This window comes from Anguilla rostrata, chromosome 6 (genome assembly GCF_018555375.3).
Source record: "Anguilla rostrata isolate EN2019 chromosome 6, ASM1855537v3, whole genome shotgun sequence".
Taxonomy (NCBI): Eukaryota; Metazoa; Chordata; class Actinopteri; order Anguilliformes; family Anguillidae; genus Anguilla; species Anguilla rostrata.
The window spans coordinates 39,901,213-39,973,301 of NC_057938.1; the positions used below are offsets into that span (position 1 = coordinate 39,901,213).

At 40.5% G+C, this 72,089-nt stretch overlaps 1 protein-coding gene across 1 annotated transcript; it reads right to left on the bottom strand.

The window, feature by feature from the left end:
• Window positions 1–21,363: 21,363 nt before the first annotated feature.
• Window positions 21,364–42,477, bottom strand: LOC135257148 (synapse differentiation-inducing gene protein 1-like). The gene is made up of 4 exons (XM_064339603.1): window positions 41,313–42,477; window positions 32,440–32,965; window positions 26,779–26,916; window positions 21,364–24,220 (listed from the first exon to the last, which is right to left on the bottom strand). Exons 2-4 carry the CDS (start codon window positions 32,863–32,865, stop codon window positions 24,062–24,064), a joined length of 723 nt encoding a protein of 240 aa, XP_064195673.1. The 5' UTR covers window positions 32,866–32,965; window positions 41,313–42,477; the 3' UTR covers window positions 21,364–24,061.
• Window positions 42,478–72,089: the final 29,612 nt, after the last annotated feature.

Genomic DNA, 72,089 nt, shown 5'->3' on the forward strand with positions numbered 1-72,089 from the left:
TAATGACATATGGGGAACATAGACACATAGCTGAGACAATTTCATACACTTCACATAAGTCCTCAACACGCACCATAGAACAATCACAGTTAAATATAGGCTTACCACGCATAATTCTCAAATAGACTTCTTGGACACAACCACATGCAAGGGACCTGCATTTCCCAAAACACACACTAGACACAAAGGTTCTTTAAAGACACAGACACACATTCACTTCCACACAAAAACAGTCTCCACCCAAAACACACTTTCAAGGACCTGATCAAATCCCAATAGCTCAGGTTTCACAGAATTTGTACGCAAAGCACAGATTTTGAAGAGGCCACCAAAACCCTCTTCAGTGCATTAAAACCTAGTGGGTACTCCAGATCTTTCCTTAGACAGAAATGAAGGACTTTCATGGCCACACAGCAACAGGACACCAGGAGAATAATCCCACTGATCACCACCTACTTGGTATTTAGCCAAGCAGCCAACAAAAAAATCAAACAGAACCTGGCCAGGGCCCAACTAACACAGACCTGCTCCAGGACTACAAGATTATCTCCACTCACAAAAAAAATAAAAAACCTCTAGGACCATCTGGTAAGTAGCAAATGACCAAAAATCTACACACACAAGGCCCGGTATTTTACAAGCAGGCCACAACAGTCAAGAATCACAATACAAACACAACTTACGTAATTGAACAAACACTTACAGTCAACACAGGAAACTGCATAAATGTCATAAAGTGTGGACACTGTGTCATAAAATATATGAATATAATTAGGATAATAATTAATTAGAACTAGATTAGCACAGCGCTTATATATAAAAAAATCATAGGTACACAGACACACACCTAGTGGCTCACTTCCTTCACCTTGGACTTGAGGCACCAGAAATATCGGCCGTACAAACAAACTGGACTCAAGAAGACAGACGGGCAGAAAAGTACTGGATCATAAAATTAAACGCAATATTCCCAGGAGGACATAACAAACGCACAAAAAAGACTAAATTCTTACTACTCAAAAGCTCCAGTAAACTGAATGGCCAGTGCAAACCTTTCTTTCCCTAGGGGACCTCATATGGGGTAACTTTGGAATTAAAGATTTTTTCCTAACACAACCCCAAGCTGAACCCTAATTTGAATCCTAAAGCCCAATTCTAGCCCTAGGAGTTATTTTCATGAATCCTTCTTTCTTCAGCAAACTGATGTGTGTCAAGTGTTCTGCATAAAAAAGGGTGCCATCTTTTGATTGTTGTTGGTCCTGTTGGTCATGGTTGCGATGAGTCCAGTCACTCTAAAGCCCTTTGAGGTTTCGCAAAGGCGCTATATCAATGGAGTTCCTATCAGGACAATCACTGCTCACATCCTGCATTCCAGATTCACCATTCCGGTGGGACACACCCTTTTCAAGCTTTGCTGCTTTTTAATCAACTTCCTTCGCATCACACGCCTATCTGCTGATTGCTTCAGGGAGTTACAGGAACTAAGGAAGAAAACTGGTTGTTAAGCATTTATGACACAAATCTACACCTCTGCTTTTGCACTTGCTTTGTTTCAATATCCTTATACATGCACAGAGGCAAGGCATGCCTCAGTAATATATTAATATCCTTTTCCTTTTTTAAAATGACATTTTATTCATGGCTCCTTTTCCCAACCCGAACTCAACCAAACTGTTGATCTCCCACTGCGACCTCTCCTGCTGACATCAGGAAGAGCGGGCAGAAATATGACTCCTCCAATTCACTTGATACCTATTTTTGCTATTTTCAGCACTGCAGAAGCACCACCAATATGCTGCCAGTGTCGTCAGAGGATAATGAGGTCAGCATATTCTGGGTTTGTGCTTCTGCAGGTGCCTGGTCTGAGCAGCAGTGGCCACTAGAGAGCAACGAGAACAACAGAACTAGCCTGCTTACCTGCTATCATTCCCTTGGGGTGAGCCAACTGTTACCTAGCCAAAGCGAACCTCTGGCTATAGCGGACAATGGTGCCACTAGGGCTCAAACACCCAGTAACAGGGCTCACGCTTTGCTTTTGTAACAAGCGTGAATGTATTTATTTCATGTTCATACCACAGTTTAAGAAAAAAAAAAAGCTTCTGAAGAATGATAAAGCGAGAACTGCAGCTTGTTGTCGGGCAATATATATACAGAACAGCTTTGAATGTACGATGAAATGGGCTTTTCCAGTGAAGAGCTATGTACTCTTACAGAACCTATTAGCCCTTGGCTGTGAATAAAATGAAAGCCCTTGAGGGAGAGAGGGAGGGAAGGAGAGAGAGAGAGGCAGAGAGAGAGAGAGAGCGAGTGGGGGAAGCGGTCGTGAGCATTTTTATATTCAATATCTGCATACATCTGACCCCCAGTGAGAAATGTTACATTGAGTTTTTGCAGTGATAATATTCCACCTGGGACCATATATGAATCAGCACAGATTACACTTCTGAAATGTAGTGAGTACAGCTGTGAATTCATAAGCTTTATTCAGTTTATTCTACATCTTTTGTTCAGGTTGAGAATTACATATACTAACAAAGTATATATCTAACCAGGTCCACCTAAATGAGACTCGTGATCTTAAAAGAAATTCAAAAATGCAATTATTATATTATTATTGGTACCACCGTGTTATCCCACGTGTAATTCCTTCCTCCTCCACAAGAAGGTCAATTCAAAGCCACTTGTAAATCACTATTTCAACGTTACAGGCAATTTTTTATTTAGTACTTTTATTATTATTATTATTTATTTATTTATTAATTTTTTACATTATATACAGCTGGTTATATACTGAAGCAGTGCAGGTTAAGTATCTCGCTCAAGTTTTCAACCTGGGAATTGAACCCATGACCTTCATGTTACAAGCCCAGTTCCTTACCCATTATACTAAGAGACGAGAGAGACTGCCATTTCAATTAACTGCACAATAATCTCTGATATTCAATGCCCATGTAAGCAGACATATGAGCAGAATAACAATGTGATGTTTATGTTTGATGAAATTTATCATGCCCACCAATTAAAGATATCCTGCAAGAAAATATAAAACAGTTCTTCTTTCAGGTGGAACATGTTTGCTTAAAATGAAAAACCTGCCATACAGTACTGAAAAGACAATTTAAGGCAAAAAAATAGTAGCAGCCATACCTAATAAAATCGGCAGCATTGTAAATGTCACACATTCAAATAAAGCCAAATGTGCTATAAATTTTGTATATTTTTAAATGTGCTTCTTGGTTTACTTTCTGTTCTTTCTTTGATGGCCATTTGAAAATCTGGGAATAAGAAGATATACTTCTTTTAGCTTTCACATAATCCCTGGCAACTGCCAAGTAGTGACAACCCTTGTTACACCGGAAATCTTTTTTTTGGTTGTCTTCCTTTGATCCTTTTGAAAGATTTGTGTGTTTTCCCATGGGTGCTGTGAGTAATTTTGAAGCTCAGAGGGACAGTCCTAATCAAAGCCAGGAACAGAACAAAGTGGAAGGATTTTCACATCCAGGCTGTCAACCTGCTTAGGTTCAAATGTCTTCAGAAATTAGTCAGCTGGTTGACTGTGTTTTCCTTTTCAATTGATTGGAGTATTAATACACTGTGGGCTTTACAGTTTATGAATATCCTGTGGGCTTTTATATTGCTTGCTAATGGTTGAAATTATTAACAGTTCATTGTTTTGCCTGCGCTGTGAACTTGTTGTGTTCATGAATCTGGTAGCTGCTCAAGTTTGTGAATCTCGCCTTTCAGACTCTCATGCTAGCGGGTTGTTGTTGATGAATGGTGTTGTTGTAATAATAATGTAATTGTAATGTCTTTCTTAAAAATAACCTCTAATGTCTCTAAGCATTTTGAAATGCTGCTGAGGATTAATTCATTGTGTGTAGACCGAATCAGCTAAAATGACTCTCAAATCAACCTTGATTGATTGTCCTTACAAAATAAACAATAATAACAATAATATTTCAAATCTGTGGATTCATCAGTAACAATAGGCATGCCATCGGCTGTTTTGACAAGTTCTTTGATTTTCTGTTTTTGCAAACCAGAAACTGGGGAAAATACTCCATTTATGATTTTGTCATAAGCATCGGACTTACCCCGATGCTTACCACATGCCTCTTAAAAAATGGCATTCATTTTGTGTGATTTATTTTCTTAATAAGAATATTTGCACTTTCCAATGCCTCTGTTAAAAATTTAATTAACTAATGCTGCCTCTTACTGGCCTCTTTCTCCTTGTGCTTTTAACAGCTATTTTGCCACGTCATTGTCTGGCATTTTGTTTGCCCTTTGTTGTTTTTCCATTTTTAAGTATTGGCCTTTTATAATCTGTGGTCAAGAGGTAAATATAACTCAGCAATATGTGCAATATAAATTAAATCCTCTGACATGCAATGTACCAGTAGAATACTGTTTTACTGTTGGTCTGACATTATTTGTGTGTTCATGGTTCGCTTTTTCCACACTTATCCATATTTATTGTCGTTCAAAATGATGAACACATCACAATTAGTACCTAATTGTATAATTGGTCATGCACCTGTGCTTATTACAAACAATTTCAGAACTCAAAGTACAGCAACACATGGAGGATAACCTACAGTAAATAACCTAGTTGGTCACCAGTACAAGGTTTACTTCATGTCCTAATCATAATGTAGCCTATCCCAGTATGCTTTGGCCAAGAGGCAAGAATAGACTCTGGATAGGTCGCCAATCTATCACAGGATGTGCACACACCATCCACTCATGCCTATGGGCGGTTTAGAGTCTCCAGTTAGCCAAACCTGAATGTCTTTGGACTGTGGGAGGAAACCAGAGTACCCACACAAACACAGGGAGAATACAACAAACTCTACACAGAAATCCCCGAAAGGGTTTTGTGAACCTGGGACCTTCTTGTCGTGAGGCAACAGAGGTGAACATCAAGTCAAGCAAAAAACTAACACAATTTTCCCACATAAAAAATATTACTGTATCTGCACATCATAAGTTTTTGAAGTTGTGATAAAAAGATTAGTGCTTGATAATTCAGAGCTACTTCAATTAGTTACAATTTAAACTACTTTGCATAAGTCATAAATGGCAGGCTACCTACCCGACAATGAGAGATCTCTCCAGTAGTGTGGAACATTTCAGGGTGCGCCTGTGTCAAATTTGGGCCTGGTTGGATTAGTATACATTGACTTTCATGTGAAATTTTTTCCAACAATTGCAATTCAATTATTATTTTTTATTATTTCAAGAATTCAATATAGGCTATATAGGCAATGAATAAAAGGGTATGAAAGTAGACTCAAAGTATAATCAATTGGCATGATGGCAAAAACTACAGAAAACAAGGTCAATGTTGAAAATAACCCAAAATATAAGGACAGGAAAGTAATAACCCTTTCATAGCATTGCCTTTTGTAGTCTTCGCCATTCAAGTAGGCCTATTATTGTATTTAGATTTACACCAAAAACATATTTGCTGTAATTTTTACCCGCCATCAAGTTTTGACCATCAAGCTTTGCAGATCTACATCTACATACTGTACACGAGTTCTACAGTAAGGATGTGTTCATTATTCAGTGATATTACTGTATGAACTACAGCAATTATTTACAGTGTACTTGAAAAGTTTCAAGGCATTAGGGAACCTAACAAAACATGTTACTGGTCAAAGTTGACTCATATATTTTTGCGATTTATTGACTGGCTACAGTATGCCTTTTGATGTTTGGGGGTAACAAATATTGAATAACTTTAGCATCATTAAAATGATGCATTTCCCCATTTTCTCCGAACTTTTCCTCAGTATACACTTAAAAAAAACAAAAGTGCATACTTTAAAAAACCTGCCACAGTTAAACATACAATAAAAAAGGGAAAAATAAGTAAAATGTCAAATGTCTCCTAACCTTCTGAGCCAGGCAGCACCCTATGGCACTGGATTGTTTTGATTTGGGGGCAGGAAGCCCATTGGAATTATTAGAAAAATGCCTTTTGATGACTGTGTGTGTGTGTGTGTGTGTGTGTGTGTGTGTGTACAAACCAGGATGAAAATGCAATGCAAACCATAATCCCTTTTCAATAGCTCGGGCAGACTGCCAATTCTCACTAAAGCTGCAGTCACACTTAGAAAAAAAAAGAAACTATAAAATGAAACTATAAATAAGACGTTTTATGAATTTTATGGTCACCCTGGTGGAAATTTTATTATTCAATGCATCCGTCAATCAGCTCCCTTTCTGAGCACCCTGTATGGAAACGAGGATCGAGCAGTGAATCATAGAGGGAAGGAGAGAATGACTACAGAGGTGGTGTTCCTGCTGTATCTGGCAACATGATAGCCAGCCAGCTAGCTAGCTAGTGACCACCCAATAAATAGCATACCATCGAACTAGCCCAACACTGTATGCACTAACATGTCACTTATCACTAATTTCAGGGGAATCCACTATCTCTGGTCAAGTTTTTATTCTTCAAGCCATCTCACTCTTTTCATACAGCATGCCTTAGTTTCAATAACGTACGTTTTTATACTTGTCTCTGTGAGTAAAATACAGGAATTGTGTTAATTTGTGTACACATCTATGATTGGATAGCAGCCTTTATCTTTAGAACCTTATCAAATAATTGCCCTAAAATTGATCCTGATGGCAGAAACAATTATCAGTCAATGGGATTTTTTCAGTTATCACTGTGGTGTAATCATCTTCATTCACTTAAAGTGGAGTATGCACTGGTACAGTCTTCTTGGGCAGGGCCTCTGAAGTAGTCTTTCGAGGGACAGGTGCTCAAAGTGAGAAAAGGTCACATCAGCCTAAATTTGTTTTCTGACACCCAGTTATTGTATAGAATATATTTTACCAAGATTGATTAATGAAAATGAATGACAGCAACAAAAAATAATACAAATACAATTTTAAAAAAATCAAATCAAAGGGGCACTTGGGGCAAAAGGGGTGGATGCTTGGGCACCCAGAAATCTCCCCAAACCACCCAAGCCACAACCCCCTTTTGCTTTGCATTCCCTCTATTTTCAATGATCAAAATCAGTATATCTAATAGTGAACTCTCTAATTCCAGCACGGCAACCTCAACACTACAGACCAACCTATTTGCTAAAATCCACATTTAATACTTTGTGATATGAAAGATTACATTTTTAGCAATGCATTATTTTGCAAAAAAAAACAAAAAAAAAAAACAAAAAAAAAACCAAATTTGACCAAATAGTACAATGTCATCTTCACCTGTAACTCAAATTCAATGCATGCAGTGTGAACAGAGTAGATCTCACATTACTTTGCCTTTATCCTAGGCATGCAACAGCATTGTCCTCTAAATGGCTTTGTTGATAAACAGCAGCTCCTGTGTTCTAGTCTTCAGAAACTCTTTTACCCTGGCCTGTCAGGACAACAGACAGCTCTCATTGTTGTAATTTCACAGTTGGCTGTGTTTTGCTCTCGGTGTTTGCTGCTTCGATGCCAGCCAGACTATCTGAGGGAACACAGAGTATCAGCACAGCGCAGACAGAGCGCGTTCTCGCTGATATGAGAAATTAAGGCAAAAAAAATTAATCCTGTGTATGTTTTATTAATATTGAGCTGAAATGCAATAAAAATAGCCTCTGTTTTTTTTGATGAGTATGTGACAGTGTATGGTAAGGGATCAGAGAAAGAGAGCTGGAGAGATCAAAGAAGACTGGTGATGTGAATTATATCTTGGGAAAAAAATATGGAAAATAATAATGACTAAGCCAAAAAAAAAAAAAGTTAAAGGAAGAGGAAGTGCATGATGCTAACATCGTTCCCTGCATGAACGTTGCTTTACCAAGAAATGTTATTTCAGAAATAACATAAAGTGACCCACATGCTCAGTGAAGTTTCAAGTAGAAACTACAGGAAAAAGGTACACTCCGTTCTAAAAGGAATTTCTGTCATACTAAAGGGAAGAACTCAAATCTCCAGGCATCAATATTCTCTGCCACTTTGCCACGATGTTCCTTAATGCAACAACTTCCCCAAAAGCTACTCAGATTTTTTGCTGCTGGTTTTTTTTTTTGCTGCTGAAATTTTCTCTAGTTAAACAACAACAAAAAACCAGAAAACAGATTTAGCTGATTAATTTTTTTCTTGCCCATTTTGCTGTCAATACAATAATTGCTGATATGTACACAAGAAAGCCCAATGACTGAACTATGTACATGTTCGGTGTGCAACTCGGTAGAGAAAATCTAATGAGAGCTCTGCTATTTTTAATTTATTTAACACAAAACCATTAGTGCTGGATCAGTAACTCCTGTAAGGTGATTAATACACAGCATTGGCTGGAACAGATAAAGGTGTCAGTGTTTGCATACCTAGCGAGTCTCGCCACAACACGAGATGCAGAAAATTATAATGCACCGAGCATGTAAATGTCAGAGCGTAGACTGTGTACAAATAAATCTACCTGTTCCGCGGTGCAAAGGGCAGGCTCGTAAACAGGAACGAGCGTGAGCACGTGCTGCGTGTTGTCTCTTTATAGTGGGCAATAAACACTGTGACACATTATTAACTGTGGACCCCGTTTAACCTGTTAAATTATATTCTCCTTATAACGTTATTTCCTTGGAGGGAAAAACCAAAATCACTAACAAATAAAATAATGGACAATCCATGGTGCGACTAAAAACTTGAGTCAAAACTTTTCGTATGATAAAAAGAGCAGCTGATAATGTTTAAATATGAATTTGACCCGGAGCAATTTTGCAGGATGTCTGAGTTGAGTTTAAAAAAGCCGTAACACAGAGTAACTGAAAAAGAGCACACAGACAAAGCCGGAATTGCAGCATCATCATGTGTGAGCAGCAGAAAGCTGCTAGATCCCAGAATAGCCAATTATAAATGTCAGGAACAAAGAAGACTTTCCTACGGAGGTGCTTCAGTCTGCAGATGAGAGGCTGAGAGGTAGCGTTGAGTTTGCAAGTGCAGGAGCAAAGGAAAGTTCTAGAAAAGTTGAACTGCTTTTTTGCCGTGAGACAGTTCAATAACTGTCTGTGTTTTCTGTGAGCGATTTCATTTGTAAAAAGAAGGAAAACCATGAACACTACTGTTTTTTGCTCACATTTATTGAACTATGTCACAAACAATTTGCAATCCTAAGATTTCAACTCAGTTTCAACCCTCAGATCTTCATCAGGTCAAGTACAGTCTACCTGCTATGTATGTAGCATTCAATAAATGGGAGCAACGAAGAACAGTGTGTGAGGATGTTCTTGTTATAATAAATAATGCTGTCTGACATGTGTCTCTATTAAAACCCTGTTATTCACATTTGCTCTGTATTCTATCTGACTCAGGGCCCAAAATGGATCATATTTTCTGGCAGATGTTTGGCATGACATAGGTTTTGCACATACATACTGTACTGTACAAATGAAAACAGTTATTAATGCATTAATTAGCTGGCCGTGGGATGGGTGGTTCCGGCAGGTACAGACCCAGCACCTGCATCACAGGGAGATGTAATTGAGGTACACCATTACCAAGCATCTGCCTTAAACAAGGAAGTAAGCTACTCTCCGGTCAGAAGATGCCTTTTCATTCAGTTATTTCCCAACATATGGCCAGTTCCTCTTCCTTGATTATGGCGTCACTTTATGGCGAGTCTTCCTGGGGGCTGTAACTGGGCTGGTATGCTAAGGGCATGCTAGCCCTGGATGCTCAGCCCATTCTCCCCCGCTCTGATCTGCGCTCCTAGGGAAGAGGGCTTCAGCGAGAGCGATGCGATAGCCGTCAATCACGCCAGACTGTTATTTTCTGTTTGGCTCAGCAAGCCCACAGGCCTTCATTTTCCCTACCCATCAGACTTTGTGCTCCGTGCAAAAAAAGCCACCCCGGGCACCATGTTACAAAATGAAGTGTCTGCTTCCTGAGCGCAGGGAGGGGTGTTTATAAGCGATGTTTATTAACAGCCTGGCAGCCCTCCTCAACCCCTATGCTTAGTCAAACCGGCAGCCAACCGCTATCCACGATACAGCTCCTCAGGGTCTAAATATAGCCAGCCCCCAGCACACCCATATAATCGTTCCCCTAATGCTGCCTCTGCCTGAAGCTGTGCATTTTCTCTCTTTCTGCATGGATTATTTCTTCTTCCATATCTCTTCATTGCTTATTATTTGCTTTTCCTGGGAAGTGGAGCTCTGCTCGTCTGTTTAAATCTGCTTAGCAGTGACAAGGCTGCACTGTGTGAGTGTGAGACCCAGTTCGGCCCAGTTTCTCTCCGGTTTGTAAAATGGTTGGGATTTTAAAAAGGTTTTTAGTTTCATAATCCACTGTGAACAGCCGTATGACGACCAGTAAATTAAATTACACCAAATAATGTTTGATTGACCAATTTATTGAAATGTCTGTAATGTGTCTGACTGTTGGGGGAATTCCAGTTCATGTAAACAAACTGAGCATGGATAATGTTGTTGGACATTTTGATCAAAAAGTACAGAGCCTAAATACTGAAGGAGAACGAGATGCGGGGTGTTTCTCATTTGACAGAATAAGAATATGTAAGCATGTGTGTGAAGTGAAGTAGTTGTCTAGCACTGCTTTGATTTGGAAAAATACTTCCTGTTTTTACTTTGTCCTTGAAGTTTTTGAACTGTTAAGCAATCTGGTGAGGACTAATGAGGAATGAGGACTAACAATGAGTCACCAGTATCTGAGCCATATTTTTATTTATTTTTTCCTTTAATTTTATTTTTTAGCTTTTTAGATTTCTTAGCTGATCATTTAGCTTTAGCCACCTGCTGTTCCTTGTTCATAGATCCATGTATTCATATCAGTGAATTTCTATTGATTGATGCCATAGATCTTCTGATGGTGTGTGTATGTTTTTTTTCTTCTTCTCATTTTGGGTACCATTGAGACACCAGATGGGCAATTACATGTGTGGTGATTTTGCAGCTGCATGCTAGTTGTTTCTGGGTGATTCATGGCTGTGTTGGTGAGTCATCTCTAAAGTGTTGAAAGCACAGAGGGCTTATTTTTCAGTAAAGTAGCAGTTAGCCAGCTGGGTCTGGTCCCATGACGACCAGAGCATAATCAGGACAAATCACAGGTTCCCCCGTCCTCATGGTCCTTTCTGAGCTTCAGGTTGTTTCAGTCGAACCAGCTCCCCATTGGCTAAAACAACCATTAAAACCTTTACCTGTCCATTCATTGATAAGGGGTTTGCTCGTCTGAGTGGCCAAGCGATCCATTCTAATCCTCACCTCTTCCAATTTCCAGGCTTCGACCATACATATAATCACCATATATGTAATCACAATTCATAACATTCAGATGATACATATATAGAACTACCACACAAGTAGTCAGGCTTTTCCCCTCCTTCTCTTTAGCCCACCAATCCAAACCAGACTCTAAAATGTTGGCAGCAGACAGTCATTCTCACCACACGAACATAGAAAACAGATTGATCAGAATGTCTAGTGTGAGTTCCCTGCTGCTCCACGCTACCAGCTAGGCACCAATAAAAACATTTAAAAAATGTTTTACGTTTCCAGGCCACGCCCCTGCTCCACTCACATCCATCGGAACATTTCTGCCGAGGTGCATTGCTCATTTCAATCTCCCTTCATGAGACAGTTCAGACCTAGGGGTTAACGAATGAATGCTTAAAACAGGAGTTTTCAGGTTCCTACTGCCTGTGACTGAGGTCCTGGCTCATCAATCACGATCTTCCGCCACTGTCCTCCATGTCGGTTTTAGCTCGCCCCTACCAGCTGCCCCCCCCCCCACATTTCTATTCATTTCTCTCGCCTCAATATTCCGCCCCTGACGGCAGTCACCACAGGTGTCCCGTACATTTCAGCATCACTTCTCCAATTATTCCATTACCAAACCGGGACTGCTTGCTGGCTTAAAGGAACTGCTGACATTTATCCTCACTTTCACGCTTTTATTAGGCAGACTGCATAATGCGTGTGGGGGGACCTGACATGTTTTCAGCTCTGTGCCAAGACTGCAGACTGGGATTAGCTAGGGAATTAGCATTACTGAGTGAAGTTTGGCTAATTTTTTTTTTTTTTTTTACTGATTTTAGCAGTCAGGAATGATCCACATTCGCTTTACATTCTAGGCAAATAATAAGCTCAGAGTGGAGGTGTTAATCTCTATTAAAAGTGAATTCTGTTTTCCACTGGATTTGATTGTTGACTGTGTGCCTACAGATTTAATAACCTATAAACAGATGCAGTACAGTAACAACAAATCAGAAGAACTGATGGGCTGACCAGGTAAGATTAAAACATACAAATGACAATGGACTCTTACCAGAAAATTCTAAGACATTATTCAGGACAGAAGAAACCCTTTTTTAAAAACTCTTAGACCCACTACTTTAGCAGGTGAACTATGCAGGGTATTGTCCGTCTTATTGCTTTTGCCCTAAATTATACACTTTGTACTGCTCTATGAATGACCTATGAATGTTTGCAGAACTAATTCATTTTAATTAATTACTCCTAGAAAGAATTGGATCACTTTCAATCAAATTCACTAGTAAGGGGTGACTGATGCCATCTCCTGCCACAGTATTGCAATTCAATGGTACATTTACAATGCATTAATTTAATTTAATGCAATGGTACATTTAAATGCACTCCATTTACCATTTAATTTGAGGTTATGGGACCTTCAAGTTTCACTATACCATTAAATTACCGACGGTTCAACTAAAACATGCAGTTCCCCAAAGTTAACCACCTGACCACCCTCACGTGGGTTCACGGGCAAAAGTTTTGCTGAAAGGGCTGAGTCAGCGGCACAGCCTGAGCGTCTCTGTGCACTGACCCAGTTTTGGGTCCGCGTAAAAGCCTCTGTCAGCGACTTCCGCCTGCTCACTGCTGTCCTCGTGACGGATAGATTGCTGTCATCCCTTTGCTCATGGGCAGAGAAAACTGACAAGTTGTCGTGGTGACACAGACAAAAGTACAGCCTTTAGTGAAAGAAAGAAATGGGAATTAGGGATTCCAACGAAATAGTAATTTGAAGGGGGGGTGGAAGGGCTATATACTTTAAAGAGAGAGAGTATGGAGGAGCAAATACTTCTAAATAGATTTTAAATGCAGCTTTATTGGTCAGATTATGCAAACAAAGTATTATTTTTATCCTGATATACTGTGTATATCAAAGCCATTGATTCTGAGGTGTTTGGCATGAAATAACATTGCTTGTCATTTGTTTGATGTTCATTACCACATCATTGAAGAAAAACTTCTTTCTCATACATTTTCTACGCTAAAATGTCACTAGCATTGCTTAGCCCAGCGCAAACCTTTTTGATGTTTAAACGCTTTTAGAACTCTGGAGATGGGCATACTTTCTGGAAGCACACAGGAAGTTCGTATTCTCTTTATCAAAAGGGGGAGGCTAACTTCATTGTGTACTGCTTTGCCAACCTAAAATCCACACCAGCTCTTGGACCGTCTTCTCCAAAACCACGCCAGAAATACTTCCTCTGCTTTTTGGCCTATCCAGAACGCCCTCCCCTCCAATCCGTCAATCCCCACCCACAGCTTGTATGTCTAATTCCACTGCTTTACCACTTAATTTACTTCCTGCCATAATAGGACCAGGGTTTCCCTAACCAGGGGGCCGCTGGCTCGGGTGTCTGACAGCAAGCCTGTCAAAAAAAGTGCACAGCGCCAGCTGTGAGCCCGAGATTAGGGGCCCTTTGGGATTGGAGCAGAGCTTCCGCAAATCACAATTTCCCGACACTGTAATTACATTTTAATATCAACATCACTGTAATTGCACCCCAGAGCATTGTATGTGGATCGAGGTTCACAGCCAATTGGAAAAATGGAACGGTGTTCTGATTTCCAGTAATATTTAAGATTCTCTTGTTAAATATATGATTACTAACCAGTAGTATACGTGGCCACTGGGAGGACCTTATAGTTTATGAAAATTCATAAACATGCATAAATGTCCGTTTCATTGCCTTGTCCTTGGTCGCCCCAGTTCAGGACTGAATCATATCGGAATGTTTCAGCTTTGTACAACTGTACAGAGATGAACCGTTCAATGTTTAGAATTCAAGGTCGACCATTTGGTCAGTCTATAGATGTCATGCGATTAGTAACATTTTGTCTGTGAATTTCAGTTGGCACATGAAAAAAATAGTTCAATTTAACATGACTTTCCTTAGTCCAGAGGCTAGGTTGGTGGAGACATAATTGCGATGAGCATTTTTTAATGATGAAGACTGAAAATGTAAAATACATCGTATCATATAATTGCCTTATATGAGGATAAAAAATTATACTGAAAAATATGTATACTCTGCTGGTTGAAATACAGCTGCAATGCCCATAAAAGCCTGAGAGATAAGACCAAAAAAACAAACAAAAGGCAATTAAGACAATGCTCTCCCTCCAGAGGCATTGTACCCCAGTTTGAGATGGGTCACCATTAAGCGTTCCGAGGCTAATTGGAAGGGAAGGGGGAGGAGGGGGGTGCTGAAATTGAACGTGTTTCATCTTCCTTGAAGCAAGTCTGTGAAAAAAAATTACTAGACAGAAAGCACTTTCCACCTCATAAAGTTTTCATTGTTGAGAGGCGAGATTACATCATCAAACGCCCCTCCTCTCCCCACCATGGTTCCACAGGGCTAGGCGTGGTATCTCTCTGGAGTGCGTCTAATCCCTAACACCCTATCTGAAGAGAGGGAAACCACGTACTGATAGGAAGGTCTCTCTGTCAGACCTTCTCAGGATGGTTTTTCCTCGTCTTGCCTTGTTAAGATAATCCCCCCTCTCACACTTCATTAAGAGTTTCTCCCTTCACGTTGTGTCAGGATGGTGACCCCTGTCATGCTTTGTTAGCGGGTATCTCCTGTTGTGCCTCATTAGGAAGGCTTCTTCCACTGAGCTGCATTTGGATGGTCTCTACTGTGAAGGGGATGCTGCGGAAACCAGGCCAGTTCAACGCATGCTCTCAAGAGCATGGATGTTTTTTTTTTCCTGCTGCCTGGTTGCGATCCAAACCAAGAGGACTGACCTCAATACTTATTTTTACCGCTCACATTGCCATTAGCTTGTGTCTATAAATACGGCGCAAACACGAACTGACCTGCCGGCGATTCCGCGGTCGGGCAGATATTGAAAGAGCCCTGTGGCCCTCTGCCGCGGTTCAGCGGAGCTGCCCTTTGCCGCTTTTCAATTAAAACGTGACCTGGTGGCACCTGGGAAATCTACCGCCCGCGCTCAGGAGTGGTTTTGGATGAGGCGGCCGTAATGTGGATGAGGAGGCCATATCCGCGAACTCGGATATCGAGGCAAAGTCACCGCGGAGTGAAAAACCGGATCCCTTCGCGGGGGTTTTTTGTAAACCGCCAAACCGACGGGTAGACGAGAGCGATCCGCGACTTGTCAGAGAGGGAGAGTGCGGCGACCCAGAACAGAACGAAGGCGAAGGAAACGCGCAACCGATAGCTTTCCTGTCACCAACATAGCCGCCGCCCACCACCCGCAGCAGCACCTGGGGATGAGAAATGTCTAAGGGTTGTCACCGCAAGGGCTTGTAGGTACTGAAGTGTGCACTTTCATTTCTAGGTGCAGGTTCCTGAGGGATTGTGGGAAACAGCCTTTCAAAAAGCAACATCACTCTAATCGCTCTCATTTCTTCTAGCAGACACAACTTGGCAAGCTGGCTTGAATGCATCCCATCAGTGGTACAGGCTGCAACACATACAGTAAATGAGATACTTTTAACAGAGCCCCTGATAAGTGAATTGTGAATTTTTCCCCCAAAATTGAATGGCTGCAAGAAAACCTACAGTAAGTTTAACAGCATAGCTATGATAAGAGCAGCACCACAACCAAAACTGGCAGTAGTGGGAAACATCATTTCTGGAATATAAGTGTTAGGCGTTTCTTTTCAGTCATTTTAATTGGGCTTTGCTGATTGCAAAAATGAAATGAAAGCTCACGACCATAATGAGACCAAATTCTTTTGACCAAGGTCATCAGAAGAATTTATTAGGTCAGACAAAAGATGAAAATTTGGTCATCATAAAGAGAACATGATTTGATGATCTGATGAAGACAACACCTGGACAAGAGTTAGCTACTTCATTACAGAATGCTTGGCAAGCTAACAATTTTAAGTACTCTCCAAAACACAGGCTATTACACTGTTGCAATTGTGTGACATTGAAAACTTTAGCTTAATGTACAAATGGTAACACTACTTGAACCCTTCGACATAAGGCTGACATAACACAGTCATACACATGACATAACAGCTGTTGCAAATGGCATAACAGATGATGTTAGTTTCCCATATGTCCAATGACACAAAACTACCATATTTTTATCAGTAAATGTTATGACAGATCCAGAATGGTGCCATAACAGAACGAGTTACCCAGCAGTCCCCAACCATGCATCAGCTTGATAGCCGATATGGACAGATTCCAGGTCCCTCTTTTTTCACCTATGGGACCTTTTAGCTGTCCATTTTTTGTGTTTTCGTTAACTACGGCATTTTGTAATGGTATTCATTCATGTAATCATCAAGCCATTTTCAGCGATTATCATTTTGTCCACTGAATTCAAAATATGAAAAAATAAAAACATGAAAAAAGAGCAGAATGAGATGAGTTAGTCATAAGCCAGTGCCGAACTGCTGTACAGAACGTTTATATGATTGACTCACTATTTCCTTTCAGAACCATGAAGAGAATGGTACATTCACATAGGGTTTGTTTTTTAATCTGGTATTTCGCAAGGCATTTTGGGAAAAGAAACCTAGAAGCAAACAGTTGTGTGAATCATAGTGAAAACCCAAGTTCCATCGATATCAAGAAACCAGGTCTGAATGAAAAAAAAAAACAAAAAAAAAAACAGAGAACACTGGACTGGATTATAGCTCCCAGCGAAGGAGCAGCCTTGACAAGCACCTTAAACAGATCAATTTGATTGATTAGAGAAGTAACACTAGCCGTACGGTACCCAGCCTACAACTTTAAAATGACATGGACACGTGGAACAAGTAAATGGCACAAAAATGAGGGAAAGAATAATTCCATATAAAAAAAATCTTAACAACAAAACATGACGATTATTCACAGAATACGATTATGGAAATAATAATGATAGAATGTGTTTGGGCATGTTTCCTGGGCAGTTTGTCTTCATACATGTAGGACTGCCTTCTGCGTCCACACTCCTGTGGGCACAATCCTCTCCTCTATTCAGTTCTCCCACTAGCAGTAACTCAAACATCAGCGTGCCCCTGCCGTGGGTCACCGGTTGAGTTTGAATTGATGATGTGCGTACGTACCGCAGCTTGTGTGGGAATAATGAGTCATCTCGGGTCTCCGTGGCGACTGCACGATTTGTTAGCGGAGGGGGTGCCAACCATTCCTCCTAGAGATACTGTATGTCTTTTAACAGAATAGGGTACAGAATATGCACAAAAATGAATTTCTAGACACATGCAAAACAAGGAGAATATTGTAAGCACAAAAATGCATGCGCTCACAAAATTACGCATTCATAAGCACAGATAAATTTACAGCCACAATCACACTCAGACACATAGACACATGCACATGAATACAGACTGCTGGATCAGGGGTTCTAAATGAGAGTGTTTTGTGTCAAGTTGTTTCTGTTGGGGAAAAACAATGCTGAAAGTGGAGACCATTCCCTGCACCACTGATAATTCATAGACGAGTACAAGACAGATGAAATCCTTACTGAAGACACTATAACTGCTTTAGTAATCCCACACATCAGTCACAACACATTCCAAAGCACTGGCGGAAGAGTAACTTGGTCAGTCAACCGAACAATTAAAAACTCATTCTGCGAGCGCTTCACAAACATGTAATCCTGGCATCTGCATTTTTATAGTGGGAGCATGGCAATGTAATGACAACTGAAACTAAAGCACACAGCATTTGGAAGCTCATCTACTTTTTCGTGTACCACACACACATATGATTAGACAACTGGAGTAAAATGGAGCAAGACAGAGTGCTTCATGAATTGCCACTTCTAATATACAAGCTATACAGATTCCCATTCCTGTATAGATTTCACTGAGCTACTCTCTGAATACTGATTGGGATTTTACATCACTGCTGCTAATCTTTTTTTGCTAGAAATATGCAATATGCAGCAAGAAGGAGGTGTTTGTGCCAATGGAAATACCAGTCCCCCCCCCCCCTTTATTGTAGTACCTCAGTGTTAGTACCTCAATAAACATGGTTATAAGCACTGGAATTTAAAAAAAGCAATTGAATAAAATGAATCCATTCACTTAATTGTCTGGTTTCAAATTACAATAAAATTATCAACTTATTTAACTTTATCGAGACAGTTGCCCCAAGTGTTAGGGACATTATTATGAACAGATATGATAACAAAAACAATAGAATTAACTGCTTTATTTTAATTGCTTTATTAACGCAAACATAACTTCAATGGCACATTTAATTCACACAAGACCAACGGAAGTTTAGCTGACAGGATGTATTAAATAGAGATAAGTGTGCAATCAACACATCAACTGAACGTAATTAATTATACATTCTGACCCCAAGGGCCTGGAGTGGGTGGCTGAGATTGCGATGGATTATTCAAATGATTTGCAAATATTGCATACCACTTGTTATGACAACAAAACTAAGACAATATATACAGGACTAATTCCTTCCTGAATATTATTGCATTACAGTGACATGTGAGAGCACCGAGAGAGGACACAGATAAGACCAGCCTTAGGGTTCAAGTTCAAGACTTGACTGCAGTTGCCATGGAAACTGAAAAGGATAAAAACAAACATCAAAGGGCAAGCATGAGGAACACAAACCTTTCTCAATCAGATAGAACTTAATGATGTCTCTCTCTACTTTTGTACAAATGAAAGCAAGGGTTACAAACCTTGGTCATGGACGCCCCTGTGTACGTTGGTTTCTGTACACACCAATCTCTTAATTAATTACGGTTAAGTTCCATAAATCTATACTAAAACTGATCTTACCCCAATGCAGGTTTGACAGTTAACCAATTGATATGTCTTAAAGATCTTAATTTTCATGATTTACCTTCAAAGACCAGCTGCCCACTCCTTCAGGGTTTTTACTTATTTCAGCTGTTGCCTCAGCACATTACATGCTATTAAAGCATTTGTTGCCTGAGAACTGATCTGACTAAAAGTCCATAAGTCTTAATATGGAATATTCATTCTACATCTGTATCTAGCATGGTGTGGTATTATGAGAATGAATCAGCTCTCGTTTGGCATTAGAACCCCAGTTCTAATCTAATTGCATTTACAGCAAGTCTAAGTATGGATTTCTTGTCTTTCGATGAAACATTTTCTGCACAAATTCTAGCCAAGCTCAAGTTTTCTGTCTGATTAAGTGTTGGCACTGTGAGCTGTCCTTGGCTGTGCTTAACAGGCTTGTTACCACAGTCCTTACACAGTGGACTGAAAGATTATCTCATCTCCGATTCTGAGCATAAAAGATTCAGTTATAAGGTGGTCATGCTGAATTCTGATTGTGACAGTGATGACTCTTCCAAGATGTAAAAGTTGTGAACATCTTGCACTGTAGCTTACCTGTCAGTGGTAGCAGACACTGCGTCTCTCTTGCTCATCCGGCAGGGTTGCTTTCTGCCTCCTCCTCATTACTGAAGAAATGAGGGGGAAGTGGGGTCCTCCCCCCTGTTAAGGGGGGGTCTCGATGCTTCGCTTTCCCTGTGATCAGTGGAGGAAGAGCGGAGGATGGCGGTGCCCTAATGGAGAGTGATTGAAGGGGGCCTGCAGAGTTCTGAAAGGCCGTCCGACCTCCCTGCTTACGTCACTCGTCCGTCAGCGTCAGAGAAGGATGATGCGTTCAGCCTTATTAACCTGCACAAGTCCCTGTTACCAATCCAAACGTGATATTCAGCACGGCGTGGTCATTGGCGATGCCACCCTGATCATGCGACATGCTGTTACACTGCTTGAAGCTCATCACTGCCAGTCCCAGCTTCAGTGGGCTGGCTTTCCCCCTGTCCGTTTATTGGTTCCTTTTGCTTTTGTTTGGTTTGGTTTTCCATAAAGTCAGTGTCATGGCGATGCCTAATGGCCATCTCTTGCCACAGTTCAAAGGTCGCGTGCACCAAATTGGTTTGGACAAATGAGTCAGTAAGTTTGATCTGTTGTCCATTAATTACATTTACCATTGCTGTGCACATGGGAGGATTTGTGTATTTTGCTCTGCCTAATATTTTGGGCTGTTGCAGGCTGTGGTACAGGGATTGTAGCATTTTATTTCAAAAGGGTCATTATCAGAAAGCTAATTGCGAACTATAAATGTCAGGTGTGACTAATGCACAACGTGTACACGACTCTCTATAATGCTCCACTGCTCACAATGGAAAGGCTTTTCATTTATTTGACTCTTGTAACTCCTCAAAGCCACTTTCTAAGAGCCTTAGGAGGACCTTAGGAACCCTTGAAGCTGGTACATGTTGCACTGTTTCTTCAGCTTGTTCCATGTTTTTTTTCTCTCGATTCATGTCCTTTGCAGACTGGAGTAGTAGTCCAGAACGCATCATAATTCATTGGTCTGAAAATAATTTTTTTTAAAGTTCAAATTTTGTTTCGAAAATAAATTTCAGAAATAATTTTTCACTTTTGTTTCCTTTTTAATAAAAAAATTGATATAAATTAGATATAACTACATATAATACAATAAACAAACCAGATTTTGTTGCTGAAAAATTTGGATTTGCCAATTTGTGCATTTTATGAAAATAAGAATGGATAATAGTTTCAATGGACATTCAAACGTCCAAATATAGTAATGATTTATATTAACTATTGCTTGATAAACAATGCATTATGCATTCACAAGCATCACAAAAGCATTTCAATGGAAAAGAGCATGGTGAATGTTTCATAACACATTTTAACATCATGTCATGGTGCTGTTACATCATGTATGCAGTATTATGTATTATAAAGCATCCACAACACTATGAAATTGCAATGTAATGTTTTTGTGATGCATATGAATGCATGAATGCACTATGAAGATATTAATCTAATTCATTACCTCAAAACTCAAGAAAAACAGAAGACAGAAAGAATGTAAAAGTTGACTATCTGGCTAGTCAACAGTAATATCTATGTTATACACTCTCTTTACTGTTCCTTTGCCATTTAAAAAAAACGTGACAGAGTTCAATCTTACAATTTGTGTTAGGAGATTTCAGTATATAATATGATTCTTAGTCTTTATAGAGGCTAAGAAGAAGATAACTTACCTATGTGCCTTTTTAAACTGGAACATGTTAAGTAGCTAACAAGCCAAGATAACTCACACCCAAATATAAATTTATTTTTAAAAATGGTTTAATTCTGATACATAATGACAGATAATAGAAAGCACAAGGAGAGGCAATGTATCACGTGAACAAAGTACAATATTTCTGTCACATGACTTGCAATAACACAGAATATGAAAATGCTGGTTACACTTTAGGGATTATGTCTATGGATTATGGTTCAAGTATTTAAAAAAAACCCCATAAATAAGTGATTTATACTTACCTAAAGAAAACATTACATATTTTAAATCCAAAGATAATGAATATTTTAAACAGGTGAGTATTGTCCACAGATTGAGAATTCCCATACAAAGTCACAATGTTCATGTCGCTATGTTATTTACAATCTCCTTTCAAATGTGCATAATGTAATCCTATGTGGCGTTTTATTAAGCTGGGCAGCAAAGTCTCCTTCTTAACAACATTTAAATTAACATTTATTAATCTTGACTCACCAATAAATTACTGACTCACTGATATACATGTATGTAAGTTCTGGTACCACTATATGTTATAATGTTATAACACATAGTGGTAGCAGAATACTGACAGTCCCATCTCTATGTGGCAGACAGCTATTTTTCAGATAGCATGGCAGAAGGAGACAAAGAAAGGAATGGCAAACAGCTTATGCACAGCATAATTGGCACTGCTGCTCAGGTTTCGCTGACCAAAAGCTGATGGAAATGATGCTTCATTCTGTTTAATTTACAGTCCTGTCTTTGGCCTTTCCAAATGGTTCCAGGTGCATGATGAAGAAATTCGCCATCCATCCATCTTCCACATATTCGCTCGGCGCTGTGACGGTACCCTGATTAAATTTCGGTCTTCAGGAGGCTTGCTTTCAACCAGGCTTGCTTTAGCTGGCTATAGCTCCACTGCGTTACACAAAGGCTTGCATGTTGGTGGAGCCATGAAGGACGGAGGTCAGCCAAATGATTATTGGACTGTCGGACGGCTCACTCTGCATGCGGTCTCATTGTTGACCATTGCATTTCTTTGTTCATTGTCTTTGTTCCTTCCACCACACTGATATTTTGGTCTGGTGTAGCATCTCTCCAAATTGCTCTACTTTATGGTTGCTACCAATCACTGCGAAAACGTCGATCACTTATTACTCCCAGCTCTATAATAGAAGGGAGTCCCATATATTTGTTTGTTTTAGGATGCCATACATGTTTGCTTTAAATAGCTCGAAACTGACCCTTGAGATCACATCTACACTGTAATGAATGGATACAGTAGCTTAGTCTTTTATTGGCAAAAATGGTCAAGAATCCCATGAATTTCATGAAAATCCACTCAAAAGTTATAATTTGTTTCTTTCTGTGCGGTCCCTTATAAAAAAAAAAATCATGTGTGAAATCAAGATTGCTAATCAATGTGAATGTGAATGTGAAAAAAAAGTGAAATGATCATTTTCACAAGTGAATGAGAATTTCCACTTGTGAATTTCTCATATGTGAATTTTTACTTGTGAAATCAAAACACTTGACTTTAAACAGGCAACCCTTTTCTGCTCTCATCTTACAAGAGGGATTACTTTTTATGGTTCACATGTGTTCTCTTCACATGTTGGGTGTTCACATGTGGTTTTTAAACACGTGATTTCTTTGTAAAGGGCTGTAATGTGACCAGGCAGAATAAGCTAAGAGCAGTGTGTGAAAGAGATCGGAGGGCAGGTTGTGTTCGGCCTTGTGTGCTGATAATGAGGCACACAGAGAGAGAGAGTGACACTTCTCAGTCTTCCTGACTTCTGCAGGGGAAAGATTTCTCCTTTACCGTGGTTGTGGCTGAGCTGAATAGAGAATATCTCCACTCTGCCTCTTGTCAATGTCACCGCATGTCTGGAGCGCTCATATTTAAAAATGGGGGGGAAAAAAACAGCAGGCTTCCGTGAAAAAGGCACCCAGAACATCTCTCAAGGATGGATTGATTCTGACACCCCATTGTAGGATTGTTATGTCGCTGCGATCACTCAGAAAGCTACTGTACAAGCCAAGGGCACACGTTACTCATGCCAACTTTTATTTATTTAAATGACGAATTACGCAGAAGCCTCTCACGATCTTCATGTCAGTGCCAGCGGTTCACTCATTTCGTGCCCACTGAAGTGCAGCGGATGCCATGTTGGCATCTGCGACGGTTACAGTAAAACAGTTCCTGCAAAAATTCAAAATCCGGGGGGGAGGATTGGGGGGGGGGTGGGGGGGTGGCAGGGGCTGAGGGAATTTCACAAGGAAATGCAACAGGAGCAGTGTGTTCTTGGCAGCCGCGGAGAGAGAAACGGAAAGGACTGTTCCTACCGGACGACGTAGGTTTCTTTCTGACAAAACTGTCTGAAGGTGGCGGTTAGGACTTATTATGCAAACGAAGAGCTGCCTGCGAGACAGAGTGGGCGCTGGTCTCGCGCTCGCGTACGCGCCCTGCTGTGCGTCCCACGGAGTTTGCCGCAGTCGGAGTAAAGGAGGGGAACAGATCGCCGCGCCTTTTTTTGGCCAGCGACGGAACAGGCTTGAGTGACAGGCGGGTCCGGGTTAAAAGCAGCCCCGTACGCTGAGGAATCGTCAACACCGACCTCCTCCAACCTCCGTCCCTCTGTCTCAGTCTCACTCACAATGGCGGGCATACACGGGGGGAGGGGGGGGGGACGTCCTGCCGATCGGTGTGGCGGCCGTGTGCCGGGCCCCGCCCCGCCGCTATACGTGCCCCGGTTTGGACAGGTAGGCGACGAGGGCAACCACCACGCCCACGTAGACCCCCGTACCGATGGTGATGGAGAGGGCGGCCAAGAACAGGGCCCTCTTGGAGGCGGTGCTTGCCAGGGAGAAGTCTCCTTTTGTGATGGCTTTACTTGTCTGAAAATCCAAGTGAATTAGGGAAGAAACAGAATACAATCATTAGAAATAGATAGACAGATATATAGATAGAAAGAGCGATAGAAAGAGAGAGAGAGAGAGACTGTATTGCATAACTACAGCTGTACAGTCAAGGTGATGCTGAGGTATCAGTGTTTTGTGCTGCTGTTAATGTGCCGCTGCTAACATGAAGTGGCGCTAAATTTGTGTGCAGAGAAAGAATGCATTGTGGCTTTTAGAATGAGCCTGCAGCAAACTCTGAACAGAACACTGCACCAGGGGCTAAGTGCGTTGAATGCGGCTCAGCTCTCAGATTCAATTACTTTAATAACACCGAGACGCACCATTTAATTATTTAATTAATCCTTTATTCGATTCAGAAGAATAATTATGCTGCAAGTTGCAGCTAGTCCCTGTGGAATACAATATAAGCTCGGAATACCGAGTGGTGAAGTTCTGAACGTAGGCAATGCTATTTGCTGAAGTCGGAAAGTGTCTACAGTCTTGACGTAATGCTGTGTTTGGATTTCACTCGTGATGCCTCCGGAAAAAAATGGCTGGACCATTAATATGATATTTAATGAACACAGCCTTGGTGTGAGGAATTTGCATGCGCAAATTTAAATTACAAACTGAAAACGGATGTGCTCCAGCCTCAAAGCCCTGCTCCCACGCAGTTTCAGAACGTGCTCAGTACTTTTAAAATATTGAGCATGTGCCTTTTAGCTCTATTATAACATAATCAACTCGGACCGTTATCGTAGACGGCGTGGAAATGCGCTCCGTGCGGATCCGAAGGGAATTCATTCCGGCTCCGCGGCTAACGTGATTAATATTGAGCGCCGCATTATCAAAAAGTGAATTTAATTAGAACCAACAAGCTCCGAGCGTCAGAACTGACAGCTCCGCAGCTGCAGACTGTATTAATCTACGCCACAAAAGAAAGCGGCATTAGTCAGATTAAACGAACACAGATTATTTGACTAATTGAATGTGACTATTATCTTGGGCTCAAGGCTGTTTTCTCTCCCTCTCTCCCCTGTGTCCATAAGCCTCATCAGCTCTACTGCATCAACGGGGCCCTTTTTTTAAAACTCCTGTTTTTGGGGGCGCTCGCCCTGGGCGAACGCCGTGCGCTTACTGCTCTCTCGGCGGGAGGCTGTGCGCGGCAGCGGCACAGCGCCCCGATCTCCAAACCCCCCGAAACGCGATCGATTTCCTCCCGCTGCCCTCCGACAGTTAATAATGCACCGACAGGCCTGCCTCCCGGACTGTACCGTTCGTCTGCCATTTGGAAAAAATGTGAACGTTTCGTCTTGCCCGCTTAACCACCCAAATCCGCTGTGTGAGTCACACTTTTTGTATCCATGGTTTCCCCATTGTCGCTGAATCCAGGAAATATGCTAAAAATCCATTCTCACAGCCAGATGTACAACCTCCTACCCTTTTGCAGTGACTCCTAGGAGGAAATAAAATTCAACTCCTACCTTTGAATTTGAATGTATGAATGAACCTATTTCAATGTTTAAATTGTGGATTAACAGTCCTTGAAGTCTAACAGCTGTGGTTAAAAAGGTGATTCATCATGGCTACATTACGGTTGCTAGGTATGCAGCTGGAGGTCAGCTCAACCAAAGGACATTCTCCTAGTTACAGACAGCCCCTGTGGCCAGAAGTGACTCATATTATACTGTATATCACTGTATATTACTGTCACAGCACGGAGAAGCACACGTCTCAGCAAGTCTGTGGTAATGAGCTGTGAATGTGTCTCATGTTTAAACATATTTATTTGTATGATCTTTGATCTAGCTGATCAAACAAAATCTTTGATCAGCTAGACCCTTCCCGTCAGGCCGACTGATGTTAATGAACTTATTATAGTCTTTTTTCCCTTCATTTTTAGTAGAAAATCACAGTATGCAATAATCCTAGTTTTTTTAAACCAGCTATTTTGTTTTTAATTTAATTTTCGACAAAACTATTTATAACTGTCTTTCCTGCCTTATGAAAAAATCACATGTGAAATGTGCCTTTGTGACAAAAAGTGACTACAATGTGAACTACAATTTTCACATGTGAAAACAAAACATGTGACTTGAAATGCCCCTCTCATCTTATAAGTGGGAATATTCGCAATTGTACTCTTCAATTGTATGTTGGGTGTTCACATATGGTTTTTGGACACGTGGTATCGGGCTGTTCCATACCAATAAACATATTACTAGGACTGGACTGGAGGAAAAAAGTGACAGGACAGTGGACAATGGGAGCGACCTGAGATGTAATTTCAATTTGAAAGCGCAGTTGATATTCAGCCACAATACATGAATATATCCACTAGCGGTTTACAGTGTAGTTCTGATAACTGAAATAAATTAATACTATGATGTTAATATGCAGTCAAGCCTCTTACATTATGCTTCAGAATGAGACATATTGAATTATAAATGGGTGTACCTCACATGAACCAGGCTGACCAGGTGCTAACCGCTTTGCTACCTTTAGCATGGGTGGTCAGCAGGAGCGGCGTGCCTTCGGTGGGGCAGTGATCTTACCCCCTGAGAGAAGTAGAACGCGGCGATGCCCAGGGGCCAGAAGCAACAGAGCATGGAGAAGATGGACAGGCCGAGGTGGTCTCGCGGTGGAACCATCAGGAAGTTATCCTCACTCTCGCTGTCGCTGGAACAGTCACTCTGTAACACCAAGGCAAGAACTCATCAGAACCAAAGCCAGAAATATATCAGAACCAACAATAAGGATGGGCCAGAACCAGGTCCAGTGAAGATACGCAAGTCAATGGACCAGCGGCAGATGTTAGATGGTAGAGGTACTGTTTCACTGCCCAAATACAAATTTCTCTGAGATTTTAATTTTGATTCATCAATGTTCCACAGAATAACTCCATTGTTTTTTGCATTCACTTGGTAGAATGAGTCATCTGTGGTAATACATCAGACCTCCACAGCCATTTGGAACGTGTGGGTGGAGAAACAGCCATTTCCCATTTCCTTGGCCAAATGAGAAACCTGTATCTGTACATTCATCTATAAACACCACACCCTCAGCCATTTGCATATAATGGACAAAGCGCATTTTGATAATGAGTATTTTCCTGACATTCTAATAGTTGGAGGGTGAATCAGTACTTTCGGGCTGGGTCTCAGAATCCAACCAGAATCAACCACATTAGTGAACGATATGCCAAAATACAAAATCCACCCCACTGAGCAGATCCCTGATCAGGTCATTTGTAACAAATGCTCAGGGAGGCATTCTCTAACATATGGTGAACCTGTTAAATGCAGTACAGTATATATTTGAGTGTGTTTGTATATGTGTGTATCGATGTTTATGTGTGAATGTGTGAATATGTCCGTGGGTTTGTGTGAGTCTTAATAGGAAAACTGGAATAAGCCTGAATGTGTGAAAAGGATTCTACTTTATTTTACTTTTGTGTTACACAATTCACCTCAACATGAATATCAATAAAACCTCCTCAACTTTTCAGCCTTTCTGAACTGCTGAGAGGCCATTATGCATTAAGCTCTGGTGCGATCAGCAGGTTTCCATCCGTTGTCCAGTGGAGCTCAGCAAGCCCAGATTGCCTTGGGCACCAAGGGAAGCTCTGCTCAATGGTGAGCTCTGCAAGGGCCAACCTCTCTATTCTTCTCTGGTTCTGTCAAAAAAAAACTCCACTTCCCACAATCTAAAGCATTGATTTTTTATGAAACGCTGCTCAAACATTTCCATCACTGGCCTACAGAAGCCTATTTATTATTTATTTTATAAGGTCAATGGTTATTCAAATTCCCTAGTTGTCATTAAATTTTCATGTATGGGTTTGGAAACATTTGACAATTGTGTTTCCAGGTATTCTATAATCAATAGCTTCCGATTATGCATGGAGTTTAATTAAGCTCCACACAAATGTGGTTCTCTCTGTTGTTCACATCAAAGGTTAAATACACAGGCACTCATTGTATGTTCAGTTTAGTATCTGGATAATTTACTGGTATCTAACCTGGCCAATGAGGCATGGATTTATAAATAAAGACCACACAAATACTCTCATTATTCTGGCCCTTGATGTCAAACTAAAAAGCCCTTTCATCTCCAAATGAAGGTCACAGATGAACCAGAAATAATTTTTATTTCAGAAATTTACTTTTCACTTTGTGGACAGAGCCGGGTGTAAAGTAGCTACAGTACAATGCTTGTGAGAGATAAGTCAAATATTTTTAAATTGAGAAATACTTCTGGTTCATCTGTGACCTTAATGTGTAGAGATCAAAACATTGGACCTTCTTCCAGTGTCTTTTTTAGTGGAGTTCAGGCCTCCACTCCACTTGCTGTACAAGCTGAACGAATATCAAATATAAACATTAACTTTGATAAGCTAAAAATCGCTCACTACACAAAACAGCACTTTATTGTCGTACACACCTCTCAACACAGATGAAAGCAGTGACCATCTTTGAAGATGATTCAAATTACATTTTTATAATAATACAGTTATCATTACAGTTACATTGCAAAAAAGACCTTAAGAGATCTGGACTACATTCTCCAAGACACCCTTACAGGAGAGGAACTGTCACCTTGAGAGTATTTTTTTCTTCAGAACACACCATTGCTTGTATAAACGTTTTATCCGGATGCGACTTAATTTGCAACCCCCGCTGCTTTGTGGATGAAACAAAGCCGTGCTCTGTGGGGGACTGGAGCAAAAACAAACAAGGCACGTTTAAGAAGTAGGAGGTTCCTCAACGCGGATCGACTATGACTGGGATGCAGTATGAAGACAACCTTGCTCGTTTCACCATGCAGAAAAGCCCCTGCTAGACGAATTTAAACATTTTAAGGGGACTACCTTCCTGGCACAACATCTTCAGGATTTTCCACAAAAGAAGCTTTGAAAAATGCACACAACAGCAAGATGACAAAACCAAATGCCTGAGTCTGATCCAACTCTGGGTTTTCTGTTATACATGAACTGCTGTGATTGACAGCCACATGGCGTGTTTTAAAAATACACATCCGTGCGGGTTTTCAACCAGGAAGTAAGTGCGTAATCCTCATGGGGCCGCCGGTGGGCACAAGAAAAGCTGCTTCTTTTCACCATAATCATCCAGTGGATGTAAGGGTCAACCTGGAAGGTCATCGCTGAAGATAATCCAGGCAATTTATAGTATCCCTTCCACCCCCCCCCCCTTTCCCTAATCCAAGAATAGATATCGCTGGACACAATTTAAAAAAAAATCATTTTATTCCCCCTGGAGTGCAGCTCTCTACCCCCCACTTACATGAAACCAGCATTTTAGTGCTGAATATAACCTTCCAGGACTGCCTGCTACTCACGTGCTACGTCGAAAATCTATAACATCCATGTCAGGTGCTGATGAAATGTAAAGTGTAACATGTCAGCTATGATTTATGAGGTTAATTGCACAAATATGGTTTGTGATCATAAGATCCTGTGGAAGTCACCGGATAGCAACGGAACTGGATTCTTTATGATGATTCAGCTCACGGCAGATTTGAATCAGCACACAAAAGCACAATCACTGACTAATATTGAAATAAAAGATTTTAAAATGCAGAGCCTATCGCTGTTAGCAGTGATTAATGTAGAGAGTGACTCATAACTGGCAAATGGCAGCTCCATGACCATTTCTTATGGTGAAGAGTTACACTACTACTACTACTACTGCTGCTACTACTGCTAATACTACTACTACAATTACTACTACGACTACTACTACTACAACTACTACTACTACTGATAATAATAATAAGGAAATCTGAAGCAATCAGATTTTTCTATCTCTCTTGCCCTATACAAAATCTGACAATAATTTTAACCATTTGTGACAAAAGATTTAAGCTTTCTTGGGTCTTTCCAGACACTAAATTGAAGGTATGTGAAAGAACCGGCCAATAAGAGAGGTGCAGAACAGGTGACTGCAATTCTGTAACACCTGCCGTACTGCTCACCTAACTGCTCCACAGCTTTGAAGCTCTACCTGAGTATTTTCAGATTCACAGAATGTGGACGCTACAGATTTTCTGAGTTTTTGTCTGATCAATCAAGAAGGTCTATTGATCTGCAAACAGATCAAGCAGAAATATAAATACAACTGCTCTTACATACTGTGACACACGTGTTCATGTGGAAGGGGTGAAGTAAGAATGGCTTTATTGGAAAGTGACTGTGTTGTCAGTACCAGGCTGTTTATTCCCTCCTTAAGGAGACATATGTAAATTCTGCATACATTAAACAGGTGTTGCTAAGTTACTCTGCCAAGTGACAGCTAACTGAATTTCTTCAGTGCAGAAGAGCTACAGTACTTCACTGCAGGGAGTATGAAAGCCTCACCTTCTGGAGATTAGCGATATTGCAACATTTCTGTGAAAGAGGGTTCATATTGGCATGTTTGTGAATGCAGCAAAATGTAACAGTACTAGAAAACTTCCACCACTTAAATCTGTCTCTTAAAACAAAGGACAAATTCATCTCTCCAACCCTGGGAGCTTGGGGAGGACAACTGCCAATTTTCCTGTCACTCCAACATTTCATTACTTCACCGAACTGCATCACAAGGACACTGTTACCGAGTAAAACCGAACAATAAAATTAAAAAGCGGTTGTGGGATGTCTGATGTTATAGGAGAATATTCAAAGACGATAATTATAATCATCACAATTACAACCATTATCACTCGCATAATACACCGCAGAGAAGAAACGCATGAATGCCATTTATCATAGTTAAAATAATTATAATGATGGTCATTACTCACTGAAGAGTATCATGCATTTAAATCACTCTAATATGTAGTCCTACACAGCCAACACAGAGGAGCTTTAATGAGATCCTCCCTTTTAAATGATTGGAGAAAAGTGCAGCTCCTCTCCTTTTCTTTCAAATTCTCCCACAACTTCTCAACACTGAAATGCCAAAACTGGATTCCAGTGACGCTATCATGCGCTGTATTCTGGTAATGTAACTGACAGAGATCGATCCTTTTCTGATTTTGATTATTTTAAAGCAGCTTGTCTGGCCAGGAGATACAGTTTGGTCACGAAACATTGGACATTTTATATCAGGTTTTTCATTTAAAATAGCCTGCAGCCTCTGTGGAGGACCCAGGCCTAACATGCAATCACTGCTTAAAAGGAAGGGTAGCGGGTGGTACGATCCCTGCAGATCAGATTCAGGAACTAATTCATTTAGTACAAAAGTTGGATTCACACATGTTACAGATACAAAATTACAGTCTGACAAATGTTAGCAGAGGGAATTTGAAAAACACACACACACACACACACACACACACAAGAAACAAACTTCACTGCTTTAGACAGAAGAAGCTCACATATCCCTGTGAGGAAAACCAAAGACAACTTCAATCCATCGACTTACTCGAAATCCTACCTTTTGTTTGATGACTCGTACATGCACGTACACCGAATACTTCTGAAGATAAAAGCAGTCAGCAATTTAGGGGAACTGCCAACTGGCTGGAATTTGTTCAAATCAGACAGCGCCGGAATGTAAGTGGGAAAGCTACATTTTAATTAGCTGGAGAGTGCAGGGGTGTATTTGCATTATCAGGGGCAGTCTGAAGTTAATATTCACCCATGCTCTGCCCCTGTGGGACTCCGTGATCCTCTTTCTAATCTGCATGCAAAACCGTTACACGCGTTACAGAAAAAACGCGATTTACATAAACGTTAATACATCTTGCTTGATTCTCGCAGTATGGTTTCCTACTTCTTCTACAAATGCAAATTGCTTTTTATAATTGTGCCCACGATCATTTTCTCCCAGAAGAAAAATATTTATACATTTTAAAAATGTTTTTCTCCCATTGTAGAAAACTTATTTTTGTAAACAAAATGCATGCTGTCAGCTACCTCTGCTTTTCACACTGCTGAGCTAATGAGTCACTAGATTAGAAGAGTACCCTTAATGCACTGCAGGTATCAGCACAACAAGGAGGACGGTCCTGGTGTGTGATGATGCTTGGTCACCCAACCATCCCATATGCCTCAGCAAGATAGGCAACCCAACAGCCCAAAGGAAATCCATGTGTAAATCCACGTAAAACTCCCAGCATGCTCTACTTTCATGAACTGAGTTGGACAAATCTAAAGCAAAGCTACTCTTCTCAAGCGTGCTTGCGACCCACTCCCAACCTTCCACAGCCCTCACCTCATACTCCATGTACTCCTCCTCCTCCACATCATATGAAACGGTCTGGATCTTCACCTCCTTCTCCCCCAGAAGCTTGGCCTGTGGGTCCTCCGTGCTGGGGGCTTCGGGTTCTGCCTCCTTGTCCTCCGTGAAGGTGGTCTCGCAGTTCTCCCCCTTGCAGTCCTTGCTTTTGGCAAGGGCACTGTCCTTGCACAGGATGAAGTTGGGCCTATAGAAGGCCTCCACAGCCAGGTGCAGCGATGTGGCATCCAGCAGCTGGTGGGCCTTGGCCTGGCCGCCGCCCCCACCAGTCACAAAGTAGCTGATAATGTTCTCCTGACACGGGTTGGCTGGGAAGTCGCCCTGGTAACCATAGTCATCACCGACCATGTGCTTATTGGTCTTGTCCAAGAGTGGGTTCTGCAGCTCGCACAGGCTCTCCATGGTTGAAGTGAGTCTTACTGCCACAATGACCAATGAGGAGCGAGATTACAGGCAGCGAACAGGTAACTGATGACGTTGCTGATGTTCAACAGGCCAGGAGCTGTGGAGACAAGAGAAGAATGTTAACTACTGGATACAATCAATTCACATGGAATTAGCATTTCAGTACTGAACACAATCTCTACCCATATAACTACAATTTAATTACTGAAGACCTACCGCTCAGGTGGAACCAACGTTTCAGTGCTGCATAAAACCCACTCACATGGAACAGGAATTTAAGAGCTGAATAAAACTCACGCACGTGGAAATAGATTTCACAGCTGTTTGACTGTTTGAAGGCAGTCTTCAGAGATCACACTATACTGCCTTGCCTCAATCACAGTGAAGCTTTGGTAGTCACGGACAACTTTTGAAAACATTAAATATTAAAATGCGTCTGTTGCGTTGATCCGTTTTGACAGCACTCTTAAATATTTCAATGCTAACAATTTTTGCCTGACATTTTTTTGGTATTTATTCCCAGAAAGTTTCCTTTAACACTCACGTCTTTGGTATTCAGACTTCTTGTGCCTCTCCCATCTAGCTAATCACACAATCTGTCAGGTACAGACCACAGCAACCGGAGACAAGATTATACCTCGGTCTGCTTGTCCGAGAACAGACATCTCAGGCTGTTTGGTCAACAGGCAACACAGACAACATAATTAAATGCTTTCGACATACCACAAGCAGTACTAGAAAAGCTCTCAGCTTCACCTTAAGCAATGTTTGGTCTTCTGCAATGGCAAAAGAAAACTAAATAAATTGGCACTACTTCAACTTGATATCTGATTGGCATAATCCACATTTATCCTGAAACTCTGGCTGGCCAGACTTGGTTATCGCAGGCTTACTCATGCATGCCAACACAGATACCCCTGTGGCAATTCTTCATATTTTTTCGGGATATTCAGCCATGAAAGTACAGCTTGTCTGAACTCTTTCCAACCTCTGCCTTGTTAGCTCACAGTGAGAACAAACAGGTAAAATGGTAAGGATTTTAAGTAACTACTTTGGTTGGTTGTTATTTTTCATTTACCTGCAAAGTTTTTATTGGTTTGGAACAAGCTGGCACACACAACATGATATGTACATTTGTTTGAAGATGCAAGTTTGTCCAACTGTGTTTCACAGCTATTTAAAATAAATTGCATATTTATTAATATTTTATGTGAATAAATATGCAATTATTTGCCTTTTCATAAGACTTAAATTTGCAAAAAATTCTTACATTTTGATTAATTCCCTTGACAAAGTCAATTTTTATTGTAACTCTCAGTTCTATCCATACATTCATTTTCTATACCCACTTATTCTGGGCAGAGTCACAGGGGGTGCTGGAGCGTATCCCAGCGTGCATTGGGAGAGAGGCAGGATTACACTCTGGCCGCCAATCTATCGCGGGGCACACGCACCATTCACTCACACACTGATACCTACGGGCAATGTAGAATCTCCAATTAGCCTAACTGCATGTCTTCTGACTGTGGGAGGAAACCGGAGTACCCGGAGGAAACCCACGCGGACACGGGGAGAACATGCAAACTCCACAGAGAGGCCTATAGTTCCACAGTTATACTCAAACCAGGTCAGTCCCCCTGAAGGCCTAGGCTATGTGTAGGTTGCATCAATGCTACCCTTGCATAATACTTGAGGGCGCCACCACAGGACCACCTGACCTGCTGCAGCAGGAAGTCCCTCCCACCCACTAGCAGCACAGAGGCTATCTGTCTTTTCCACAGAGGTTTGGTTGAGCGCTGGTATTCACGTAAACAGCCCAAAGCAGATATCTGGGGTAAAATACTGAACGCGGAGCAGCGCGCTCGGTTTTCCCAGTGGGTTAGTTCAGCTCCATTGTGCCGGCCTCGTGTCTCCGCTCTGCGCCCATCTGTCGTGGAACAGCGATGCGGGCTGATTGAGAGACGCGGCTCTGTCAAAATCTAATCATTTAAAACATAAAAACCGGACGCCGAGAGGCGTTTCGGGCGGGGTCGTAAAATAAATAAAGCTCTTACGATCCCAGAGAGCCATTCTAGAAAAGAGAAACCGTCGAGGGATTTCACTTCACGTAGGAGGCAGGAAGACTGATCCTACAACAAATGGTTTTGCCATTTGTCATTAGCCTGTTTGAGAAAAGTAAGAACAGAAGAATGTTTGATGATGGGAACAGCCCATTCAACCCATCTGCATTCTGCTTGCTGAACTGCATTGAGCAATGTGTGATGCCAGGTTTTGAACAAAGCAAGTCTCTCTACTTCTGCTATGAGTCCTGTAAGCTATTTCATAAAAGAGTAACTCTCTGTGTGAAAAAGGTACTTCTAACTATCTTGACCCGAATACTGCTTATATCCCTCCTTCGGTTGATGGACCTGTCTCTGTAATTGACATTTTAATTCATTTTAACACGTTTCCTAGATTCCTACTGCTAGGCTTGACAAGACTAAGGTGAAAGAAACATTAGTTTGAATCAATTTGAATCCAAGCCAATTGCTTCTCAATGTCAGACATTTCAACAAATTAAATGTAAACATCCAGGAAGAAGAAAATGAATTTAGCTCCAACAAAAAACAATGCACTTTGAGAGGATATGTTATAGTTAGGCAATAAATCAGATTACTTGGATGCTGTTGCTTTACATGTTGAGTAGATCTGGTAATTGAATATCCAAACAATCTTTTTTTGTCTGAAGGGTAGTGAGAAACATTAAATCCAATTACGTCTCAAAGCATCATTTTCTTAAGACTTTTTTTTCAATAATGGGAGTGTGTGTGTGCATAGTTCTGTACACCATACATGGATGGTACTGTATATGGGAAAAGTACATAGTACTCTGGAACATAGACTGTTTTGCCTCCGAGTGACTGAGCAACACACTATACACCTGTGAGTATAACAATTCTGAGATACAAACAGGTACAGTACATTACACCCATTAGTGCTGGGGTGCAGGCAAGTGCACTACACCTGTGAGTGTGTTTGAGTGGGACTTTGTGAGCATGTACAGCCAGACACTCCTGCGACAGACCCTCCAAACCTGCGCAGTAAGTTGGCTGCCCATCCGACAGTGACCCCTCACCCCCGAAACAAATGGGAAAGCGAATCTGAACATTATCAGATGTGGTCCGTGGCTATCCGCTCGAAACGCTGCTGAATACCAATGCGTCTTATCTGCCATCTTTATTTTCTCCTTGCCCTGTTTACAGTTTCCATTCAGGCCTGGCAGAAAGTGCCCGTTGTCTGTGAAGGAGGGACACAGGGGGAATGTGGGGCAGGGTGGCGGGACAGCTTTCTGAGAAATGATAAATAATGCCTGTACTCAGGCAGGGCTCAGGTGGAATGTCTTAATCACAAAGGTGGTGCCTTGTTAATGCTTTATCTGTACAGATTCTAGCTGCATTAAAACAGGCTTTCATAAAATCACTACTGTTACTACAGCATACAGTAGGAATCCTTGAACCCATATATATATATATATATATATATATATATATATATATTATATATATATATATATATATAAACATATAAATAATTAATGTTTGTGCTAAAATAAGCATTTTCAGTGAATAAATTAAACTTCTTATCCCTTTGGATGAGAGCATTTGCTAAATGAATGCAATGTAACGCAATTAAAACATTTCCCCACATGCAAACAACATTAACAGCACAAAGAGATTCACTAGTAGACCAGATGACAGCATGAAAAATATGGGCAGTTTGTGTGACTTAGTGCATTTACAGCTGTGAACACTTCATTCCGCACTAACAATGGATTCCCTCAAGTATTATTGATGGAAATCAAGCAGCCGCACATCCACACCAAAACAGCTATCGAGCGCAGTTAACAGGTACAATAATGTGTCTCATTTTTAGTAACAAAACAACACGACAGCCTTCATAAAATATTTTACAGTGAATTTTTGGGTCATGCCCAAATCTTGTTTGATCTTGTCATGTTTAATATTCTCTGCTGCATCAGTTACAGCAGAATTATTTTTAACTCAAAAATGGCAGAGTTCTACAAAGTAAGAGGCTGATTTCCTCTTAACTCTTTCTGAAGTTGAGCAAAAGCTGATTCAATAACATTAACTGCAAACTGACCTGTCATTTTATTAGGGATTCATTTTAATGTGACACACAAATAACTTAGCCACAGATGAAATTTGCTTGAACGAATAGCAAAAGGACCTCTTCTGTATATATTGGAAAATCTCTGTATCTCAGTTCACAAAATTCAACCCTTCCATAATTTTTGTCAAAGTAACGTAGTTATTGCAGGTGCCTAAATATTTGTCTCCAATTAAATAGCCTACTTAAAACTACAAGATGCAAGTTTAATGTCGTCTTTGTCATCAAGCAATTCTAGGATGCCTGTAATGACAAATAATTTATGTCCCTGTTAACACAAACAGGGATATCCTTGCATGTAATACCCACTGCCTAACCTGTTAGTGCAGTCTCTCTCTTGCAACCATGAGGTCATGCCATGGTCACTGACAGGTATACACACTGCATGGCTGTAAAATGGACTGTGCTGCCTTATTGCTAGGTCTCATTTTATCTTAGAAGATCCATGCTCATTGCAAGTGGTAACTTGTGATTACCGTTGTAGATCAGGCATGCCCTGCATTGAGTCTTGCGATTTGGTATCAAAATGAATTATTTTGGCACTCAAATGTATGAAGATAACACAATTTACATGCACATGACCCAGATGGTGCACTATGTCACAGTTTCCCTGGCAATGCAGTTGCGTGTGCTTTCCACCCACTTCGATTCTATGTGAAATCTGCATAATAATATTTTCTGGTACTTGCGAAGGTTTAAAGGGTGCGAAACCATCAGAATCCTTTTATAGATTCCACTGTAGATCTTACACCATCTATGCAATAAAATAAGATCCATAAAAATACTAAACTATCCATATGAAACACTGCAGTATTACCCAACATACAACACAGATGCAAGCCTCCAAATGCTATAAAACCAGATTCATAAACTTGCTCCCAAGAGTCCTAAATATTCAGTGCTCACTAAATTATTCACATCCTTGATAAAAATGAGCAATGAAGACTGTTCAAAATAAAACAACACAGGTAGTGTACTATATTACATATAAAAACATGTGAAAGTTATTATTTTGTGCCAATACAGTTGCCCAGAGAAAAATATTTTGTTAAACAAATAATATTTTCTTCGAAAAGAAATGTTACAATTATTCCCTACACTGATTTGGGTACTTTGAGCCATCTTCCATCACAACATTACTGAGCTGTCTTCTACATATTTTATGAGATTGGTGAACACAGTCCATTCCTCTTCTGATGCCACCATTGGCACGGGTGGTCAAAAAGCTAAATCTTGATCTCATCTTTTTTTTTTTTAATTTAAAGATATTGGCACCCAACGTAGGCCTGAACATGTCCCGATTCCTACCATAATTTGGAATGTCCGATTAGCTATTTGCCACCGCAGCCACAATCCTTCACCGCTGACGAGACTTAAAGACATCCGTGGTTCTCCTCCAAAAACAAGAGGCGTAACCAGTCCGGTCATTTTACATCGCAGCCCACAGCTAAGTTCACACAGAGTGGAGGCAGAGGAAGTCCTTTCATATGCGGCTTTGGCTTGCAGTCCACGGGTGCCCCGGTTGACCAGCAGGGGTCACTAGACAGGGATGGAACACGGACTCCTAACCGACTGAACCCCTCCCATGCCATGGGTAATGCAATCGCCACAGTTGGCACTGGCACAGTCAGGATTTAATATAAGGGGCTCATCCATGCATCACAGAATGGTACTGTATCTTAACTGAGTGAGCCACCCAGCAGCCCCAAGTTTGGTCTTATCTGACCGTAACACCGAGTTGGAACTGAAGTTCAGCATTGGAACTTCCGCTGGAAACAGCTGTTGCGGTCAGACGAGATGATGATTTCTGAATTAGCTTACACATGTGTTTTATAAATGATTTTAGGTAATTTAATTGGTTTTAAAGCATTGATGGGCTCAGCATCACCATATATCTCATATACTCCACAGTTATGAGCAATAACACAGCCTTAGGTCATTAAATTCCAACCAGCATAGTGTTCTTCATGTTAACTGGGGACACATTTTTAGTTTTTATGCCCCTGAAGTATGCAACACCCTGCTATTAGACATTAGGGAGGTACCAACAAAAGGGCAGTTTAAAAGCAAGTGAGTTGTTTTCTTTTTAGGAGGATTTGAGAAATGTATTGTTTTGCCATTTTTATTCATTTTTATCCACTGTCCTTTTAATGTCCATCCATAAATTATCTCTGGATTTTGAAAAACCCTAATTTTAAATATATATATATATATATATATATATATATATGTATTGTAACAGCTTTTATTTGTGATTATTATTATTTCAATTTTTTAAATCTGTTTTCCATGGTTGTGTAAAGCACTTTGGGATGCTTTTTGCATTAGGGTGCTATATCAATGAAGATTATTAGTATTACTTCAAACAGCGCAAGTTCATAAAACTGCCACAAATGATTCTTCAGTCTAAAAAATATTTGATCACTACTGGAATAGATAACAGTGACAGAAGCATTCATTCGTTTTTAAGTTCAGTGAAGCATTTGAGTTTAGTGAAGTCTTTGTGTTCTGTAAAGCATTTGATTTCAACAAAGCTTTTTCATTTAGTACAGCATTAGTATTCGGTAAAGTAGGCCTGTTTGCAGAACAGACCTCACAACGCCTCCAGTGTACAATGGAAGGAGCTGGTTTCACAATCTCTAATGCAAACTCTTTACTGTCTACAGAAACTCTGCATGCACTCAGTATGCAACATCATACATCTTATAATGTATATCATTCCGGAGAAAAGCATGATCGAAATGAATACAACCGAAATGTAATATCATTTAAAATTTCTCATAAGCATTTACACAAGCATTTACAATACTTCTCACAAGTCAAAATATAAATGTGCACAGCATTAATGCGGAGGTTACAATGATAATGACACCTTAATGGAAAACAAATGAATTTTAATATTTCATTGCAAAGAAACAGAAACAGATTAAACATGCATAAAACAAAAGCAGCCATGTATATCAGAATGGGCTTGTGAAGTATCTTCCTGCAGTTGTGCAAAATGTGTTCGCTTTTGTCCATATTAACTGATTAGTCTTCAGCTATTGAACCGATACCCTTCTGTCTTCAGTCAGCTGTGTCACAATGTAGCTGCAAAGTAGTGGGTACTGCAAAGGTCTCTGGCACCTGGAGGTGCGGTCTTAGACTACTGGGCAGAAATACATCTGTTGCCATCTTGAGTAAGACACTTAAATATTAATTAAAATTTTTTAATACAAATGAAACCTAAAATGTGTGTCACCAGAGCACAGGGAGAGCAGAGCAATCTGACTAAAGCTCATCCAATCATATGAAAGTTACTCTGTTGATTTCATAATTATTTTCAGGACATTACTAACGAAACATAAGTCATACTTCAGTTTTTAGAATAATTAAATACAGCGCCAATGTGGGCAAACCAACTGTGGTTGTTGTGCTAATTATGCAAATTGAGAAAGAGAGAGAGAGAGAGAGAGAGAGAGAGAGAGAGCATCATGATTAATTACAGGGCCACTATGACAAAATCTTCGGGCTTAGATGATTAGTCGAACCATCGGGAGGGCCCCCTAACACAAAGCAAAGGACCTTGCGCTAGCAAGGGATGCGCACGTTTACATTTGTGATAGTGATAGGTAGCTATATTATAAATGTAGCCTATGTACTGTACCATCACTGTACTTATTTCTACACTATATTAGAAATGAGCTTAGTAAATAATGGGATTCCATTCTATCCAGAATACATACTTCCTAAGTTTTATTTGCCAGTCAACCTATAAAACATCGAAACGTCTCAAATAGGGTAAATACAAGTTCGTTTACCATTAGTGGTATAACCGCTAGCACCAGCAGTGTGCACATAGTTATCCTCGTTATAAGACGTTTTAGTTTCTCTATAATCTACACTACATAGGCTATATATTATCATGGTCGCAAGTAGACAGCATCGTACAGTAGCACATCACGGTACTATTACACTGTGTTGAGACTATCTGAATGACGTTATAGCAAGCAAGCACACATATATATGTTATTGCAATTTATCAATATTATTTCATTTTTACTCAAACTGTCCTTATATGAGTTATAAGGACATGCCAAAACAGTAATAAAGACATCAACTGATTTGCCTTGACCCCGGAGCAAATGCAATCATATTGCAAGATAAAGGCTGTAACATGTATGACTTCACACAAAGTTAACGTATGATTATTATGAAAGGACACGCACACAGACACACACATATATAATCCTATTTAAGCGCACCAGAACAGATGAATTAAATAACTATCGTCTTACCTGCTGTTTTCAGAAAGCCCAAACGTCATTTGTTGGAAAGCATCCCCATTCGATATTTTGAGCATCATTACATTCCACTGAAAAGTGTGAGTGTTTCTTATGACTAAATATCACTGAACTGTCAGAAGTAAGCTGCATATAAGCAGCGCGCCCAGGCTTGCGATGTCCTTATGAAACATTTCTCTGTTTGAAAATCCGGTGGTTTGATGGATTTCCAGCATTTGAATAAGGCAAAATTCTGAATTGTTATAGGTTCATTTCGAAGCCTGTCACTCTGAGCTAGAAGAACGGTTTCTGCCTGACTGGTATTACAGTTAGAATTGACCGCCGCCTAATCGCCGGACGAAAAGATTTGAGAATCTACTTAAAAGTTAGCGTTCCTCAAAGGATATGCGCAAGAATGTGATACTTCCTCAGATGACGACTTTTAATCCTCATTTATTAATAATGTGCTTTATGTCTGTTTAGGAGTACACGGAGTTTAAATTCCGATTTTAAAAGTAAGACTATACGTAGATATATTGCGTTACAACAGGAACGACTGCCCAGTTTGTAGCTATACATCCATATATTCGTCCATAATTATACAAGGATCTTGAAGTTTGGTAATACAATATATTTTCTAATATCTAAGAAATGAGAGCTTGTAGAAGGACTAAACCATCGTCTTGGTTGTTATAATAAAAAACTGTCCCTGCTCGCGTTCACGTTCTCTTTTATTCAATGCGTCACTTGTCCACTAGGCATTGGCAATACCTACCCATATTTTCATACGCGCGCCGTTGCGCTCCAATAAAAATGAGATGCAGCAACATTTGTTTTCGCATTGGTCTATATCTAATTTTGAATTACACAGGAATGTGTCGTAAATCACATAAGACCTGTAACCAACATCGACATTCACTCAGTATGAATTTGGCCTGTTATTTTATTTTAAACTCGATAGCGAGTATGCGACGGACTTGTGGATCTCTTTGGGAGTGTCTATCTCACACGCAAGTTTGGCGACAATACTTTGCCATCATGGCAATACAGTCTCGTCCCTCAATAGATCAATAACTGCTCTCTTTCGACTTCTGTCTCAACGAGAGTTTGTAATTTTCTGTTTTCCTCTCAGCCGGTTGTGACAAAAAATAATCAGAGCGCTCAACGGCGCGGTTTTCTGTTTCGCTGAAATGCGACAGCTGCATTAAATAAGGTTGTGCACCTTAATTGCAGCTAATTGAGAGCCTGTTCCAGAATCCACGTTGACACGAGATGTGAAACGAGTAAGACTTTTAATAAATACAGCATGATTCAAGATTCCGTTTGCAAGATTAACTTAGTATTTAATAACAGTAGACCGCGAGTCCCCCGTCTTAATTTTTTTTTTTTTTGGTTTTTGACATTTGGTCAATGGCTGTTGTTGACGGTAAAATCAAACCACTCTATCTAGAGTGTAGCTAGCAGTTGGCAAATGGCTTCACTGAACTTACGTTCTTAATGCGACTGAAATAACACAAAGTATCTCTGCTTCGGTGCATTACACTGATTGCCTCCACTCTAGTAGATGCCCTCCTGACCAATATAACTCCACTGTGAATGTGGGCTATGCCATCTGAACTTCAGCCAATAACATGTCGTTGTCAACAGTGGCATCAGGTTTTGATCCATGCCACAGGACATTCCCGTGCAGTAAGGGACAATGACTCATCCTGGCACCCCACTAAAGCAGCACCTAATGCATTATTTATTGCTCATTCCACAGGCGGCCATTATATACCCACCGCTTATTGTACTATCTGAACCCACCGGTGAGTCTCAAAAGCATTTACTGAGAGTTTTGGATAGTTGACAGCTATTCATGCATTTCCTGTGACTTCATACAGTCACAGCAGCACTATTTTGGAAACCAAAATTAATAAAAAATGCCTCCCATCTGCTGGAGCATGAGCAATAACCACACAGGAGAGACTGGATTAGCCATTTATCATATACCAAAGAACCTGGATTGTCACAGGTTTTGCAGTAAAGTACACTTGCAAATCAATCCCAGCTGTGAGCTCTAGCTAACTAGCAAGCTCACTTGAAATAGTGCTTTCTCTGCAGTCTGGGATGATTCAATGGGAGTACAGGGCTGGGTTGCACCAGCAATGTGTAGCCTGCTAAATGCCGTTGTGTATAGCTGGCAGTATATTCTTTTTGAGGAGGACGTTAAACCTTTTCCCTGTTTTCTATTCCACTATTACTTCAGTTAGTTAGGCAAATGAAAGGCAATTGCAAATTGCAGGTCGCCATGTAATTGCCAGCAGTAGTGGCTGTATTTAGTTCACCTATAAAATAATGAATGTAAGCAATACTGGAATAGCAAAAAGGCACTCAAACATGGTGTTATGAGTCATTCCATTCTTATTTGAGTATGATAAATTTAGAAATGTAGCTTCAGAGGCTTTTGCGGACAGACTTCGAGTGTCTAGTGGAATCTGCTGAAAAGCCTTCCCGGAAGAGTGGAGGCTGTTATACAAGCCAAGGGGGGACTTAATGCCCATAGTTTTGGAATGAGATGTTTAACAAGCATATGGGTATGATGTTCGGGGCGTCCACATACTTTTGGCTATGCAGTATATGTACCGTCCAAAAAGACTGCCAGCATTGGTATGAGCAAACAAAGCTATATAAAATGAACGACACAAGTAAAGCAAGATTGTTTGTTCTAAGAAAATGGTGCATGTTTTATCATGCATATCGTGAGATGTTGTTTTGTCTCATAGGCATGCAAAGCATTGCTCCAATGTTTATTTTCCGAAAGTACGCTTTTTTGCTTTGTTTTTTTTTTTTTGTTTATTTATGGTAATGGACTTTGAGAGAAAAAAAAAAAAACAAACAGAGGGAGTATTAGTTCCTATTGTTAAGAAGATACAAAATCCGGATATTATAAGACACAGATGGAACAGTCTGCGGTTTCACAAGGTAAGGGCTGCTCCCGAGAGCTTTGAATTTGAGCAGCCATTACGCAGCGGCAGTGCAGGAGAGGAGAGGTGGAAATAAACTGCTATAAACAAAGACCCCGCGGGCCCCAGCCTGAATTGCTGTACGGGATGGTCCATGGAGCTAAGGTGCAGGTGGGGGCAGATTAGCACTGTCTTTGGGCAGAGAGCCAAGCACTTTGCAGATCCGCTGATTCCCCTACTGGCCCCTGATAAAGCTGAGAAGATGAAGCAGAGAATTCGGAAGGAGTGTGAAATTGGCAATGATGACCGGTTACTGAGTATCTACTGTAAATATACCTCTGTAGCTGTGAAAATCAGACCAGGCTTTTAACTGCTTATTTATTTCAGCTGGGAAGAAGACATTTCACTGACACAAAAGTTTATTTATTTATTTTTTATTTATTTATTTTTTTAGAAGGAACTGGTGTTCAAGTCAATTTGGCAGTTGACTTCAAGGCTTTGTATCTCTGCTTTTCTTTTCATTTTTTTCCCATAAAGCCTTATTAAACTTCTGACCAATCATTGTTGTACTATAACTGCTAACTTGAATTATTTGCAGCCTTCCCCTTTCAGTACACAGGATTACATAACAGTCTATTAGTTCATAATTGAATGGAATTTGTGAATACCTTCTTTTTTGATATTTTACCTGAAGTCTCTAGAACCATGTTCTGACATTGCAGAAAATTATAGTATGCAAGCAAGGTAGAAACCAAAACTGCTATGCATGCACAAAAATCTACAGTTTGGTATGCCTGAGGTGGGGAAGGTAGTCGGGGGTGGGGGAGGGTAGCAGAAATGCTTTAATGTTTTCCTGATTTTGAGATGTCTTTTTCATAGGATAACATTAACAAATTCTGTAGCTTTCTTTCCAGAGCAGACAAAAACATTTTCAATGATTTGTGTCTCTGTAAGTTTGAATACTGTGAGACATATTGCCATATTATATACACAAATGCAGTGGTACAAAGTAGAACAACTGTAAATAAAGGTGTTACTAATGTAAATATGAACATTCACTGTTTGGTATACAGCTTTTTTACACATTACAGAGAAGGGGTTCTAGAACAACAGGGTTACGGAATAAGGAATACATTTTTACTGCTGAAGAGCTGCTAAACAGATTTTCATTGTTCTAAGCACAATGACAATAAAGATCTGTCTGTCTGTCTGTCTGTCTGTCTACTTTGTAGTGAGCGGCTTCTGATTTTATTATTACCAAGTTTCAGATAAGCAAAGCAGTGACATTAATGCATTATTCAGAATCAATAAAGCCGGGTGCATTTAAGAGGCTTTATTATAAAACCCAGAGAGGGAGAAAAGTTAATGGACATTTGGACTAATTCTGAAATAATTGCTTTTTGCAGACAGGTTTACAAAGCCTGTCTACAAGTAAAGCAGATAGCTGTTTTAGCTTTTGCATTTAGTGGTGTGAGTTAGTATTACATTTTTTTTACATTACATTACAGGCATTTAGCAGACACTCTTATCCAGAGCGACTTACACAACTTTTTTACATAGCATTTTACATTGTATCCATTTATACAGCTGTATATATACTGAAGCAATTTCGGTTAAGTACCTTGCTCAAGGGTACAACGGCAGTGTCCTACCCAGGAATCGAACCTGCGACCTTTCGGTTACAAGCCCAGTTCCTTACCCACTGTGCTACACTCCGTTTTTGAAAACGAAAACCCGATTAAGTGCATGCACATGTATGCATGTGCCAGCACACCCACTCCTAATGTACTGTATATAACCTTAGGGGGTGCACTATAGTACGTATATTCTACAGCAGGCAGGTTCTGCTTTTACCAACATCTTCAGTACATGTTTCAACTATATGGTCTTCACCAGACAACATAATGGTCCACTGTGTGTACCTCTTCATAAATTCTGACTAGAATGGGCAATTTATTTACTTTGTACCCCCATGTTGACTGTATTGTGGTGCAGTAGGGAAAGAATTGTGATTGTTGAATGCACTGCTGTGGTAACTTTAGCAAAGGTCTAAGGATGCAAAATATCCATCTTTGTAAAAAATAACAAACAAACAAAAAAAAAGAAACAAACATATCACTCAGGCATGTGTTAGAATACCATCAATGTGGAGGTATTCCATTTAACATGAAGGGGAAGAAACATTGATCCCAGAAGTAGCAAACCTGAAATCAAAATAGATAAAACCATTATAAATCCAGTTTCACGGCTTCCTCCTTCAGAATAATCCCATCCCACCCTTCTCCCTAACCCTTTCCCTCCTGATGAATTGTGCACTTTTACAGCTCAGAACATCTCATTTAATTACATAATAAAAAATAGGAAAATGAGGGATTAATAAACATAAATAACACCTTACCTTTTCTATCTTTATGATCTGTTATCTGCAATAAAGTTTCCTTTTCCTAACATAAAGGAGGTGAAACAGCATTTTTATGAGTTTTAACTGCTTATTTTTTCTATACTCCCCAGTCGAAATTGCTGGATGTACCTTATCATCCATCCTTCCATTATCTATACCCGCTTATCCTGGGCAAGGTGTCAGGGAGTGCTGGAGCCTGAACCCAGTGTGCATTGGGCGAGAGGCGGGAATACACCCTGGACAATCTATCGCAGTGTACTTTATCATGCTCGTTTTATTTCATTGATGCATATTATTCTAGTGCTGCGTGTCTCAACTGGGGAGCTGTGACCCACAGGGCAGAGAGCAGCCAGGGGAGCTGTTAGATGACACGCAGATTGCTCCGGTGATGAAGTGAGGGAGAGAGAAATCAATATTTGAATAAATAAATAATGAACACTTCATATAAAATATAAAATAATCTATTGTTTCAAAGCAGATAGTTGTTTATTGTTTCTATTAGTTGGTTTGTCTTCCAGCCATGCTAAATTGAATTTTCATACACTGTTTGTCGTGATACTTAGGGCACACATAAACATTGTAACATAATCCATTTTGGATCTCTAAGAGGAAAAAAGGTTGAAATGTTTATACCCGGACTGGTCAAGGAGGGCCATGTCTGTTTCTGGATTTTATGCCAATTTCTGCTCTTAATGATTAAATTAGCTCAGCCACTTTTTAGAACTTGGTATTTTAGTCACTTTTCATGATACACTCATGACTCACTTAGTAGACGACTACTCCTGTGTCCCAACTTGAAACATCTTATTGTGGTATAAACTACAGTTAAACTATGAAAACCTGCATTTAGACCGACCCTGCAGAATTGCCAACCCCTGGTTTAAACTTCAGCTGTTATGAGCCATTGCTGAAGAGCAGGAAAGGTTGAAACAATATTCAAGCAGAAAACCAGCAGCAAAAACCTTCACTGGCAAAATAGAGACCACCTCCACCTGCCATGATAGCTGCTTAAATAACTGCACCATGACTGGCAGCATTCTAATTTGTGTGTACAACAAGGAAAACATACATTTTCATATTGCTCTATATGGCTAGCTAGCTAGTCCGTGTTTGTTTTTGTAGTTGGCTAACTTTCCATAACGCAGCTTTGCTAGCACTCTAGCTAGCATTAACTTGCCAGTTAAACAGAGGAACTCTATCATTGCCCTGTGCAAAGAAGTTGTGTTATCTTTGGTGAGTTCTCATATGATATATGCTGATACCGCTTTATAAACAGAATATGGCACCCAGACTGGTATGGTATATCATGAATATTGGGATAATTGGGTGGTAGTCTTAAACACAAATGTGAGGCAGAGCCATATTGCTTTAAGATAACAGAAGAAAATTTGATTGCATTTCTTTCTCTGAAATATGCCAACATAGTTTGATGTGGGTGAATGAATGGACTTGTAGACTGAAGTTCTTGAAGACTATGGGCTGGGTTCAAGGACACAGATTAAGCTTAGTCCTGGACTGAATTGAGTTTTGTACATAGAATCTCCAATAAAAATAGAATTTAGTCTAAGGCTAGGCTTAATCAGTGTCTCTATCTTATTTTGTCTTAGCTGCAACTAACAACTATTAGCTGGTGTCGGTTGCTGCACAGTCTAACTCATCACTCAATAATCAACAGTGCTCAAGCCTTGTGTATTTTAATTCCCTTAAATTTGTACCTTGTGCTCACAGTCCCAGTGGAAAAAACCACTACAATCTCCACACCTAGATAGATTGATACAACTTATATCCAGAATTCCCCACAGAAATGTGCAATGATCTGAGCTCGTTGCTATCATTGATTAACAATAAACCACACAAAGGTGAAAATGCACCATGCAGTATACCTGCCTCAGTGAAATATCCACATTTCAGAAACAAGTGTTTTTGTCACTGGTGTAGCAAAACAGCAGGAGGGTAAATTGAATATTTTTATTGGACACATGAGGGGATTTGGAAACAAAAAGTTTGTGAATCACTGTTCTAGAGGATATTGACTGAATGGCCATGACTAAAAATAGCTTGCAGGTTATGATGAAAGAAAAACCACAGTGTTTAATTTGTTATTGACTTTCAAAATCTTCTCAGTAAATAGTCCTGCATTACCAGGGCATGTCCATCTCAGATGCTGATTGGCTTGTACAGACACAGATAATGAAACGTAGTATGTTAGTCAGAAATAAACCAGACATTATATGCATTGTTTTACCTTCAGTAGCCATCTACCACTCTCCAACACTGTCTTTTACCTCTGAAATAAATGCACTTAAAAAGTTTTATTCTCTACTTATGTAATTTTGCACACACATGCAGGCACATACACATACATAGTTTTTATATACCAATTCATTATGATGTGGCAATGAAATTACACTGGTATTGATTTCTAGCAATCAATATGCATATTAAGGCCTTCTATGTACTGCTGTTTATATTTAGCATCTTCGATGCTATTCTCATTAAAACTTACCGTATACAACCATTTTTAGAATTCTTAAGAATATTCTGTGTAGGAATCATGTAGAAAATTCACATAGAACATTTTTTTCCTTTTTTCTGGCATGCTTGATAATCTCTGGGATAGTAACTGCTGTGTTTTGTTGGGAGAACAGTTTACTCTAAGATAGAGGACACAAAGTCATGGCATGATGCTGTGATTTCCAGATTTACTGAATGTGTATGGGGGATTTGTGCCTGCAAACCCATCTCACAATGCATGTGTAGTAAGCATAAAATATTAAACATTGGGAAAAGCTGGAGTTTTTGCTCTGTTCTATAGGGAAAGTGATGTGCCAGCTGGACAGAAAGACCAATGTCAGAGGTTCCTGCCCTCTCCCAAAATCCTTCAGAACCATGGACAGCGGTGGCACACCCTACGCTCATATCTGATTGATATGGTGGCCAGGCACATCACCATTTCAAATACCCATTGAATGATCAACTCTTTACTCAACACACAGACTCACAAGCTATGCAGTAATTAATTTGCTTAACACAAATAAAATGGGTCCTGGGGCAGTTGCACAAGCAAAATATCCTCTGTAGCTTGTTTATCGAGTTGTTAGTTTTTACTGTCCAAAAAATAAGATTGTTAATTTCAGCTTCGTCATAAATGTGTTTTAAATTTCTTGAAGTTATGAAATGGCGATTTGCTTCTGGGCAGTAGGCTAATCAGTCGGGCCAGCAGCTGACTGGGTTTCCATCGTTAGGATCAGATTTTAAGACTGCTGTGTGAATCACCAGGTTTGTCTGTGATTAATGTTGCACCTTGACTTCATGTACAGTATGAACTGCAAGCATTCCCATATGATGCAGATATGCTCATACTGTAATACCATTGGCCTGGTGGCTGAGAGTTAATCATTCTGGATATTGCACATCCTGAATTTAAAGGCTCAAGTAAATGAATTAATTCATTAACAGCATGCAAATTGACCAGGGTAAAAAAACGCATTCGTGTTTCCTTATTAGCTCATTCCCCAGTAAAACCTGCGAACTGCTGTTATGCAGACCTTGTTTTTTTTGGGGGGGGAGGACAAGTCTCTAAAGCAGACAAGTCTCCTTTATCAAAACTACTTTGGAAATGCCTTCCTCAAGTGGCACATTGATATGAAGCTTTCTTGGTCATGCGGGGGCTCCGGTATATGACTTGGTCACTTAGAGGCTCCGGGTCGCTCTGGGACTTGTGGGAGCTCTGGGTCGTGCGCTCGCTCTGGGACTTGTGGGAGCTCTGGGCGGAGCGCAGGCTCCTGCATAGGGCTCAGTCACTTACAGGCTCTGGGTCGCTCTGGGACTTGTGGGAGCTCTGGGTCGTGCGCTCGCTCTGGGACTTGTGGGAGCTCTGGGCGGAGCGCAGGCTCCTGAGCAGCAGCGGAGCCGCGGTGGGAGACGAGGCTAATAGAGCACGTAATAGCCTGGAGTTCCGGCTCGCCGGACCGAGCGCAGCGTGTCTGACATTCTGCCGTTTCTCCTGACGGGGGCCTCGCCCCCCCCCTCGCGTCAGGTCGCCTCTCCGCGCGGCCGTTCGCCGGGGGCTCAGCGCCGCTCCGCTTTCCCCCGTAGCGCTCGGCCAACATCCCCCCCCCCCCCCCCCCCCCCGTCTCCCGCTATCCGTCTCGGACGAGGGCGGAAGCCGCCTTTTTCGTTTCGAACGCGCTCGAGAGCCCGGGAAACCCCCCGGGGTCCGTCAGAATGGAAGTGGCGTAGCGCGGCGATAAGCTCCCGCTCTAATCTGCTCCCAAATCGCCTCCCTCTGCCACCGAACATCAGGGCTCACACATCGACCAATTGCGTCGCCCCATCACGCTCGGCTGAAGTGAAATCTGTCTCTCGGTGGCTGCGGTCTTTAAAGAGCGCCGTGCCTTCAAAAGCTTGCGGATGAGCGTCTTCACAGCGAGTCAGTCAGTCTTAAGCTGGGTGGAACCTCGTGTGACAGTGATGGATATTCTTCCACCTCTTGTGGAAAGTACATTAAACAAGAGGCAGAGAGTAATTAAACCAGTGGCCGAAGGTAGACGGGCAGCCTTTCTGGAAGCTGGTGTCAGTCTGGCACAAGAATAACAAGCCCATGGGGCTTCAGTGAGGAACCAGACAAGTTGACAGATGTCACAAATGGGGGTAGTCAGCCTTGGGCTGAAGGCGTAGGGGGGACAGATGAGATCAGTTCACTGGGAATAGGACCCTGATAAACACTAACACAGTGATACAGGATACAGTGGGCTGAAATGTATTAGACTCATCTGTTGTTGTTTTCCATTGATCAGTGCTGTTACATTCAACTGCATATAATTTAGTGTACATGTGCCATAACTGCAGTGTCTGTTAATTACGATGGAGCGTAGCTGGTCTCTCTCCAGCCCCACTGGCTACACTTAACCCCTGTCATGGGCACGCTCTAGTTAAGAGCACAACGGCTCGAACAGGTGCAGCATTCACAGGTCGAGTGTATGATTTATTAATTTAAATCATGATTTATTTATTCATTTGGAAGATATTCCCGAGCAGCACATAAAGAATCAATAAAACAAAATAGCTAAACAATTAGACAAAAGCTCTGATGGGTACTGAGCATTGTGCATTCCATTAGTTTTGTATCCGCTGACATTGGAACTCCATTCCTTTGGAACACAGCTCAAAGGGCCATCCGGGCCATCCTTCTGCCCTGAGGTGTTCGCTCATTAGTTCTTTAAAAACAGCCCTCGGCTCTTGCTTGCTTACAAGTGCAAATTTCCTACAATCTATCAATGGCACACAGGACTGGTTTGTATTGGGTCGCAAATCTGGCCAGAAAAAAGAAAGCGCGACAAGCACAGCAGAGCGAGCGCAATACTTTCAGAAGGGACCCCATTGCTTCCGATATCCATCTAGTCTGTCTGCCACAGCGTGCGGTCCAGCTGGATGGGACTGCGCCGCGCGCCCTGCTTTAAGATGCCGGAAGGAGGGGAAGAAAAGAATTCTGATATGGGTTTTTTTTTTTTTTTTTTTTTTTTTAAAAGAAAGAGAAAATCAAAGCAGACACAGGAAGGCGTCCCTCGTTTATCAGTCTCTTCCAGCTGTCTCCGTTCCTCAGACGTAGCCGTCCTCCCTCGCCTCAACCTTGCGGCCCGATTTGGCGGAAAACCCTTCGGAGCTGAAGGAGGACCCGTTTTCGTCTTCTCCCCGTCGTTCTCCGCTAACCGCCTTTTAATCGTTTCGGAACGCGCCGATTGTTCTCGTCGCGAAAGCCTCGCGCTCTTCGGGCGGGAAAGGAAACCTTTGTGCTCGTTCTCGGGGAAGAGCGAAACCACTTCTATTTAATCTCCTTTCTCGGAGCTTTGTCGAGGAAGAAATGATTCTTACCCTCTTTTTTTCTTTTTTTTTTCCACGGTTTATAGGTTAATGCCACCTGGCTCTCCCTAGGACTCCCGCGTCCCATTTTTCCCACTAGGAGAGCGCTTTAATAAAAGAATGCGCGCCCGGCTCTCTTCCAGGCGAGAGAAGCCTAGAAAGCATCAAACTTCAATTAAGAGCTGCTCGGCAATGCTCGCTCTCCGGAGAGGGGCTCGTAAGATATTACACTGAAACCTCAGCGAGGCTGTGCGCTTCTGAAAAAGGCACAGCGCGAAGACCGGGGGATTTCAATCCCGACGGGTGGGGGAACAGGCAATATCCATGTTCATTATATCCATATTCCTTACAAACCTAAATATATGCCTAGTTTCCTGATTCCCCGCAGCCATCCTCTTCCCTATAGGGGGGAGGGTAATTGGGGATGGGGGTGGGGGGAAGGGGGAGTGGGTGGGGTGTTTTGCAGGGATGTGCATTGGATATGAGAGACGCGGGAACTGCGATGGGTGATGCAAGCTCGCGCTGTCCCTGGAGGGGGGTGGGTGCGGACTGACGGAGGATGGCCCCTCCCCACTCCTTCCCCCAGAACCGCAGCCCAGCACCGTCCGACAAGCACGGCGCACCCTTCACGGAAACGCCGCAGCGCCTTGACGACCAGTGCACCCGCGTATCTGTCTCTATGTGTTTGAGCTCTTCCAGCTTATTGACCTGGACGGGAATCCGGGAGCAGACACGTAGCCTGGATTTCACAGTAATTAACCACAGGAATGGCACGAAATGCATGCTGGGAAGCGGTGGCCAATGCACGCATGCAGTCATGCAATTACACTGTTCGTCTCTCTAGACTACCACAAGGATTTATGATTTGTCTAGCCCTGAGTTCAGCATATGCCAGTTGTTACGAAATAGATAAATAGAGGGCTACAGCTCTGAAAAGTAGTAGGAGTTTAGGTGTTCGGTAGAATAGTCAAAGGTGCCCTTTGGTAAACAAGGGACATCAAGGACAAAAAGAGTAGAACCAAGGCAGTCTTCTAAAGCTAAATAGCTTTAATGTAAGGCTAGTTCATAGTAAAATATTAAAAACACCAACATGTTTTGGCCAAGTGTCGGCCTTCATCAGGGAGTAAAAATAAATAAATGATAAATAAATAAATAAAATAAATGACTCCCGGATGAAGGCCGATGCTTGGCCTAAACATGTTGGAGTTTTTAATGTTCTAATATGAACTGGCCTTTTATGAAAGCTTTTTAACTTTAGAAGAGTGCCTTGGTTCTACTCGCTCTTCCTATATGTCAGTTGTTATTCAAATATCAGGCTCATAAACAGAACACAAATGCACAAAATAAAACATTCCATTCAAATGGCCTTTCTGATTATCTGTCTTCATCATCATTTGCCACAACCTACATTTGCTGCGATACCTAACCAGTCAAATCACAACAGGCAGCCTTGGTGGAATTTGGATTTATGGTGAAGGAAGGAGAATATCTTTATTAGAACTAGAAACATGTACTGCACTAAATTCTCAGGCATTCCACCAGAGCCTCTAGCTCCAGGCATCAGACTTCCCAAGGCCAACAAGAAGTTAGAAATATTGCACATTTTATGTGTGTGTGTGTGTGTGTTTTCTATCTCGCTTATATATTTCTAGGAGTCTAAACGGATAAGCTTGGCCTCATCCCTTACCCTCCCTTTTGTCATTCATACTGGGGAGGATCTGCCTCTGTCTGAATCATTATTTTTTGATTTAGAGCGTGTTTATGTAACGTTGAAGGCTGGAGGGCGATGTGTGCTTATTCAGTATTCATGCTATACGATTACTCATCCAGTAACCAATCATTTACTTTGTTGAATTTTACTGTATGCTTTTGTGTTGACCATGTACCAATCAGATTTCAAATTATGTATGTGATTAGTAAGACACCTTTTGATTACAATAAGTAGCGACCGCCCCTGCTTTCAGCAGTTCGGACTTGTCCACCTTGCTGTGTGAAAGTGCCGGACTCTTTCTGCAGAAATAAATCCTTTGTTTTATATGGATATACCTTCTCATGCCTGGTTATTAGAAGGGGAGAATTTTCTTTGCTCAACAATGTGAAAATGTGATGGTTCCATAAAAAAAATTACACATCAGTTATTTTAAATGTATGTGTTAGATGAACATGTTAACATTGACCGCATGAGTACATGCATACAATTTCAGGCGAGATGAATTATACATGTATATATAATGCAGTTGCATATGGTGTAAGGTATGTATACACACAGGAGTTCAGGTGAGCTTAATGAAGCTTGCTTCTTTTTGACAGGCACCCTGCATGAAGGAGGTGGTATTCTCTGACAATTAGGGTGCAGGGTGAGAAACCATTTACATGGTATTCAGTTTTCTGTTTTTCAGCTTTGTGGCTCATACGTGCAATAATCTATGAATGTGCTTGTTTTCTCTCTTTTATGTCCATGTGCCGAGCAGGAGAAAGCAGAGCCGGAATGGAGGCTTAGAGCTGCCATTTCGTGTCTGAGTGTGCAAATGGGCTTTCCGCCTTATCCTGAGTTATCATTTCAGGAGCGCAGTGTGCGAGAACCCTCCTGGCTGAAAACATTAGGCTTCCCTTTCAGTGGAATTGGTTTGAAAATCCCCTCGAAACTGTGTGCTGCTGCTTAAACCAGCTAAATCTCTCCTCCCTGTTTGTGCTCCCGCTTTTGGCTCTTCAAAGGGGGTAGGTTTGATTGACACCTGTTTAATGAAAGCCTGGTCGACGTGGTATTTCCACAGGTGCAAGCGGCGAATCGGATTGAGAGGATTAATTGAGGCAGAGACCCCGGGTGTCAGTGTTCTTATGCAGAGAGCTGACCTCCTCTACTACCCTCTGTAATCGCCAGATGAGTGTGTTGAAATTACACTCAGAGGTTAGGGCAGTCTTGCATATTTTAGACTAAACCGAAAGTGAGTTTTTAAAAGGTGACACACACACACAAGTTCTTACACTCATACATGCCTTATATATACAGACACACGCGCGCACACACCAATACATGCACACACATGTGCACAAGCATGCACATACCCATGCACACGCACACGCACACACATACACATGCACGCACACAAATGTGCGCATGCATGCACACACACACACACAATGTGTTATCAATTTTTCTCATAATAGGCACGTTGTACTGCTTTCTGAGAAATATAAACCTAGTGAAGGATATAACTTTCACAAGGATCACCTACTTTATACTTGGAATGGCTGAACCAAATCTTTCCAGTCATCTTAAGAGAACAAATAGAATGAAATTACAGTGGCAAGATTCAGTGTTATAATTTTTTTTTAAATAGAATGAGTGGGTCTTTCAAATAAGAGTGTGAATTTGCCAGCTTTTATCCGTCATTAAGATCAAGCGTTTGAGTGGGAGTCGCTATTACCCATGCTGTGCAGCCATAATCACATCCTCAGAAATCATTTGTGATCCATTGAAGCAATAATCACATCCTCACAAACCATTCATAATCCACTGAAGTGATAATCACATCCTCTGAAATCAGTCTTAATCCATAGAAATGATAACCAAATCCAATGAAACCATTCATAATCCTCGGAAGTGATAATGATATCCTCTGAAACTATTCATAATCCATTGAAGCTGCAGTCACATCGCAAGGGGTGATCCGTAGAAAACCCATTTGCAAAAGTAGGTCCCCAGTGCAGAAAGACAGGGAACCACTGCTCAAGAATAATAGCTGTATATAGCTGGCTAGAGGAGCACAGAGTGAAAAGAGGAAGCAGCTAGCTGATTATTTTAAAAAGTGTGAATTCCAGTGTGTGTCCTGTGGGTTAGCATGGGCAGGGAGTAGCACTGTTGCCTCTCTGCAAGAAGCTCCATGGTTTGAATACCAGCCGGGGCCTTTCTGTGTGGAGTTTGCATGTTCTCCCCATGTTCGTGTGGTTTTCCTTTGGGTACTCCAGTTTCCTCCCACAGTCTAAAGGCATGCAGGTTATTTGGAGAGTCTAAATTACCCCTAGGTGTGAGTGTGTGAGTGAACGGTGAGTGAATGGTGTGTGTACCTTGTGATGGACTGGCAACCTGCTCAGGGTGTATTCCTGTCCAGTGCATGCTGGGATAGGATTCAGCATGGGTAATGAAAACTACCACACAAAAATAAAGGAACCTTTATTCAACAAATTTTACCGCATTTCTACATTAAAAATACATAGCTTTCTGATCAGCAGGATGGAATTTGGTGATGAATGAACACGTTCTCATTCCCAATTCGACAGATATTGCAACTCGGGCAAGGGCCCTTCTCGTCACTATTCGACGCGTTGGATAGACTTGGGCGTCTTGGGTTCACGAGTGACTACTAGGCTACTGAATAAACTACGTCACCCAGCATGCATTAGCCTAGGTTTATGTTGATGTTTTAAAAATAATTTTCCGTGTTGCCTATAGTATTAAAATGAAATAATTTCTGGTATATTTTGGCACATGTGTATGTGATTTTAAGTAATTAAATTTGAATAAGTCACAATAGTATTGATTGTCTACAAATACAAGCTCCGAATTTGCGCTGAGGTTCAGGCTACTGTCTGTCCATAGCGTCAAAATCCGTTGAAGTGGTAATTCAATTCAATAGGCTACCTCACTCGTCAACCCAAGAAGCCCAAGTCTTTCCAACGCGTCAAATAGTGATGCGAAGGGCCCTTGCCCAAGCTGCGAGTTGGGAATGAGAACATGTTGCATGAACACATTTGTGTAGCTAAGGCCTTTGATACAAGTCTTACCCACCTGGCTAAAGCCAAAGAACATGGCCCCTTCAACATCAACATCATAAAACATCTTTGTTTGTGTTCATGAAAAGAAACTCATATACTTTTCATAAGGACTCTGGAAATATATAATTTATACAAGATACTTCAGCTGTAATGTGTTTTGCATCCTTTTCATTCCGTAATCATAAAGTTAATGAGATGAAAAGAGTGTGTGATTTAGTAATCGCACACAGGCCCAGCAGTGGTCTGTACAAAGAAAAGATGATGAAGTTGGCTGTAATGATGCGGAGACAGCATGTAGCTTCTCTGCTCTCTCTAGTATCTTTTTTGCACCTCTCTTTTCCATCGTGTGCTTCAGTCTTGTGTGTGTTTCCACTTCTCTGAATTAATGCCTCTTGTTTTGATCTGTGCACAGTTAAAATGTGCACAGACAACTGCATGTTTTTGGAAACTGGATTACAGAAATGATTTTAAATGAACAATACAGCACATTTATCTTGCTAATGCTCTCACCAAACCAAAGACGCTTTGAATATTTACATAATAGTCCCATATCCCTTTGTACTAGACTTAAGTGCCAGGGAACGTTCATAAAAAAATGGGTTTAAAAGCTAGTTTCAGTTTTGCTCCACAAAGAAAATTTAGTCAAGCCCTCAGGCAAATTTGATAATTAGAAAAAGAATGCTGTAGGGTTTGGCCTTACGAGGAGCATTTAATTCACTGCTGGTACACTACCAGACCTTCAAGGCATTGCATTGCTAATTCAATTAAAACATTGTGTGTGTGTGTTCAGTACGGCGCAACACGCTCGACCTCCACTCAGGTGGAGAGAGCAGCACAACGCAGCAATTTGCTTTCCTACCGCACGGTTTGCAAGGTGAAGCCATTCAGACGCTGGCAACAAGGCCGCTGCTTTTCTGCTTTGCACGGTGAAGCTGGTACATGGGGTTCTTCTGGTGAAAGACAGATGATTCCATCACCGTGCGATTTACGAGGACAACATTCCTTTGTGATGAACGAGGAGACTGTACCAGTGTGATGAACGAGGACACTATCCTGTGTGACAAACGAGGATACTATCCCTATCGGATAAACGAGGACACTGTCCATGTGTCATAAAAAGAGGACTCTATCCCAATTCAACAGAAGTGGTCACCCTCCCTGTCTGATAAAATATAATGTTACTTTGGGGACTTTATACTTTTTTTGTCATCTTCACTGACATACATTTAGAATTTGGGGAGGCACACAGTATATTGCAGGTGTGAATTAAGGCAAAATTATAGATCAGGGCTGCCCAACCTTGTTCCTGGAGATCTACTGTCCTGTAGGTTTTCATTCCAACCATAACAAAGCGCATCTCACTGAACAGCTAGAGATCTCGTTGAGCTGCTGATAGAATCAGAAGTGCCAAATTAGGATTGGAATGACGGCCCACAGGACAGTAGATCTCCAGACACCTGGTCGGGTTGCCCTGCTGTGGATGGTACAGTCGGTGATCAGCAGCACTATATACAAACATACAGATGTTGCAGTGCTACGCACGATTTCTCCGGAACAATCACACCGGAGCGAATTGCTTCCTGATGTCAAGTGATCACACGGCAAATAACATCAGATAAGGGCATCGGCAAAGCAAAAAGACCGTTATCTTAGACTTACAGGAACCTTTATGTAGACAGACTTTAAAGTGCAATCATCAAAACCTGTTGGTCGCAGATAAGGACTCCCACTATTCCCTCGGTGGCTGAGGCTAATTCCCTTTGTTTGATGCCACATTGTAGCGGTCAAAAATAATTTTTTATGATTATTTTTTTGATAAACCACTTGTATGTTCTAAAGAAACATACATCACTCATTCTCTGCTGGGGATTGCCAATCTCATATTCAATTACAGTATCAAATGAGGCTCAAATATGATATTTTCATGTGCTTCCTGATTTGCTGCTACAGAGGACACACTGTAAATGTAAAGCTAATGATCTACCAGTACTTTTCTTTGCACTCATATGAACAGTGGGACAATGTTGGAGCAGTTATTCTGCAACAAGAGAAATGGCTCCATCCTGGTAAACCTATGGGCTTCACTGTTGTGATGATGCTGCGGGTTACTTGGTTAATAGGAAAGACCACATGAAAAACAGGATATAAAAGTTACACTGCAATACTCCAACTGCTTTGTTCATTAACACTCTCAAAAATGCTGGCCTAGAACCTGTGCAGTAGGATCTCCCATGATTCAATGCGGTTCCATTCCCGTTATGCTTTTTAAATGGAGAACACGGCAAACTTGAAAGCCTGTGGCAGGTGTTCTCTGCTGCAAAGCAGCACGGCTTTTTTTGCTTTGTCCTTTTATTCTGGGGATAAGAAAGTAATGAATCAAATATTTATATAATTCATGACTTTGTAAAATATTATTTTTCCTCTAGTAAGTGCAAATAACCAGTGCTGGGTGTTTCAGACATGCATTAGGATTCTCACCAAATGTTGTTTTGAACGGGGGGGGGGGGGGGGGAATTACGAATTGCACCAAAGGCAAACAACCTTGGGACCCCAGTTATGAATTTCAAGTGCCGTAAAGCCGCGTGAATTTCATGAGATAATTCAGAATTCCTATGATTTTCCAGGGAAACAAAATGCCAAAGCTAATTCACAGCTCATACAACAGCACAGAGCAGAATAATCCACATTCCAGTGCTAGAATTAGGACGTGGCATTTTGAATGTGCATGCTTCCCCACCACTATGTGACTAACAAGTGAACAGAATACTTAAAAAATCCTTTTTCAGTAGTGGTGTATACCCTGGATTTTTACTCTTGTCTTGGTTTATTTATGTCTCAGGAGTCATGCAGTCCAATATACAGATCCCCCACAATGTCTCTTCATCTTTAAAACAACTTTTTGTGCTGTTTCTGTTCTTCAAATTTGGAATATGCAAACATCATATTAGTCATAATGTGATAATTTCATTGCGTCTACCCATCCTCTAAAGTGTACTTCTGTATTGATCTACCCCAACTGGTGTGACTAGTATTAGTGGATGATAATAACTTCTGCTTTGCTAATATGGAGATTTTAAAAGATGTCTTTTATCTTTAGCCTTCATTAAGATATTGCTAATGGACCACACTCCTTCGTTTCCAGATTACAGGGAAGTGCATCTCTGTTGATCCAGAAGATAAGTGTTCCAGAGAAGTGTTTCCCCAGCATTTTGGTTGGCATGGCTTTGGACACGGTTCAGATAGTGATTCAGAGGTAAGTATCATGAGGGAAGTTAGTCGGGTTATACCACAGAGGAGTCGCTATCACCATACTGTCTCTCGGCCTCCATAGACAGAGCTATTGTGGGCCCTGTTGTAGGTACACCTGTAGAGGTAAAAATGGTTGTAAGAGCACAAAGACCGAGGAGGAAACAGCAAAACGGTGAAAATGAACGAATCAGTGGGTGATGAATTTATGAAGGGTCACGGTCTCTATTTACCTATAACAGAGAAAATAAGGGGTGACCTGTCCTTGCTGTGACGTTTCACTATTTGTGAATCCTTAATTGTGAGGAACACTTCTGATTTCCTCCCAGGATTAACCCCTCGTATGCCATAAATCACCTCCCCTGTCAGACCCCCAGCGGCTCACCCCCTCTGTCCCCCAGTGCACATCCCACAAATCTGTACTTCAATACCCAGGCGCTAAACCCACAAATCATTTTTAATAAACCCCACCGCTGCTCCTGTCCCAGAATCCCCCATCTCTTAGCCGGCTTTGAAGGAGACACAAATGCGATTCCGCTCTCGGGGTCTCTGCAGCTCTGCAGCTCTGCAGCTACGTCGGTAAGCGGCAAACGCCTTTGGAAGTCATCCAAGAGAGCGCAGATATTCATAAAGAAGGAATTCCTTCGCTTCTTACCGACTACTCTTGGCATTCGGAGAAGCAAGCTACAAAAACGCAAACCTTGTGGGCTCACTTCAGTTTAAACTGTACCACAGATGACTGCTTAATGAATAAGCTCACACACTGCTTCCAGTGAAATTGCATGCATAGTTTCTAGAATCTAGAATCATATCACCTGAAACATTCCAGGACTCATGTCAACTGTAAATGCTTTTTCCATATGCTATCGGGGAAATCCATGACTACTGTACACTGAACATAAATCTTCCTTTGTATTCCAATAAGTACCATATACTCCTAAGAGAACAATTTTTTACACTGAGTCAGCCTTTCTTTTTGGTGTAATATTTACTGGTGTTGGAGTTACATATTTAACACTGGCAGAAATAAAGTACTAATTTGGGAATATAAAAACAACAGGCTTTAGTTTACATGAACCATGTTAGAGAAAAAAATTAGATACATTTACTGTGCTTCATTAGCAAAGTCCCCATGACTCTTATTTTTAAGACATTTGGAAATCTTAGCCGTGCAGACTGAGTCTTAATCGCTGGGCACCTCATAATTAATTCTATGTACAGACTGTGACCAAGTTCAAAGCACTTCCATTCGTCTTAGGAGAACTGTTCAGAAAAAGAGTTAGGCACGGCTAGCCCTGTGGGAGATTACACTCATATTTCTTGTAATGCCATCTGCCTCTAATGGCTAATTGATCTAAAAAGAGCAATGATCATGGCAAACCCTATTCTTGCTTTGAAATTAAAGAAACTCACCTGGGTAGGCACAATGGAGAAAGCCTGAGCTGGGCATTGGGAAAGAGAGCTGCCTCTGTTCAGTGTATATATAAGCTTGCTAAAAATGTTCATATTACATTGTATCACCATAAAGTCTACATACACAGACATGACACCTTCATAAGGTTGTTTAATGCTTGGTTATATATATATATATATATATATATATATATATATATATATATATATATATATTATATATATATATACACACTTTAAACAACTACGGTTATTATTAAATTATTATGGTCATGAAGGCTAATAAGCAGGATGTCACATATCTTGTTACGATGGCTAAAATATAGTGATGTAGTGACGTAATATGTGACTTGCGTAAAAAATCAACAGCGATACATGTGGTACATTGCTTTTCCTCACCTTTAGCCCCTGTGCGCAGATGCAAAATCTGGCCAATCCTCATCCACTTAGAGGGAGGTCAGTTAAGGCTTATAACTCCAGATGTGAGCATCACAGAGATTTAGAAAATGGCTTGACAGAAGCAAGACACTTTTACATTTACAACATTACATTATTACAATACAAACTAATATATTAGTTTAGTTTATTTTCATAATTTAGGTATATAAGAGGTGCTACAAATACAAAATAAATAAATAAATCTAGGTGAAAATGCAAAAAATTAAGTTCTTCTCCTCTAGTTTGAAATCAAATACCGAGAGTCAGAAATGTAAAACAAGTAAAACTGTACATTTCCTGGAACAAAAACTCCTTGACCACCAGTGTGCAAAACCTGAGAAATGTGGAATTACAAAAGAACCATTAAGCAAAATGTAAGCAGTGTACGCAAGTGTCCCTTAGTGTCTTCAAATATATAAGATGGCTAAATTGTGCATTACTGTAAATAACAATAAATAATAAATGAAAAAATTTCAGTCCATTATAAAGCATATGAATTTGTTCATTTTTCACCAGAGCCCATTAGAAATGTTAGAATAGGAACAAATGAAAAGTGAAAAAGAAAATGCACACCTTTTTTGCTGAGGTGCAGACCAAGGGACTGGAAAGTAAAACTAAAATGAAAGGTCACACTCAGTTTTTACGCAGTTTTTAAATAGACAACGTTTCAGCACCAAGCTGCATTCATCAGTACTTTTCACACGTACCTATAGGTTACTAACACTGGATTCACCTGTGAGACATACAGCAGACAGTCAAGATCGTGTGACGCATAATTTAGAAAAAGAACTAAAGCAATTAAGTGACAAGCAACTGTTAAGTTATACTATATGGAAATAGATATCCAATGTTCCTATAATTTATTCAATAAGAATTCATTGTGAAACTTGATTTATTCTGCACATACACCATATTAATGGCACGTACCATTACGCAGTAAATTACAAAAGAACAGAATGAGATGAGAGTCATTACAGGTTCAATTTCAAAACATCATCCGTATATAATTACACAAGAATTGCACCTGTTTATTTTGCTTTTTATGAGCCACCTTTTCACTGCAATACTTTTGAACAATTACTAGCTGAATTGAATGATGGAATATGAATCTTTGGTGGTGAGAGAATATTTTTATCAATGTGACAGACGCTATTGTCCAATCTGTCAAGCTCCGTTGACATAGTTGCAGATGAGACTGGGTTGGGTGTGCATGTGAAATGGGCGAACTATGGGGCAATGGTGGCACTTAGACTTATTTGCCATTGTTGTAGTGTATTGTGTACTAATAAAGCTAGGACACAGATTTTGTTGTTTCCACTTGTAGAATGGTTGCAGCAGCAATAAATGTCAGAGTTGTGCAATCTCAGGAAGCAAGTGTCCTGGCCACTAGAGGGCTTGTGCAAAGGGGTTATCATCATAGCATGTTTTAATATAACCGCTTCCTGTTAAACTCCTGACAACTTGACTTACCTACCTGGGGCTTCATCTGCCTATTACCATACCTGCTCATGAAAAAGAGAGAAAGAGAAAGCTAATGAATGAGATGCCGTTTATGCTCTTCCCAGATGTCCCAGAAAATGTCACACTATCCTTCTCTGATCAGATAAATTTGTAAAATCTTTTTAAAACATGCACTAGAGCTGAGATAATCTACCTGACACTTCAGATATACTTCTTTAGTCGCTGTTCTGAGAGCTTTGTGTAATGTGCTAATGGCCTATTCGTGACTCTGTGACTCCCATAAGAACACCAATGCAGCAAAACCATCTACTTTTTGGTTAAAAGGATTTTCTATTCTGTGGTGTCACGTGAATCCCTAATGAAAGATTTTTTTCCCCCAAAGAGTGCACCTGTCAAAGTATGTAAGCAGCGTCAAATATGAATCACAATTTTTTTGATTCCAAAGCAAGAAACTAAAATCCCTTCAAGTGGAATTATCATTGAGTGCCAAATTCTAAGTGGAAAGCGTAAAAAGAATAGAATAATGCTTTTAATGAAACACACTGTCCTTTAAGTTACAATAATCGTACCATGCAAAGTCTGACCCCAGATTCATTCATACCCCAATGGTTTTCAACACTGTGATGGAAATCTACTATAAAAGGCATTAGAAACGGTAAGTTACTGCATGATGGACAATATTTCCTAAAGATGATGCATGGATGATGCATTGACTTATTTTATTATTACTTATTTTATTTTATTATTACTTTTTTGCGTAGACATTTTGCACATGGCATTTCATCAGAGGACTCACCTGCCAAAATTGTAATTAAATCAATTAATATGACCTTAAATTATCATTAAAGTTAATTGAAGAAATGATTTGTTTGAACGTTAATTTATTTCAAGTTGTACTGTACTTTTCCTACTTTTTTGTGGCAGGTTTCATGGTCCATGCTTCCTTTGACATTTTAAATTCAATTCATTTCCCATGCTTAAACAACAGCTAATATCCAGTCATATTCATCAGTAAATTCCACAAGGAACTGTACTTTTCAATGAACTTAGTAATAATTTTTGCAAAAATGAACTAACTTAAATTCCAGTGTCAGCTCAATGATATTTATCACGCAGGATTTTCATGGAGAGAAAAAAAAACATTTATCATTGTGCCTTTGATTTAATTAATTTAACATTAATTGTGATTCTTTTGAATAAAGTTCACCTGTTAAAACATGTTCCTAGGATGCTTGAAGTCACCCAGTTGCCAGTGTATTTATTTTTTTAAATTGGACATTCAAAAATTTGTATAATCTTGTTGTAACCACATAATTTCCTCACCATTTGGAGGTATGTTTTTGACAGCATCATTCCAACCGGCTTTTGAAAGGAGATTATTAAATTGTTTTCGCATGCAAAGCTAACAAGAATACAGTTTTGCAATAAAGGCTATTTTTACCATGATAGCACTTTGCAAATCAGCGGGGTTTGCTTCCCTTTTTACATGAGCAATTCCTTTGATAGGCAACAGGAATTAACCTGCCAGAACAATTGCTACAATTATTTTTTGCACCTGCTGTGAAATGTTTTCCATTTCACTGCTCATTCCATCAAACCTGTGAAGCCTATTGAGAAACACATTTGAAAGTGTTTATTGGCCACTTTTTGGAGTTACTTTAATTAGTTCGGAAAAGCCAAAAGTCCATTTCAAAGCAACAGAATGACCAATATCAATAAACCCTTTCAATCAGTCTTCATTTTCTATGGTAGCATTTACAAACAGGACGTTGCATTCCACAATCTGGAGCGCAGTTACAGCACCGTAAAAATAAATTAATTGAGTGACCTTTCTCTGTCCTTGTTGGCCTTGGTATTTCCACACTCTGTCTTCAGCTACACCCTATTAAATGAAATGAGAGGTATTTGTAATTTGGTTGGGTTCTTCCCTTCTCTGATTCTCGAATGCTGTACTGTCATTCCACCTGGTTGTGCTATCCCTCCATACTTCCTATTTAACAACATCATCCCTGTGTTCTGTTCCTTGTTAGCATGAATCTCTCATTTGTTTGTTTGTTTTTTTTCACATCCCCTCTAGTCCCCCGAGAGGCAGTTCCATTGTTAAAATGTTTCTCCCATCTCCTTGTTTTTCCATTACTAAACCATGTTGCTTTATATTTTCCAGCTCCACTGAGAAATACACATCCTTTACATTCCAGGTCTCTGCTAATACGTGAAATATACACCTATTTGAACACTACCTCATACACCTATGCATATTCAAACTCAAGCTTAATCTGCCATAAATGCTTTTCCTAATAAAGGCGAGAATGCATTAATTTGACGGGTGGTCATATTGAGTTACATTACATTACATTACATTACAGGCATTTAGCAGACGCTCTTATCCAGAGCGACGTACAACCAGTGCCTCAGTTCAAGGTGCAGAAAAAACACACTAGAGTGAAGTAAAGATCGTAGTGCCAGAAGTGACCACATAGATCAGGACTCCAACCCTGTAGGGTAACCTGTTCAGCAAACAAACAAACAATCCTGCCAAGTACAGAGCTAGCACTGAAATCACATTTGCCTAATCAGAACCAGACGAAACAATCCTACCAAATACAAAACTAGCGTGATCACATTAGCCTAACTAGGTATATTGAGCTAAACTAGAGGCTAGGGAGGGGTGGGGAGAGGTGCAGCCTGAAGAGAAGAGTCTTTAGTCTGCGCTTGAAGGTAGTCAGATTCTCTGCTGTTCTGACCGCCACGGGAAGGTCATTCCACCAGCGAGGAGCCAGGACAGACAGCAGACGTGAACTCCAAACAGTTCTAATATAGCGTCGCTCCAAGCCAGACTACAAGCGCTGCCAATTACCAAATGAATAGCAGCTGATGACTGAGCAATTACCCACAAGCCAAGCAGCTAACTAGCTCCACACAATACCTGCCTAATGCAGTTAGAGCAAATGAGACTAATAAAATACTACACAAACAAACACCAAAACTAATGCTGGGCAAACTACAAAACAGGTAGAAGTCTAATCTAGCTACACTACTGGCAAAAAACAGATACTTAGCCCGCTCTAGGAGAACGTCTGCGGGTCCTGCACAGCTGATCCAATTGCACTTTCTGATACTAATTATAATATGGCATAATTAGGTAAGGAAGAATGTCAGTTTTATCCAAGCCATGCAAGGATATGCATAACATTTCTTGCAGAACAAGGTAAGCAATAATGCAGAAAGCAGCTATATTCACAGTGAATGAACATCATGTCATTACAGTGCTAAAATTAACATAATGGGGGAAGAACATATCCAGTGAATATGATTTAGTCATCTATACAATACTAACTTGTAAAATATTCATGCGTTATTGCAAAGATGAAATGTTCCTAATTATTGGCATAGATATTGCAGTTCCACAAAAACAAGTGTAAAATGTTGCTGACAAATGCATTTAATATAATTTTTAAGTTGTATTTCACGTGATATTGTATGTATTGTCCTTGTCACGTTTTCTGCTGAATTACCGCGATATTATAAAGCTGCCTTCTTCCGTAAGTTTCAACTCAAAAACTCAATATTCCATACAGAAAACCACGAAAGAGTAAACCGCAAAAGACCACAAATCATGTGCATTCGTTGGTTATGCGTCTGTAACCCCCTAAGAAACCTCTGGTTAATAAATTACTTTCATTTTCTTTGAAATGCCACAGAATGTAGAATGTGTGAGGTTTGACAGGTGTATACGGTCAGGGTCCGGTCAGCCTCACATCAAGCAGACAGAGAACGGCCTTCGGTCGAACGAAACGCCAGGGAGCCCTCCGTTATGCCAGCACCTAAGATGCCCCACGGTGCTTCCCGCCTTTTTCCTCAGATGTGGCAACTCTCAGAATCCGAATGTGCGCACGTCTCTGATTGGCTCCATGTGTCTCATGCCTCTGCGTCTGCTCTATATCCCGGAGCTTCTGTAGCCCTTACATTTTCAGAGGTTCGAAAAGAAGGTCTTATCAGGGACATGTATTCTGTTTTTCCTGATCGTTATCAATTGCATCCTTAATGGCTTAGTAATTTCACTCGATGCAGTTATTTGCTGGTGTGTATTGTATTCTGTGAATTAGTGTCTCCTGCTCCTTCTATGGGAAATATTATTGGTAATGAGTGAACCAACTTTGTTGGGTGAGAAATATATGAAATGTGTTGCAAGTCAATAGCCTGGAAAGAGGGGAAATGAAGCAGCCGAAAACATGGTACCTCACCTGTATTTTATGGGTTTATAGCATATGCATCGGGATATTATTATTATTATTTGTTGTTGTTGTTGTTGTTTTTCTGCTGTGCACATACAGCACTTCACTGTGTAATCTTGTTAGGTACCTTCAAGTTCACTTTCTTCATTTTTAATTTCCAGTATTAATGTAATTTCATGGGCAATGAAGGATAACTCTCTGGAAATATGAAACACTGCACAAACGGCCTTTTGGAAGTTGCTTGATGTACTGTGTGTTTGAAAATGTATTTTCTTGCTTTAGACAGAGAACCTCAAATGCCCCGGTATCATAAACCTGGTAGCGCATCATAAACTTATATATATATACCTAAAACATCCTTCATTGCACAACTGCCTGTGCCAATTAAAAAGAGATTAAATAGGACTAGTGTTAAAAAAGAAAGATAAAAAACCAGCCAGCCGCAGCCCAGTTACCCAAAGATGGGGGACAAAAAGACCCTCCCTCAAAACAACCAGCGATAACCTTTGAAACTTACTGTATGGGGCTCTATTTTTTTAAATTAATGTCGCATGGGGCATGGTCGCAGTCAATGGCGCAGCAGATGGGCGCACTGGGCGTGGCTTGTGAATGCTGGTATTTTCGTGACCAGAGGCGAGGAGCGTGCAGCTCAAAGCATGCGGCGCAGGTGGAAAATGGGCTGGATTATGCTGAGTAAGTTATCAGTCGGAGTGTGTTGCAGCTTGATTAATTTAGAGCCAATCAGATGACCTCTTTTCATTCCCTTCTAAAAGCCATGCACTTTTCACTGGGCATACTACCAAATTCCATAGACTGCGGTTATGATAAGGATATACTAATCAGATGTTTATCCCAAAATGTTCTTTTGTGGGAGTTGCACAGGTGGGTTGTCACTTCTTAAAAATAAGAGAAATTCATTTGAACTTGTTCAAAGGTTCTTCCATCAAAATTTTTATAAAACTTTACCAAAGTGTTTATTAAGGGCCAGTTTTAATTTCCCAGGAAACTTGTAGCTAAATAGCTGAATGTGCTATGCTATAACTAAGAAATAATGACAACAGCATCCTGAAGTTTTATTAAACAATATAAAACCAGGGAAGATCACAACCACACCAGTGATCCTGTTCACAGCAGTAAAATGACTCAGAATTAACTATTGCTCAAAACAAAAGAAAAAAAAAAAAAAACACACAAATCCATCATTAATTCACAACAATAGCATGGCTTGCTTAAACTAAACTGAACTGAGTGATTTCCTTTAGACGGTAAAAAAAACTAGTAGTTCCCACTGCATTGCAGTCAACTTTCTCTCCTGCCATGATTTTGTCTCTCTGGATAGTATGACCCACATATTTGAACTTTATTTTTAGGTTACCTAACAATATTCCCTCCAGACCAAACAATATCATTGAGTGGTAAATGTGCTTGTGAGGAGATAACTAATACAGTTGATGCATATGTGGCTTGCATATACAATGCTGCCACAAATTATGGAAACTGTGCTGTTCAGTTCTTTAAACTTTATCCGGTGCCCTTTCTTCTTTGGTTTCTCAGAGCCATACATTTTTAATCTATAAAATGTATTCAAACAGTTAACTTCTTGATCATAGGTAATGATATTCTGTGATCATCAGTAATTTGAAATAAAGTATTCAATTTCTTTCTTTGCATGAATATAATAATTTTATGTAGAAAAATACTGGATAAAGAAGTACATGCTCAAACTGATTATAACATTTCCGACAGTAAGTCTGCTCAATTATGTAGGTATGAACTAATACATACCAGTTTTGTTCTTCAGAAACTGTGAACTTTAGGTTACAAGACCAGTTCCTTACCCATTTACTACGCAACCTTACTATGCCAAAAGTGGAATTGTTGCAAAAACATCTCTTTGCAAGTCTCTTTGCAGAGCTGTTCACTGATTACAATGAGCTGCATCAAAACTGCAATGCATTACTCGATCTTGACTGACACACCCCCCAGCAGCAGTCTTCCTCTCACTTCCTCAGCACATGGCAAATCACAAAATTACCAAATGACTCAGCCGCGTCGCAATCAATGACATAAATACCACTTTGCCAGTATGAGAGTTCGCTACACGCAATGGACTGGCAGGAAGATGAAACCCTTACACGTAAACTTAAAATGAAGGAGCACTGTACATGTTGTGATACATATATAACCTAATTTAATAGAATGGAATATGGCCACATACATACTGTGTGTGTCAATTGCTCTTGACTGTTTTTCTTGGCTAGTCTCTCCCTTAGGAGAAGGAAATTCTTTACTAATATTTAAAAAAAACCAAGAAAGCCACTCATAAAGTGCCCTGTTTTCTGATATTAAAAACGACCACAATAAAAACAAATATGTTGCAGCTAGTTTTACTGCTCTTTCTCTCTCTCAGAATTCATCAAGTGGTATTATGTGATCACTTGTTTGCCCCATATACCCAGTATTCATACGTGTGCATTGGTAAAAGAGCAGGATAGCACAGAGTATCTGTTTTTGTGTTAAAAGGTGGTCTATGCGGGCTGAAATTCAAATGAATTATTCAACACTAAAGTAGCACAGTGGTTAATGTTTTTATTGATGTACCCCAATTCCTCAGCCCAACCCATTTAGATGCTTTTATTGCAGACAAAGGAATCACCAAGCTGAGTGGAGATGAAAAATATAGTTTGCTGCCTCTAATTGCTCAAGAGAAAATGAGCAAAATTTCACCAGTGCAGTGCACAGCTGCATCTGTGCTACCATTGTCACCAAAATATGGTCCGTATTCAGTTTTTTCCAACTTTTCCAATATTTGAACACAATTTACAGAATCCCTTTTCTATCTATCTTGTTTGTCAGGGAATTCTGTGAGTTGCACTCTTGACATCTCTCTACATTGTTGAGAAAAACACATCTGAATAAGAAACTAAAGAAACTAACTTAGAAAAAAAAACCCAATTACATTACATTACACACATCGCAAAAATGCATCCCTTGCTGCACAGGAAATGAAGTAATGGTTGAAGATTTGTATTGTGTAAAAGTACCTGTAAATGCAGAATGAACCCAAGATCTTGGGGACCAAAGGGAAGTGACTGGTGTTCCTGAAGAATACAGATGTAGGCATGCTCATTTCTCACTTCAGGGGTGTACTGCAATCCAATCTACTTTTGAGAATGGCTTTGCAGGAAGATATCAGATTAACTAACTAGCACTTCATATCGCTCGCCACCATAATTCTGGTGCAATCACGCACACTCTCGGTTGGACACAGGATGAATCGGCAACACCGTTTCAATGCCATTTCTCTGTCTATTGATTGGACAGTTTGTCCATTGCCAGGTGATGGAGGTTTTTGAACTGGGCGGTGACCTCTCAGACTCCGAACTGCCGGAGATTTTTCTTATCTCGGCAGCTAAAACTGTTTGGGCTGGTTTGGGCCTTCTCTGACATCGGCAGTAACTCTTATGTGAATGCCCTTATTGAAAAAACGATAATCACCTTTGTCTTCGCTGACTGTTATTGGATTTTGAGAATTACTTTTCGGTTTGAAAGCACTGGTGAATGATAACGGCATTGATTCCGACCCGCTACGATCACTTCACTGGGGCTTGAGCCAGCTGGACTTTATTCATTTTATTGTGTCAGCAACTGTGAAGTGCAGTTGCAGATAGAGAAGCCATACTTTAGAGTTATTTAACTACAGTGAATATATGGACTTATTGTTGCTTCAATCAATGTTATTTTTACTCTGCCCATATTCCAACGCAGACTGAAGACTCCTCTTCTGATTGTGCTATAACTTTCTTTGGATTTACTTTTGAATAATTTTAGTTATAACAATATATAGATAGCCTCCTGTCTATTTGTACTTCTTAGTTAGAATATAAACTGTTTATTTGGTTAACATTTCACTTTTTGGTAAATGGGCCTCTATGCCTTATTGGTGACACAGCATTTTTGTAATTCTGAGAGTGACACTAATGTTCTCTACTTCCTTACATCACTCTGGATAGGA

What these genes read in the sequence shown, in the direction of transcription:
- LOC135257148 (XM_064339603.1), bottom strand. Translation starts at nt 32,865, where the DNA reads ATGGAGAGCCTGTGCGAGCTGCAGAACCCACTCTTGGACAAGACCAAT. An exon ending in AGGAGTACATGGAGTATGAG is followed by an intron (nt 26,917 to 32,439) that starts GTGAGGGCTGTG and finishes TTGGTGTTACAG; the next exon opens with AGTGACTGTTCCAGCGACAG. An exon ending in CGTTCTACTTCTCTCAGGGG is followed by an intron (nt 24,221 to 26,778) that starts GTAAGATCACTG and finishes TTGGATTTTCAG; the next exon opens with ACAAGTAAAGCCATCACAAA.